The 72,089-nt window shown below is 33.1% G+C and overlaps 2 protein-coding genes across 2 annotated transcripts; both read right to left on the bottom strand.

Moving 5' to 3' along the window:
• Positions 1 to 43,001: 43,001 nt before the first annotated feature.
• LOC110658255 (ribulose bisphosphate carboxylase small subunit, chloroplastic 3) lies at positions 43,002 to 44,918 on the bottom strand. Its single transcript, XM_021815790.2, has 3 exons — positions 44,549 to 44,918; positions 44,336 to 44,467; positions 43,002 to 43,497 (listed from the first exon to the last, which is right to left on the bottom strand). Exons 1-3 carry the CDS (start codon positions 44,702 to 44,704, stop codon positions 43,261 to 43,263), a joined length of 525 nt encoding a protein of 174 aa, XP_021671482.2. The 5' UTR covers positions 44,705 to 44,918; the 3' UTR covers positions 43,002 to 43,260.
• Positions 44,919 to 46,533: 1,615 nt separating this feature from the next.
• Positions 46,534 to 55,815, bottom strand: LOC110658257 (VIN3-like protein 2). The gene is made up of 5 exons (XM_021815793.2): positions 55,495 to 55,815; positions 55,248 to 55,318; positions 52,933 to 53,596; positions 48,342 to 48,661; positions 46,534 to 48,055 (listed from the first exon to the last, which is right to left on the bottom strand). The coding sequence occupies exons 2-5, from the start codon at positions 55,264 to 55,266 to the stop codon at positions 46,851 to 46,853; spliced, it is 2,208 nt and encodes a 735-aa protein (XP_021671485.2). The 5' UTR covers positions 55,267 to 55,318; positions 55,495 to 55,815; the 3' UTR covers positions 46,534 to 46,850.
• Between the last annotated feature and the right edge of the window lie 16,274 nt (positions 55,816 to 72,089).

Raw genomic sequence — 72,089 nt, forward strand, 5'->3', positions numbered from 1 at the left:
TGGATTGAAGAGATGACTAGGCAAAGCAAAAGGATCATGGCTTGACTATTTGCCAAACGTCTTATGAGCTTACCAAACTACACTGAGGTCAGCCATAGGAGAAACTCCATTTTCATTTACGTATGGATCAAAAGTAGTAATCCCAATAAAAGTTAATGTTCCATCAAATCGAACAGAACACCCCAAGGATGCTTCACAAAAGGAGGACCTGTGTTTCAATCTTGACACAGCGAAAGAGCTAAGGGAGATAACTTTTGTTCAAATGGCACGATATAGGTAGAAGATGATCAGCATGTACAATAGAAAAATCAAAAGTTTAACATTCATGATCAAACATTTAGTTCTTAAAAGCAACGATGTCATAGGTGGTGTAGCTGAAGCCAGAAAGTTAGGATGCAATTGGGTTGGACCTTTTATCATTTCTAAGGTTATCTACCTAGGATCCTACAAACTAGCTGAGACAAATGGGAAAGTTTTGCCCTGAGCATGGAATATCTGTAATATCAATAAAGATGAACTTTTTCATAAAAGGCAAAATAAATAAAAGGGTGCTTAGTCCATTGACGATGATAGTCAAGCTAAATAAATAAAAGGGTGCTTAGCACATCTACGGTGATAGTTCGTCAAGCTAAATAAATCTAAAGATGCTTAACCCATCCACGGTGATAATTCGCCAAGCTAAACAAATCTAAGGGTGCTTTACTCATCCCCGGCGAATAGCCTAATTAAAAATTTAAAGGTATTCAGTTTATCTACTATTAATTATGCCAAAATAAAAGGTTTTCCAAGCTAAAGGACTTACAACCGGGCAACGTAAATGATCTAGTGGGTATACAGCTATCCCCAACATATTTTTGCAAATAACGTTGAATCAAATTTCATACCAAAAATGTCACACGAAGACTATTACATTATTCCAAGTAAAAATCACTCGAATATCAAATGGTTCCAAACATTTACCACTCAAAAATAAATTGTTAAATTTTTTTTTGATTTATTTACTCGATCAGCACAAACCGAGAAATATTTTTTGGTAAAAGGCTTTACCCAGCTTAGAGAACCAAGCTAGCATACTTAAAATAATACCATATCATGATTTTACCTTTTTTACTCAGATTAAACATTTTAATTGTTTTCCAGTTCGATCTCACTTCACAGGTAATATTGTGCAAATTTATTTGGCCTACAAGTCTGAGTGTTTGATACTTGTGATTCATGGCTGTTATCACATTAATAATGAACATAAAAACTAAAGAAAAAGACAAGTGCTTTTTATTCATAGAAATTTTTTACAAAAGATTTTAGGCAAATGGGCCTACATCTTCACCTTTACCCCCTTGCTTGGCTAAATCAGCCCCTATCTCTACATTCTCGCCACCACCAAGATAATCCACCTAAGAGAAATTATCTCTTGGCTATTGCCTTTGCAACTCAACGATAATGTCCTTATGGGTCTTGACATAAATGTTAGCTAAATGTTATAAGTGGTGGTGAGCTCAGCATTTTGCTCTTCAACATTTTTTTTAAGCTTTGCCTGATCTATCCGAGCAACCTCAAGCTCAACTTTAAGACTATGCATCTTTTCCTTTTTCTTCTGAAGCTTAGCCTTATGCTCTTAGATTTTCTTTTCGAAGGCAGAAATGGACTTAGTCAATAAGTAATCTTTGTCTCCTACGTACTCAGCTGCTTCTGAGCTGAACAGAGCTTTGAGGAGGCATGCTGGTACACAAGAGACAGAGATTGCTTTATTGACTGAGTCCATTTCTGCCTCCAAAAGGAAAATCCAAGAGTAGATGTGCAAGCTTTAAAAGTTGAAGGAAAAGATGCATGGTCTTGAAGTTTTGTTAAGCAAGCGCATTCTCCTGATCTTCAGCTCTCACCTCGAAAGCTGGAGGAGCCATCTGTTGCTCTCCTCCAACAATAGAAACCAGCGATGCTGTAGCCTTAGCCCTCTTCAGAGCAAGAGGAGTGCTATCAACTGCAGGATGAGCTCTGGCTCTCTTCTTCTTCTGGATAAGTTCTTCAACATTTTTAGCCTGACTCGATATTTATGCAAGAAGACAAGAATTTTAGTAAGTAAAAATGCATAAAAGAGAAGTACAAGTGTTTACCCTTAATCAGTATGTTATTGTAGTGCTCGACAACCATAGGATCCCCGGTCATGTAAACAAAAGCCCACCACTGGGATTCTGCTTCGTGCAGAGCCTAAATAGAAATTTTTTCGTGTTAAACTATGGTCTTTATTTCTCTGACAATGGCATGGTCTTTATTTCTTTGACAAAGGCTTTCTCCTTAACATTAAGCCTCAATTTTCTAGTCCTCTTGCCAGCCAAATAGTTCCATTTGGTTCGAATACCCCCCTCCCCCAGTGTTCATCTATGGTATCCTCTACAAAAAAATAACTGTCCTTCCACTTTTTCAGCGAGGAAGGAAGGCCGGCAAATAAACCCATGCCTTTTTGAGCATGGAAGTGCTAATACTCTTCAGTCTCTTAGGAGTTAAGCTGGAAGAAGGCAAAAAAGATCCGAGTAGAAGCATGCAACCTTTTTCTCTGTCACAATGCCTGTGTCACACCTTACCCCTCTATAAGGCATAACATGATCCCATAGTACACCTAATGAATTACCGAACTTCGCCTACCAGTAACCCATTAAATATACTACAAGGAAATTTAAAATAATTTCTGTTCATGTTTAAATTGGTGGGTAAACTTTTTTTTCAGATATTAAAAACCTTTTATTTGAAGTTCAATCATAAATCAAATTTTTAGATATTTAAAATCTCTACAATTTTTACAAAAATTTCGGCAGAGTACCTTCAGTATTTTGAGAAAACAGTTCTTCAAAACCTAAAAAGAAAAACACTCCCAATATATTTTCTCAACCACAACTCCATTATTCAATTTCATTTCACAAATCAGCACAAGCAAGCCAATACACAGTTTGAATTAAATCAAACATTGAAACATCTCATTAAGGTAACAAAATTAATATTTACATTCATGGGAGTATTAAAAATTTAGTAGTACAAAACTTTATAAGTACATAAAATCTCAAGATAACATTACAATAATTTGTATTTGATTACATTCCAAAAATAATACTACAAAAGAGTTGATGCAACTGCTCGAATGAAATTACATACATATAATTACATAATTACATCAAAATCTAATGTACAAGGGTATACCTATGATATATTCGAAGATAGTCCCACTGTCTTTAAGTAATCTCATTCAGCTGCTCTATATTTTCTTTCACCTGCGACAGCATATAAAGCTATCACTGAGTGATGAACTCAGTGGTGCATAAACTAATAATTTAAAACTTAATACAAGTTATGCTTTGACAACTCATAATAGATAAAAATTTAAAAGTTTCTAAATTCTTCAAAATTCATGACATACAAAAATCAATATTTTCAATCATGCAAATTATTCATTTGAATAATATTTTGATCAAATAGTAACTATTTATCTACATTTCTTTTAAGTCATGAAACAATACAATATTTTTGAATCACTAAAAAATTATTTATTTTGACCACAATTTATCAAATTATGCATAATTTAAAGGGCGTTACCAATAATTCACACAATTGGACCCATGACACAAAATTTCACGATCAATATCGTGTTGTACATCACGATAAGGCAAACTCTCCCAATAACTAAGGCTAAAAGGAAGAAACAAAGACTAGCTAGTATATATGAGTACTCATCCAAACTCTTCCCCAACTGGCAAGCCAGAAAGGAAGGAACTCACCCCATCTAGTGGAGGAGATATCTCACTAGACAAACTAATGAGAACACAAAGCATATTGCCATGTCAACTGTGGTTTCAAATCATATTCAAAACAATTTCTATTCACAAAAGTGTTTACAAACTATTAACATATTTAATCATTATAAATTCATGCTCAAGGTTGGTAACACATCAAACTCAAAATTTACAATTCTCAAAACTATACAATAAATCCTTAAATGCATAAGAAAATTTATATTTAATTTATACAATTTCATTCAACAAATTAAAGTTCTCAACACAAAAAAAATCATAAATCATATAATAAACTTATTTAAATCAATTTGGAAGTGAAAAATAACAAAAAGAGTTAGTTGTGCACAAACCTCTTTCGTTGACTTCTTCCTTCGAAGATCCCTTTTCAACTGAAACACGAAGTTTTAAAGTGTTTCTGTATCCATTCCAAACCATTTATAATAATTAATTCTACTAATTCATTTTCGCATACTAAATTTACTTTGTAAATTTTCCCCTAAGAATTGAATTATTGTATGGGGTATGTTATGGTTAGTATTCATTTGATCAATTGGTCAAAATGTTGACTCTTCCATACTTAAGATATATACCATTTCCAAAAACCCTATAATACCACATTTTGGGTCTCAATTTTATTGGCACTAGTTGCCAATTGGATTTCAAAGTTCCTTAAGTGAAATTCCAAAATTTCAATTTTGGGTACCCAAGTTTACTGTTCCATTGACCATATCTACAGTGGTAATTTGGCCACACTTCCTTCATCAAAATTATTCCTTATTGTCTTAGCTTTAATTCCCTTTTTGAATCACTCCATTTTGAGTTTTTTAGCTCAAATTATGCCTATTTTTCTAAGGTTGGCCGGATTGTTTACAACCCAGAAATCTGGGCACAATTCTAGTTCTGGCAGTTTTGGTGACCCAACTTTGGGTGACAAATTAACTTGGTTATGGGCAGAATTTGGGTCTGTGTTCTTCATGAAAGTTGTAGTACTATGTCATAGCTTTCCAATGGTGTAAAAAATCAGGTCATTTGGACCTTTTTACACCAAGTTATGGCGAAATAAACAAATACTATTCATTTTGTCATTTCTGTACAGTGGCAGTGTGCCGATTCCTGGTTTGACCTAATTTTTCACTAACTTAAAGTCATTTTCAAGGCAGGGTTTCTACATGAAAATTGTGGCATTATGTGTCTAATTTCATCTCCAATTGGCCTCACACCAATTGGAGTAGCATAATAATAGTTTTGCTCCCCTAAGTGGACCATGGTCTGGTTGTCCAGAATTGGACTCTACCAACCAGCATTCTCTTTCAAATCTAACCATTCAAACACACCCTAATTTATCCCAATTGACCATTTTGAGTCTTAATTTGGTCAATTTACTTCAATTTCAAAAACCCCTAATTTTTCCCCTAATTCCTCATTGGCCAAGAGCCCTAATTTCCTAAATTCCTCAATTCATGCAATTAAAGTGTTCTAATCATCTCTACATGCTTAATTAGACTTACATACATAATTAATTGAAGAAAAAAACATCAAGTTCATAATCCTCCATGGCTGGCCAAATTCTCTATGGGTTCATTTCATGCAAATTTTTCAAATTTCTTCATGTAATTCCATCATTTCTACTCTAATGCAAACATTTCTACATAAAGAAAAGGTTGGATCAATTTACCTCAATTGAAGTTTTTCCAAAAGCTCAACTCTTCTAAATTCTTCTTCCTTTTTACTCTCAATAATCTTGCCAAGATCCAACAACTAGATTTATTTAGGAAAATTGTGGGATTTATGGGGTTAATTCAAGCTTTGAAAGCTTGAATTTCCATGGCTATGGAGGATTTGAGAGAGAAGAGAGAGAGAGGAGAGAGGGACAGCATAGGTAGGGAGGAAGAAAACTTTTTTTTCTTTTAATTTTTGTTATTATTTAAGTGTAATTATCCCCAAAATAAATAAATTACAAATTAAAATAATTTTTGTCTCATGCTTGCATCACTTAAGTGATGTCATAGTGATGTCATTAAGTTTGATTTTTAATTTCTTTTCTCTTCCTTTCCATAAACTCTTCACCTTAAATCTAATTTTCATAAATTTAATTTCTAACATATTAATGGACATTTAGGCCAATAGTCACCTCTGAGGGTAAATTGACCAAATTGCCCCTCACCGGTCTGACCCGGTTTACCAATAATTATGTATTTCTTCTGGAACGCTAATTTACTTATTTGACCTACTTCTTAACTCTTTTCTGTGGTTCTCTCATTTTCACTAGCTTCGCAATAATTCTTAGGACTGCAGTGTCACAATGCCCCGTACGAAATTAGGGGTACAACTGATCTCGCAGTCACTTCCCAGCACGGTTACCCATCGCTGTGACCCCTGGCCCATTTAACCCTTTATGCTTTATTTTCTTTATTTCCTTTTTACCTTCATGTAATAGCTATTAATTTTTATTCATAACTTTTCTAGGTGACTTAAATATGCTTCTAAACATCCTGACTGTCCGGATAGATATCGGTCACCAGAACAGTAGACTATACGATGCTGCCTACTATGAGGGTGTTACAGCCTGGAATGCCAATAACAATCTCCAGGAGTTAGGATGCATTTAAGGGATGGATAACTAGTAATATTTGAGAACCTCGATGTCCAAAGGATCGAGCGACAAACGTAAGCCAGATTTTATGTAACACCCCTATGTTCAGTAGTGCGTTCTACTGTTCCGACGACCAGTGTCTGTCCGGACAGATAGAATGTCTAGAACTACACTTAAATATTGGTGAGGAGATATGAAATAATGAAATACAATAGAGGGAAATACAAGAAAAATAAAGAAAAAATAATAGCAATGAAACGTAACCAAGTTAAACGAGCCGAAAACCGTAACGATGGGTGACCGCACCGGGAAACTGCGGCGTGGACTGTTGACTAGCCCTGAACCGCGGAGAACCCTGAAAAATATTTTTAAGACTTAAATAAACATCTATTGAAGTATAAATGATATTAGAAATGTCAAAAAAAAATTAATTAATTAGTGCAAAGAAAAACAAGAAATCGAGAAACTAACAAAACTCGGTGTTACCGAAAAATCGGGAATACAACCCGAATAGGGGCATTGTGGTCATTTGACACCCCAAGTTGCCTTTTGACCTAAATTTCCATTAAAAATAAATGATATTAAACCTTGAAAATATTATGAAAATTAAAATGGTGGTACATAATTTAAATAGTAAAAGAAATGAGATAAAATTGCAAATTTAGAAACTTTGGAATAAATAACCATTATATTACATTAATGCTCCACTAACCTCAATTCATGGACACATATTTGAGCCATTTGGGACAGATTTCATCCACTAACTCCATCTTCATCTTCCATCTTTTCTTCAAGCCGAACCAAGCTTCCAATTTGCCATCCATGGCCACCCACCTTTCAACCCTTCATGCACTCCTCATTTAGCCACCATTTCCATAAGAGTTCTTCATTAAAGTTGTAGTATACACCTTGGGCAGCAGTTTGGGAGCAAGAAGGGAGAGATTTGAAGAGGTTTGACAAGCTCCACTTGAGGTACATATTCATTTCTTCACCCTTTCTCCATTAAAGCTTGTGTGGGTGTTGTGGTGAATGGATTTATGGAAGGAAAGTTGAAGTTTTGATGAGTTAGGTTGAGCCCCATTTCAGCAACCATGGAAGTTCAATATGTTGACTTGTTTTCTTCATGTATTGGATGATTTGGTGTAACACCCCTATTTGTATAACCTGGTATATTTCACTATTTCAGTGACCGGAGTCTATCCGAACAATTAAGGGGATTAGAACCACACTTAAGACAACCAGATAAGCCTTAAACCCAAATAATTAGTAATTGCCAATTAGTTAAGTATAAATAAGAAAAACAAAACATAAGAAGTTAATGAGCCGAGAGTCACAGCAATGGGTGACCTTCTCGGGAAGGATTGCGAAGTCGATTTAAACTCAAATGTCGAACCGTAAAATGTGACGCCGCGGTCCTTAGGATTATTGCGAACACAGTGGAAAAGAGAAAATCACAAAAAAGAATTGTTAAGCCAGTCAAATAATTAGGTCAGGGAGCCAGAAGAAATATTGAATTATTTGCAAACCGAGTTGACCACGCGAGGGGTAATTTGGTCAATTGACCCCGAGAGCTGACTCTTGACCTAACTGTCAAATAAAATCAGAGAAAAGAAAATTTCAAAATCGAAAATTAAATTAAAGAACTAATGAAAAAATAAATAAAAAAAAGAGGAAAAAGGAAAAGTAAAAAGTGATGACATCATATATGACCTCATGCATGATGCAATAAATATATAATTAATTAATTTGATTTTATGGTCTTCCATAAGACTAAAAACATAAAAGAAAAGAAAAAAAAAACAAAAAAAAACAAAAAGTCATCTTCTTCGTCAAGGTGCCGCCCCATTTCTCTCTCAACTCTCCCTCACCAAATCACCATTAAAGCTCATCTTTGAGCTTGAGAAACTAAAAACCTCACCATAGAAAAATTACTCACCATAGTTAAAACTTGTTTTGGCAACTAGAAGAGGAGATTGAGCAAGAAAGAAAGAAGAAAAGAAAGAAGAAATTGGGTTATTGAACTTCAAAGTTGAGGTAAGCTATTTAATTTGGAATTTTGAGTTTAATACATGTGTTTTGATTGAATTAGTAGAGTAGCTAAGCTTGAATGAGTTAAGGAAGCATGTGTATAGGTGTTTAATTAGTTAAATGCAACAAATGGCATGAACTAGGGTTTTGGCATCTTGGGTTTTGGAGACAAAAATGTGAAAATGTGTTAAATGGTGTTGGACTTGGTTTGAGGTGAGAAATGGTCATTTGTGACCAGTTGGAGTATGTTAGATGTGTTGGAACCAAATGCAAATTTGGGTTGCTTAGGGTCATGCTGCAGGCAGCAGGACCAAGGTCCCTTTGAGGGACCAAAACTGAAAATTTACAAGTCCAATTGGTGTGAGACCAATTGGGAATGAAAATAGACACAAAATGACACAATTTTCATTTAGGAATCATGCCCAAAAAGTGACCAAAACCTAGTGAACAAATTGACCAAATCCGGATTTCTGCAGTCTGACCTGTACAAAAATGACCCAATAAACAGTGTTTGTTCATTTAGCCATAACTTGAGCTAGGCAGGTCTAAATGATCTGAAATTTTACTAGTGGAAAGTTGAGATATAGACCTAAAACTTTTATGAAGAACACAAACCAAAATTATGCCCTTAACCAAGTCATTTAGCGACCCAAAGTTGGTGACCTAAAACTGCCAGAACCAGAATTTGCCCAGAAAATCTGGGTTAAGTCCAATCCGGCAGCCATGATTCAAATGGCTATAACTTGAGCTACAAAATTCCAATTGGAGTGATTCAAAAAGGAGAATAAAGTTAAGATAATAAGGAACAATTTCTATGAAGAAAACTTACCCAAATTCTAACAGAAAAATGACCAATGGAACAGTGCAACATAAGACACTAAAACTGAAAATTTACAATTTTGCTTAAAAGACCTAAGTTTTGAGAAAACAACCAAAACCAATAAAATTAGTGACCAAAATGTGGTATGTGAGGATAGTTGGAGTTCCCATACCTATTAAGCCTTAGAAAGTCAACAAATTAACTTGAATAGTATTGTAAATAGTAACCCCGAAACACAAATTTTAAAGAACGTCAAGTTTAGCATGTTAAAGCTAGGTATAAGTGAATTGGAATTTATTTTTGGATTTATGCTAAGTTATGATACTGAAACACTGTGAAACTGTGTGTTTCAGTTGAAAAGAACATCAGGAAAGAACCCGAGGGATCGAGTCAAGGCTAAGAGGCGACTCGCTTAAGGTTTGTGCACAACATCAACATGCTTTAAAATTCATTTACAAGTGCATGAAATGTGTATTATGCTTTTTCTTTGAATTGTTGAAAGTTTATTTGTGTATATTTGAAATGGCAATGTTTAGTAAATTGTTAAGATAAGTTTTGAAACTATAGTTTTATGACCATATATTTGAATACCTAACTAGCATGACTAGTGGGGGTAATCAGTTTCGAATTTTGATTCCTTCTCTGGCTGAAGTGTTGAGGTATGTGCCAGTAGAAGAAGAAATTGAATGGATATCCATATATTTGAGCTAGCTAGCCTTGTGATGTGACTTCTCCTTAACCTCTAGCTATTGAGATTATATTTGTTTCGAATGGCATGATATAACTATGTGTTTTTATGTAAATGGTTTTGAGACTTTTGAAATAAAATTCTTTGAACTAAAATCTTGTAAATCATGTTTTGTATTGATATCGCATGTTCAGCTTAATTTTTGAATAAATATGTTTTAAATTCAGCATAAAGATTATTTTAGTATGTTGTGCACCACTGAGTCCTAGTACTCAGCGATGGCTGTTATTGCTGTCGCAGATTTAGAGACTAGAGGAGCAGCAGATTGAGCTGCTGAGGATTGAGGAGCTACCTGCTTTGAAGTTATCGGGTATATTTTATACCCTGACTGTAAAAATTTATTTTGATGTATGTAATGTATGTAAAGGTATGGACATGTAAAACTGGTCTTGAGCAGTTTGTATAAAGTTTGTAATAAATTTTAGTTTGGATTTTTCCTACTGTAAATTTTTAGTATGATGTATATAAATTGTTTTACATTTAATTACATATGAATGGAAGTATTTTGTTTTAATTTGAATGAAATTAATTAGTAATATTTTGGATGATATTTGAATTGGAAATTGTGGATTTGTATTTTTGGAAATTGATAAGTGATGTTGAAATTGATTGGGATGGTTGTGAATTTGAAGAAGTGGTTGAAACAAATTATTGGAAGTGCTTTTTACAGGAATTTGAGGAACTGTTTTCTCAAAATACAAACGGCACTCTGCCGAAATTTTTATAAAATTTGCGAAAAAATAAAATGGGCCAAAATTTCAACTAGCTTTCAACTTTAATTAAATGTTTTGATACCAACTAGAAAATGCTCACCACTTAACAAAAGTAAGAAAATTGTTTTAAAATCCCTTGTAGGGTACTTAATGAGTTATCGATAGGTGAAGTTCGGTAGTTTATTAGGTATCATGTTATGCCTTACAGAGGGGTAAGGTGTGACATTTGGGATATTGATTTAAGTGTTTAAATGTATTGAAGTTGATTTCCAATTATAAAGTTTGAATAGTAAGCTTGAAAAGTGAAAATGAAAGTTTGATATGTATGTGTATTTTTTTGGCAGCCTCATGATAAAGATTGAAGTGTTTAAATTTATGAAAAGGTTATTGAAATATGGTATTAGAAGTGGTAGCTTATGTGTATGATTGTGTAGAGAAGAAATTTGTAATTTGATGATGGAAGTTTTGTGTAATAATTAGGAGTATTTATGTGTATATATTGTTGGGTTTGGACTTTGTGAATTATGGTTGCATTTGGTGTATTGTGAAATTGTTATATTCTGTCCAAGTTCACCTATAATGTAAAGAAATGAATGGTTATGGTTAGTGCCAAATGCAGAATGATTTAGGGAAGTGAAGATGTAATTGGTAAATATGTGTTTGAATTAGTGTTTGAAAGGCATGTAGAGGGCAGTGTGCAAATGAGCCTATAACCCTAAGTGTGTGACCCCAATTGGTATGAGACCAATTGGAGGTGAAACTAGGCACAAAATGTGCCAACTTTCATGAACAAAATCTACCTAAATTATGTCCAAAAAGTGACATAAGAATTGACCAAATCCGAATTAGTGACTTGAAAACTTGAAAATTGACCATTTGGACAGTAGTTAGTATTTTGGCCATAACTCACTCAAAACAGGTCCAAATGACCTGACATTTTTACCATGGATAGATTAGACATAGAGCTACAACTCTTATGAAGACACCAAAACCCATAAATGACCATAAGCAAGTCAAAATGCTTGCACAAGTTCGGGTATAAAAAATGTCAAAACCAGAAATGACCTAAAAATGACCTAAGTTTGCCATTTTAGTGCAATCTGACCAGCAATAGTAAAATGACCATAAATTGGTATAGTAAACTCCAAATGACCTAACATTTGTGGCAAAAGTTCACTAAGACATAGACCTACAAGTTTGTAAGTCGGACCAGAAACTGAAAATCGAGGGAACTAGGTCGTCTGGCTAGGTCAAAATAGCATATCGAAATCCGATAAATTGTAATAAAATGCAATACACTTGAAAATGAATTTGGTAACATGTATCAACACTAAAGGGCTATAAAATGTGACATATTAGTAACATTAAAATTTATTTCCCTAGAGTGCATTAAAGGTCAACATTATAAGTTGACTAAGGAAAGTAATAGTATTAAATAAATTAATTATTGAACCTTATTGTCAAAGACAGTTTAAATGAGTACTGAAACACTTTAAATTGTGTGTTTCAGTTAGCAAAGACTCAAGAAAGGGGAAGGAAACACTGAGTCAGGGCCAATAGGTTACACTTCAGAGGTTTGTGCACAACAGTTATTTCTTTTGAATTTTCAATTGAAATAAATTATGAGAATTTGTATGTTATTATTTTAAATTGTGGAAAATTGTTTGAATGGAAATTTGATGAATACTTATTGCTTGAAAAATATTGCAAATGGTTTGAAACCACAGCTATCTTGTATGTTGATTGAATTCCTTGCTAGCTTGTCTAGTGGGACGAATTGGCTTTAAATTCCCTCTCTGACTGAAGTGTTGAGGTGTGTGTCAGTTGAGGACGAATAGGATGAGTACTCATATTATTGCTAGCTAGCTATGTTATTCCTCATTAGCCATCGACTTTTGGGATGAATTGGACTTTGGAAACATGATTAAGCTGTGTGTGTGATTTATTGATATTTATTGTGATATTGTGAAATGGAGTTTAATTCTTTATGACATTCACTGTCTTTTGAATTTAACTATGATTTTAAGTATCCACTATTTATATGATTTATGGATTATGGTTTTAAATTGTATTTTCTTAATGTTGTGCACCACTGAGACATTGGCTCAGTGATAGCTTTTTCATTTATTATCGCAAGTAGACAAACGGACAGAGCAGCAGAGTAGGCTGCTTGTGCTACATTTTGAGATTTTGTCAGGTATATTGAGTATACCATATTTTGTAGTTTTTGTTGTAATGTATGTGTTCTGTATGTATATATTGTACTTGGTCTTGAGCAGTTGTAAACTAAAATTGTAAATTATTTGGCCTGTAAAAACATTATGACATATTTCTCTTATCTCAGCTTTTGGAAACACTAGAAAAATTGTTGTTGAATTGAGTTGGCAAATGTTGAGAAATTTATTGTGTTCAACTATTATTGGAGTTTGGGATTGAAGAAATATATATTGGAAGTGCTTTTTATAGGTTTTTGAAGAACTATTTTATTCAAAATACAGATGGCACTCTGCCAAAACTTTTACAGAAATTATTGATATTCAGATTTGTTATTTGGTTTCACTTCAGTAAAAGAAACTTTTTATCACCTGTCAATAGTGCTCACCACTGTAAAAAGAAGTAAGAAAAGGTTAAAAATCCCTTGTAGTGTATTTAATTGATTATCAGTAGATGAAGTTTGGTAATTCATTAGGTATATTATGGGATCATGTTATGCCTTACGGAGGGGTAGGGTGTGACATATTTTAGTGGTATCAGAGCTAGTTTTTAATTTTGTTTTGACCTGTAATTTGAATATTCTTTCTTCATAGTACAACTGCTCAATATCATTGTTTGATACATACAGCACATTACATTATAAATATGCACTAATAGGAGGAAATCTCCTTGTGTTACTTGTTCAGGAGGTATAATATCCTCAAATTGACTATGGAAGAAGGGGATCATTCAGTCGATCAATCAATAGAGGTTGAGATACAAGGGGAAGCCCCAGCCCTCCAAAATTTGAGTGGATCAGCCGCACCGGTTCCCTCAGTACCATAGTTCCCTACTCAATTTACTCAGCAGATGGCTGCAATGTTCCAACATATGGCTGGTAACATGCCTACTCAAGCCCCACTGCGAACACCAGTGGTACAACCACAGTCTTCAGCTAGGCAGTATGATAAGCTGATTAAATACGGGGCTACTGAGTTCAAGGGGACAGTAGATCCACTAGAGGCAGAACAATGGTAGGAGAGAATGGATAGGGCGTTCAAGAAACTACACTGCACAGAAGAGCTGAGATTTGAGTATTCAGTGTCACTACTACAGGGGGATGCATATGACTGGTGGAAAACCATTCCCCATAGTTTGATGGAACCTCTAGTGTTAACCCGGGATGACTTTCTTCTTGAGTTCAGACAAAAATATGTCCCAGATGCCTTTGTGGACCAGAAGCTACAGGAGTTCTTAAGTCTGAAACAGGAAAGTAGATCAGTGGCAGAATATGAAAGGGAATTTTCCCGCCTGAGCCACTATGCTAGAAGTCTCATTTCTACCAGCAGGAAAAGATGTAAGAGGTTTGAAACAGGCTTGAAGCCTAGTATCAGATTACAAGTGGTCGGATTCAAACATAATAACTTCTCTGAGCTTATTTCTCAAGCACTGGAATTAGAAAGAATTGAGTCAGAAGCGGCCCCAGAGAAAAAGAAATCAGAGAAGACAGAAAAAGAGAAGGAGGGGAAGTCAGTAGATCAGAGTTCCAGTGGTCCTACTGGGAAGAGGAAGAACTTTAGCGGACACAACTGAGGTGGTAAAAAGTCTGGTAGGGGAAGATATTCAGGACAAAAACCTCCTCCATCTGGTCAGCAGAGTACCAGAAGTTCCTACCCTCCCCACCAATGTGAAACTTATGGAAGAAATCATGGTGGGGTATGCTACAAGGCCACAGGAGCCTATTATAACTGTGGAGGCACAGGACACTTTGCCAAAGACTACACTCGTGCCCGTAGAGTTGAGCCACCTCCTACTACTGTAGAAGGGTCAGCTCAGAATCCTGTCACCAGAGGTTCACAACCACCTAGCAGAGGTAGAGGCAGGGGTAGAGGTAGTCTAGCAGGTAGCCAAGGCACAATGAATCAATCAGAGCAAGGCAGTGCTCCAGTCAGAGTCTACGTAATGAGACAGAGAGAAGAGGCTAAGAAATCTGATGTTATGGCTGATACCTTCTTAACTTTTAATCAAGATGTGTTTGTGTAATTTGATCCAGGTTCTACCCACTCCTATGTGAGTGCTAGCATCATTGATTGCATTATTATTTCTTGTACAAAAATGAACTTTGAGGTGCTAGTAACAAGTCCGCTAGGATAAGAGGTCAGGGTTAATAGAATGTATAGGAATTGTCCTTTGGTGATCCAAGGACATACTTTTCTGTCTGATCTCATTGAAATGCCCTTCAGAGATTATGATATCATCTTGGGCATGGATTAGTTAGCCAGGCATCACGCCATGATTGACTGTAGATTGAAGACAACCACTTTTGGTCTCTCTCAGGATAGTGATGTGGTAATACATGGGGAGAGGCAGCTATTGCCATCAAACATCATTTCTACTACACTAGCCAAAAAAATGATCAGAAAGGGGTGTGAAGCATACTTGGCACATATGATAGACACCCAAGTGGGGAGTCCAGCATGGAGGGACATCCCTACAATACATGACTTTCTAGATGTGTTTCCTGATGAATTGCCAAGATTACCTTCGGAAAGAGAAGTACAGTTTGAGATTAATGTTATGCCTGGTGTGGATTCAATCTCCATAACACCATACAGAATGGCACTAGTAGAGTTGAAGCAGTTGAAGGTACAGTTGCAAAAACTACTTGAAAAGGGCTTTATTCGTTCTAATGTGTCACCTTAGGGAGCGCCAGTATTATTTGTTAAGAAGAAAGATGGCACTCTTCGCTTATGTATTGAATACCGCAGTTAAATAAGGTGACCATAAAGAACGGATATCCATTGCCTTGCATTGATGATATGTTTGATCAGTTGAAGGGTGCAGCTGTGTTCTCCAAAATTAATTTACGATCTGGTTATTATCAGTTGAAAGTGCAAGAGCAGAGTATTCCAAAAACTGCTTTCAGAACTCGATATGGCCACTATGAGTTTCTAGTAATACCATTCGGGTAAACTAATGCTCCAGCTGCTTTTATGGATTTGATGAATACTATCTTCAGACCATATCTTGACCAGTTTGTGGTGGTGTTTATTGATGATATTTTGATATATTCGAGGAATGCAAAGGAGCATGACAGACATCTGTGGATTGTACTGCAGACTATAAGGGAGAAACAGCTATACACCAAATTGTCGAAATGTGAATTTTGGCTGAAAAAAAATCTCTTTCTTGGGACATATTGTGTCAGCTGAAGGGATCAAGGTAGATTCCAGCAAGGTAGAAGCTATCCTTAATTGGAAGCCACCCAGGAATATCACAAAAATTCGCAGTTTTCTGGGTTTAGCTGGATATTACCCTTGATTTGTGAAAGGGTTTTCTATCTTGGCTTCTCCACTGACCAAGCTGCTTTGGAAAGATGTAAAATTTCAGTGGGTGGATAAATGCCAGCAAAGTTTTGATGAGTTAAAGAGGTGTTTGACTAAAGCTCCAGTCCTTACTTTATCTACACCGGGTAAAGAATACACAGTTTATAGTGATGCTTCTCACAATGGGTTAGGCTGTGTACTAATGCAAGATCGGAATGTCATTGCTTATGCATCACGCCAGCTGAAACCGCATGAGAGGAACTACCCAACACATGATTTGGAGCTTGCAGCTATTATTTTTGCTTTGAAGATCTGGAGACACTACTTGTATGGGGAGAAATGCTACATTTACACAAATCATAAGAGCTTAAAGTATTTGGGCACCTAGAAGGAATTGAATTTGAGGCAGAGGAGATGGTTAGAACTAATTAAAGATTATGATTGCTTAATCGACTATCAGCCAGGGAAAGCAAATGTGGTGGCTGGCTCCTTAAGACGCAAGACTATGGCAAGTCTCAGAGTTTCTCCTTTGTCCATGGTACATGAGTTGAAAGCATAGTATGCCAGTTTGGAGATTGATGATGAAGGACATATAGTAGTTGCATGGCATGTACAGCCAGTGTTGATTGATCAGATTAGAATGGCTACTCAGAGTGATGAAAAATATTAGAAGCTACTAAAAGAAGTCCTGCAGGGCAAGAAACCTGAATTTTCCATGAGAGATGATGGTTTACTACTACATCAGGGCAGAATGTGCATTTCTAATGATGTGGAATTGAGACAGATCATCATGAAGGAAGCACTTGAGTCTCCTTTTGCTATGCATCTTGGTGGAACTAAAATGTACAGGGCTAAAAGAGCATTACTGGTGGATGGGTATGAAGAAGGATGTAGCTGATTTTGTTTCCAAATGCCTAACTTGTCAGCAAGTGAAGGTAGAACATCAAGTACTAGCAGGTTTGTTACATCCATTGCCAGTACCAGAGTGGAAATGGGGACAGATAACTATGGATTTTGTGATGGGACTTCCAAGAACACAGAATAGTCATGATGTAGTATGGGTTATAATTGACAGATTGACTAAGTCTGCTCACTTTTTGCCAGTCCGGATGGACTATAGCCTAGAAAGATTAGCCAGATTGTACATAAATGAGATTGTAAGGCTACACGGAGTGCCAGTATCAATTGTATCAGATAGAGATCCTAGGTTCACTTCTAGATTTTGGGGTAGTCTTCAGAGAGCTCTAGGAACTAGATTGAACTTCAGCACGGCATTCCACCCACAGACAGATGGCCAGTCTGAGAGGATAATTCAGATATTAGAGGATATGCTACGGGCTTGTGTGATTGAGTTTGAAGGTAGTTGGGATATACACTTGCCTTTAATTGAGTTTGCTTATAACAACAGCTACCAATCAGGCATTGGGATGCCTCCATATAAAGCTTTGTATGGCAAAAAGTGCAGAACTCCCTTATGTTGGGATGAAGTAGGTGAAAGAAAGATGATTGGGCCAGAAATTGTTCAGCAGACAGAGGAAAAGATCGGATTGGTCAGAGATCGACTCAAGGCTGCATCAGACCGTCAGATGTCCTATATTGATCTGAAAAGAAAAGATATTGAATATGCAGTGAGTGATAAGGTATTCCTCAAAGTTTCTCCTTGGAAGAGGATTATGAGATTTGACAGAAAGGGAAAACTGAGTCCTCACTTTATTGGACCATATGAGGTTCTGGAAAGAGTAGGTCCTTTGGCATATCGGTTGGCATTACCTCCAGAGCTAGAAAGGATACACCATGTCTTCCATGTATCCATGTTAAGGAGGTACATATTTGACCCATCTCATGTTCTATCAGTTAAAGAGATTGAGGTAAATCCAGACCTCTCATATGAGGAAGAACCTATAGAGATTCTGCCATATGAGGTGAAACAGCCAAGGAATAAACAGATACCCTTAGTGAAAGTGCTGTGGAACCATCATATAGGCCAAGAAGCTACTTGGGAATGTGAAGAGGACATGAGGAGACAGTACCCACAGCTGTTCAGAGACTGATGTCTGGTAAAATTTCGAGACAAAATTTATTTTAAGGGGGGGAGAATTGTAACACCCCTATGTTCGGTAGTGCATTCTACTGTTTTGATGACCAGTGTCTGTCCAGACAGATAGAATGCCTAGAACTACACTTAAATATTGGTGAGGAGATATGAAATAATGAAATACAATAGAGGGAAACACAAGAAAAACAAAGAAAAACTAATAGCAATGAAATGTAACCAAGTTAAACGAGCCGAAAACTGTAACGATGGGTGACCGCATCAGGAAGCTGCGGCGTGGACCGTTGACTAGACCTGGACCGCGGGGAACCCTAGAAAATATTTTTAAGACTCAAATAAACATCTATTGATGTATAAATGACATTAGAAATTTCAAAGAAAAATTAATTAATTAGTGCAAAGAAAAACAAGAAATCGAGAAACCGACAAAACTCGGTGTTACTGAAAAATCAGGAATACAACCCGAATAGGGGCATTGTGGTCATTTGACACCCTGAGTTGCTTTTTGACCGAAATATCTATTAAAAATAAATGATATTAAACCTTGAAAATATCATGAAAATTAAAATGGTGGTACATAATTTAAATAGTAAAACAAATGAGATAAAATTGAAAATTTAGAAGCTCTGATACCAATTGAAGGAGCAGAAGCATGAGAAACACAAGTTTATACCATTGAATTCAAAAATTTTTCACCTAGGGTCACATGCATCATGCAAGATTTATTTTTATTTATTTGATTTCAATGATAAACAACATATTAAAACTCTTTTAATATGTTTTTGGATTTGTATTTGCCATTTAAGATTTTAGAATTAATCAGATTAATTTTAGAACCCTAGATTAAATCAAGAACAAATACACTAACCTTTTGATGCATTACAGCGTATTTGTGCCTTTGGGATGCGTCTTTAGGACACCAGATACTGTCCCTCTAGCTTGTCCACACCAAGTTCACCTTTGGCAGCCCTTGAACAGCTTCTAAAACTTTTTTTATGAATTAGAAAATCAAGTTTTGCCTTTTAAGAGATTAAAAATGTAAACAGGACATTAGAAATAATTTCTAGTATTTTTAATTCAAGTGATTGCTTACTAATCTCTTGGAATAGATGAGAGATGAAGATGAAGAGAAGGGAGAGCTTCTTGGGTGGCGGCACAAAGGAGGCAGCAGCTGATTGTTCTTTTTTCTTTTCATAACAACACATATATAGCTAGGTCAATACATAAAACCCTTGCCACATGTCACCCTCTGATTGGTTCTAGGTTTAATTGACCCAATCACATTGTGCCAAGTGTCAAACCTATATTTAATCTTAATTTTAATCATCTTACATGGTTAAAAGACATTTGGAAAACTTATGTGTAGTGCCATGTGTCACTATCTCATGGTGCCAAATGTCACCCTGTGAAATGACCAAAATACCCCTATGTCTTAATTTTGAGTTCTCAACCCAAAATATTTATTTCTCTTCTTCTAATCAATTTATATCAAATATAAATTAATTAATTAATCTCTATTAATTAATTTTTCATTAATTAAATTCATATTTAAACACTTTAAATATAAATTTAACTTATACTATACATCCAATAACCTATATTTGGTTTCAAGTCATGCTAGTGACTTTGCAATCTAATTGCAAACCAAACCTATTTAATTAATCAATTAAACTCTTTAATTAATTAATTAAATCATATTTAATTAGGTGATTACTTGTGTATGTGTGTGACTTACTAGGCTCGTCACTAATTGGCAATGAGACATGATATCAACTCTTAATATCATCAGAACTCTTTTTTACCATAAATGATTTCTCTAAAATATTTTATGCACCTCATAGACTATGGTTAACACCTAGCATAGCATGCCATGGCCACCCAATTAGTAATAAGGTTTATCTTAAATGAACCTATAATCATATGTTGCCATGCACTATAATCTCTCTGTTACAAAATCCCAATTCAAGCTGGAGTCATGGTTTATGTCAAACCCCATTTACTATGAATATTATGTTCTCTTTTAATTTTAGTTCTTGATTAAAAGATTTTCTCATCAGAAACTCTTTTCTGAATAAATCTATCTGTCCTGGCCAGGAACTTGAAACATCAAGAACAATTAAATGAATATAGGATTTTATCCCTATTTACTTAGAGGAACAGATTCTATCTCTATCAACACCTACCTCCATATATAACTAGTAGGAGCCAACACATGCCCATATACCCATACACAGTACAAGTATGAAAGCAGTATCAAACTCAAACCACCTATATACAAGATAACTGTGCTATCTCAGGTCTAAAGATTATATGCACTGATATGATTTATGACAATACATTGGCAAGAGTAAACTCCATGTGCTTGCCATAAGTGTCACTGGTTCGACCTACCTATCATGTATAAGTGCCTATCATGTTTGTCATATGGCGTGAGACTCACCATTTCATCTTATTTATATCTCATATAAATAACTTGGGAACAAACATGAATACAATCTTTCTGGATAAGTCATGTCCTTATTATGAAGTATCCTAGATTGTGAACCTATTTATGATACTTTGTGCTAGAAATACTGTCACTCATATTCTTAACAGCTTAAGAATAGAATTTCTAACAAAATATCAATGGACCTTTTCTATTACACATAAATATATTATGTAAATGAAAAAGTGAAAATGCCTTTTATTAATAAAAGATGTACAAGATACATACTAAATGATATGCTCTAGAGCATACTACTAACAGTCTCCCACTAGTGCTAGAGCCATTCATTATAATATTTTTGACCCATCTTCTCAAGATGTCGATCTAGCTGAGTCTATGACATGGGCTTAGTGAATGGATCAGCTGGATTTTCAGCTGATGCTATTTTCTGCATGGTTACATCGCCTCGCCCAACTATTTCTCTGATAATGTGGTTGCGCCTTTCTGTGTGTTTGGATTTCTGGTGAGACCTGGGTTCCTTAGCCTGTATGACTGCTCCATTATTGTCACAGTGTAGTGGAACTGCTGACTCAATGGAAGGAACTACTGCAAGTTCTATTATGAACTTCTTTATCCAAACAGCTTCCTTTGCAAAGATCGATGCAAGAATATACTCAAATTTCGGTAGTGAAATCTGCAGTCGTACTCTGTTTGGAACTCTTCCAACTGACTGCACCTCCATTAAAAATGAACACATATCCAGAGGTAGACTTTCTATCATCAATATCTTATTGGAAATCAGAATCAGTATAACCATCCAATTGCAAGTCTCCACCTCCATATATCAAGAATAAATCCTTAGTTCTTCTCAAGTACTTAAGGATATTCTTGATAGCTATCTAGTGTTCCAAACCTGGATTGGATTGATACCTGCTAGTCAAACTAACAACATATGCGATATCCGGCCTAGTACACAATATTGCATCATTAAACTTCTAATAGCCGAAGCATATGGAATCCTGGCCATTTTATCTCTTTCTTCAGGTGTCTTTGGAGACATCTCTTTAGAAAGATGGATACCATGTCTCACTGGTAACAATCCTCTCTTGGAATCAAGCATGTTAAACCTCTTTAACACCTTTTCCAAGTATAGACTTTGGGATAAACTAATTATTCTTTTCTCTTTATCTCTATAGATGCGAATCCCAAGAATATAGGTTGCCTCCCCTAAGTCTTTCATGGAGAATGTATTTGACAACCATACCTTTACAATTGTCAACCTACCTGTGTCATTACCCATCAACAGTATGTCATCCACATATAAGACAAGGAAAGTGATAGCATTGTCACTAACCTTCTTATATAGACATGGCTCATCCTCATTTTTTATAAAACCAAATGATTTAATGGCTTCATCAAAATGGATGTTCCAACTCCTCGAAGCTTGCTTCAACCCATAAATGGATCGCTTTAGCTTGCATAACTTAGAACCATCTTGGGATTCAAAACCCCTAGGTTGTTCCATGAAAATGTTTTCTTCAATGTATCAATTGAGAAAAGCTATTTTGACATCCATCTGCCAAATCTCATAATCATAGTATGCAACTATTGCTAATAGAATCCTAATTGATTTAAGCATGGCAACAGGCGAGAAAGTCTCCTCATAGTCAATTCCTTGCCTTTGGTGAAACCCTTTCGCTACTAGCCTTGCCTTATAGGTCTCTACCTTTCCATTTGAACCAATTTTCTTCTTGAAAACCCATTTGTTCCCTATAGGTACAATACCTTCAGGTGGGTCAACAAGATCCCAAACTTGATTCTTATACATGGAATCAATATCGGACTTCATAGCATCAATCCATTTTGAAGAGTCTATATCTGATATAGCTTCTTCATAGGTAAGTGGATCATCTTCATGATCTACTTCTTCATGAGTAGACAACTCTTGTTCTTCTTCATGAAGGAAACCATATCTCACTGGTGGGTGAGATACGCCGGTTGTTCTACGAGGAACAGCTGTAGATGTTTCATCAATAGGTGTAGGTTGACTAGATGGATCTATATCCATCTGATCTGTTGGCTGGTCAGAATTCTCCAATTCTAACTCTATTTGCCTTCCTTTGCCTCCTTCTTGAACGAACTGTTGTTCAAGAAATGTGGCATCTCTACTTATCACAACCTTTCGTGAAGTAGGCAAATAAAAATAATATCCAAAACTATCTTTTGGATATCCAACAAATGGACCCTTTTCTGATCTGATTCCAATTTATCAGTGTTCAGCTTTTTGATATAAGCTGGACAACCCCAAATCTTAACATGCTTAAGACTTGGTTTTCTTCCATGCCATATCTCATAAGGTGTGGAAGAAACTGATTTTGATGGAACCCTATTCAGAATATACAAAGCTGATTCTAATGCAAATCCCTAAAAGGAGATTGGCATATCAGTATAGCTCACCATACTACGTACCATATCCAATAGGGTATGATTTCTCCTTTCAGATATACCATTCAACTGTGGCATTCCTAGAGGAGTCAGCTGGGAAACAATGCCGTGCTTTCTCAAGTATTCATCAAATTCAGTACTCAAATATTCACCTCCACGATCTGATTGAAGAGATTTAATACTCTTTCCTGTTTGATTTTCTACTTTAGATTTAAATTCTTTGAACTTTTCAAAGGATTCATGTTTGTATTTCATCAAATACAAATACCCAAACCTTGATTTATCATCAGTAAAGGTAATAAAATAATGAAAATCACCTCTGGCCAATTCATTAAATAGACCACATACATCACTATGTATTAGCTTCAAAATATTTTCTGCTCTTAGCCCTTGTCCAACAAAGGGTGATCTAGTCATTTTGCCCTGAAGGCAAGATTCACAAGTTGGAGTAGGCTCAGAGCCCAATGAGGATAGAATCCCCATTTTCTCTAATTTTGCAATCCTATCTTCTGCAACATGACATAACCTTAAGTGCCAAATATATTTTGAACTTGAGTTGGTTTTTACCATGGCATTGCATTCATTTAGATCACTTGCATGCATTTTGTGTTTGTCATTATTATCTAAATAATAAAGACCTTCATTCATATAACCCAAACCAACATATTTATTTCCAAAATAAATATTGCAAACATCATCTGTGAATTGAAATTCATGGCCATTTTTAGTCAAACTAGATATAGAAATAATGTTCTTAAAAGCATTAGGTACATATAAAATATTATCCAAACACAAAACATGTCCAAACATGTAAAAAGATTTAGATCATATGGCTAAAGCTTCAATAGTTGAGCCATTGCCAATCCGGAGTCTAACATCTTGAGAACGCAAGCTGCTACTATTTGCTAGTTCCTGCATATCATTAGAAATGTGAGAACTAGCACCAGTATCTAAAACCCAAGCTGTGGATGAACTATGAGTATCAACAGAATCTAAATAACAAGATATGGACATACCTTCTGAAGGTTTATCCTTCTTGTCCTTCAGAGAAGCAAGATACTCAGGGCAGTTCCTTTTCTAGTGCCCATCCTTCTGGCAGTGGAAACACTTTCCTTTTGCCTCCATCAGCTTTAGTCTTCCCTTTCTGTTTAGCTATTTTCTTGGAATGACCAGGAATCTGAGATTTCTTTTTCTTATTACCCTTCTTCTTATTGGACTTTCCAGTAGAAGAAGATGCAATCAAAGCTACCTCTTTTCCTTTATTGTCCGGCATATTCTTTTGGGCAATAACCAGTATGTTGAGTAAACCAGCTAAGGTACATTCCTGTTTAGTCATATGGAAATTTATCACAAAATTCCCAAAAGACTCAGGAAGGTACTGAAGGATCAAATCCATCTGCAGTTGGAAATCCATGTTAAAATCAAGATGTTCTAATTGCTCAATCAGCCGAATCATCTTATGGACATGATCCCCAACATTTTGTCCCTCAGACATCCTCATGCAGAATAGCTATCTAGATATCTCATAACTAGCATTCCTGCTGTGCTCACCATACAACTCTTGTAAGTGAAGGAGGATCTCACTCGCACTCTGCATGTTCTCATGCTGCTTCTGTAACTCATTACTCATGGAAGTAAGCATGTAACACTTAGCTCTCATATCATGCTCCTTCCACTTGTCCAAAGTTTCATGTTCCTCTGGAGTGGCCTCTGGAAGTAAGGGACCAGGAACATTTGAGTTTAGAACATATCCTATATGTTCAAGGTTCAGGACAAGTTTCAAATTTCTTAGCCAATCAGAGAGATTAAGTCCTGTCAACCTATTGCAATCAAGTATGCTTGCAAGGATATTGGATAGTAATGGTTGTTCTGTGCTTATTATTATCAGAAAATTAACTGCAGAAAATAATCAGATTAATTAGTAAATGTATCAAGTAATTAATCAAAATGATTATGGTCTTTTAATTAAATTGGTCCTCCCACTAACTTAGCAAATCCTACACTTCCAAAATAGAAAACGGAAATCCTAGTTGGATGGATTTCTAATGGGTGATTGAATTCTTATAATTCTATTGATCATCCTCAGGTACATCCATTATTGGAATTATAACAAACTATAAGTAAGCAACTCCTTGCCCATCACATCTCATGTGAGATTCAATCCTTTACCTAGCCCCTAATGCTCAAAATCTCAGGTACATCCATTATTGACTTATCTTGCATTAGTTAAGTTGATCCCATTGAGCCAGTAATTTATGCAAATAATTTTAATGTCCTCAGGTACATCCAATATTGGCCACCAAACCATTTACATATTTACAACATCTCATGCTTAACAATTATTCTTAAAAAAATCTCTTAAATTAATTGTATCTTATGCAAGTATTTAAAATTTCTTAAAATAATTACCTCAATGGAGGGCCCATGTTATAATTACTTTAATTATAGCATATCCAACTTAATCATTTGTTTGGAAGATTTTATGGTCATCCTAACTACTATTAAGGTCTCACTTTGCACATTATCCATTTAGCATGCATATATCATATACTGCATACATTCACATACATCTCATGCATTCATAGACAATAAATAAATATGGTATGATCATGGACTTTCTAATTGAATCAGGGCATTCCTAGGTGCATTTCATTCATTTATTTTACAAGAGTTGCTAAAGGAGTACATAATCAACACTTGATCTTGAATTCCTCCCACTGGTCCCACTAATGCTCTTGACCTCCTTGATCTTCTTGCAATCCAATTACATAGTAATCCTTGACATACCAAGGCGAATTTACAAGAATTTAAATAAATGAAATTACAACCCAAAATTATTACAACCTTAATAATACATGCCCAAAGTAAATTAAAATAAATTAATTAATTTACAATCCCAAAGAAACATAAAAGAGATAAATCCAATCGTATTGGTCTTTTATAATCCATGATCATCCATCATGCATATCACTATTTAACAATTAAATAAAACATACATACTTAAATTAAATTGAATATCTCATATTCAACTTAAAAATCCAGATTTGAATATGATTCAAATAAATTTAAAAATTCAGATTTGAATCTCATTCAAACAAATTTAAAAATTCAAATTTGAATCACATTCAAACAACCTTAAAAATTCATATTTGAATCACATTCAAACAATTTTTAAAAAATCATATTTGAATCACATTCAAACAATTTTTAAATATTCAAATTTGAATATTATTCAAACAACTTTAAAATTTCATATTTGAATCATATTCAAACAATTTTTAAAATTCAGATTTGAATCACATTCAAACAATTTTAAAATTCTGATTTGAATCAAAATTTAATTGTGTGATTAAAACTACTAATTAAACACTTTAATTAGTTATGGGATAGGCCTTAGATCATATAACAATTGCAGAATTTAAAACCAAACCTTGTGCCACCATTGAAGGAACACTGTTGCCGCCACCTATGGTGGCTTCACCATGTGTGCCGCCACATACCCTTTGCAACCAGCAATGGATGAATCATCTCATGATCAAATCATACAATTAAATCATATAATCAACAATCTAAATAGCAAATATAGAAGCTCTGATACCAATTGAAGGAGCGAAAGCATGAAAAACACAAGTTTATACCATTGAATTCAAAAATTTTTCACCTAGGGTCACATGCATCATGCAAGATTTATTTTTATTTATTTGATTTCAATGATAAACAACATATTAAAACTCTTTTAATATGTTTTTTGATCTGTATTTTCCATTTAAGATTTTAGAATTAATCAGATTAATTTTAGAACCCTAGATTAAATCAAGAACAAATAAACTAACATTTTGATGCACTGCAGCGTATTTGTGCCTTTGGGATGCGTCTTTAGGACACCAGATGTTATTCCTCTAGCTTATCCACACTAAGTTCACCTATGGCAGCCCTTGAACAGCTTCTAAAGCTTTTTTTTATGAATTAGAAAATCAAGTTTTGCCTTTTAAGAGATTAAAGATGTAAACAGGACACTAGAAACAATTTCTAGTATTTTTAATTCAAAAGATTGCTTGCTTATCTCTTGGAATAGATGAGAGATGAAGATGAAGAGAAGGGAGAGCTTCTTGGGTGGCGGCACAAAGGAGGCAGCAGCTGATTGTTCTTTTTTCTTTTCATAACAACACATATATAGCTAGGTCAACACATAAAACTCTTGCCACATGTCACCCTCTGATTGGTTCTAGGTTTAATTGACCCAATCACATTGTGCCAAGTGTCAAACCTATATTTAATCTTAATTTTAATCATCTTACATGATTAAAAGACATTTGGCAAACTTATGTGTAGTGCCATGTGTCACCATCTCATGGTGCCACATGTCACCCTGTGAAATGACCAAAATACCCCTGTGTCTTAATTTTGAGTTCTCAACCCAAAATAATTATTTCTCTTCTTTTAATCAATTTATATCAAATATAAATTAATTAATTAATCTCTATTAATTAATTTCTCATTAATTAAATTCATATTTAAACACTTTAAATATAAATTTAACTTATACTATACATCCAATAACCTAGATTTGGTTTCAAGTCATGCAAGGGACTTTGCAATCTAATTGCAAATCAAATCTATTTAATTAATCAATTAAACTCTTTAATTAATTAATTAAATCATATTTAATTAGGTAATTACTTGTGTATGTGTGTGACTTACTAGGCTCGTCACTAATTGGCAATGAGACATGATATCAACTCTTAATATCATCAAAACTCTTTCTTACCATAAATAATTTCTCTAAAACATTTTATGCACCTCATAGACTATGGTTAACACCTAGCATAGCATGCCATGGCCACCTAATTAGTAATAAGGTTTACCTTAAATGAATCTATAATCATATGTTACCATGCATTAGAATCTCTCTGTTACAAAATCTCAATTTAAGCTGGAGTCATGGTTTATGTCACACCCTACCCCTCTGTAAGGAATAGCATGATCTCATAGTATACCTAATGAATTACCAAACTTCGCCTACTGATAACCCATTAAATACACTACAAGGGATTTTAAACCTTTTCTTACTTCTTTTTACAGTGGTGAGCACTATTACAGGTGTTAAAAAGTTTCTTTTACTGAAGTGAAACAGCTAACACATTTGAAGAATTAATAATTTCTGTAAAAATTTTGGCAGAGTGCCATCTGTATTTTGAATAAAACAGTTCTTCAAAAACCTGTAAAAAGCACTTCAAATATATTTCTCAATCTCAAACTCCAACATCCAAATCAACACAATAAGTTTCTCAATATTTGTCTACTCAATCCACAATAATTTTCCAGTGTTTTCAAAAGCTGAGATAAAAGAAATATATCACAATATTTATAAACCAAAATAATTTACAAATTTAGTTTACAACTTTAATGCACAATTTTAATTTACAACTGCTCAAAACCAAGAACACTATATACATACAGTGAACATACATTACAATACAAAATGCAAAATTTGGTATACTCAATATACCCGATGAACTCTCAATATAGCATTAGCGCCTAACTTTCTTACATCGATTTGTCTAACTGCGACAGCAATGAAAAGCTATCGCTGAGTAAAATTTACTCAGTGGTGCACAATAACAATTTGAAATGCGATATATAAATCTTGTACTGACAATTCACGAATCAAATAATTCACAATTCCATTTCACAATTTACAAAGTTCATATAATACAAATTTGATCAAACAATTTAACTGAATAATACAGTTTTGCCAATTAATAATACCATTTGGTCAAATAACTGAATAATACAGTTTTGCCAATCAATAACACCATTTGGTCAAATAACTGAATAATACAGTTTTGCCAATCAATAACACATTTTGATCAAATAACTGAATAATACAGTTTTGCCAATCAATAACACAATTTAGGCCATGACACAATTTTTCCGCACATGCCGTGTTGTACACCACGACAAGACACACTCCCCCAATAATCAAAATCAATGAGGGAGGAAGCTAGCTAGATAATGAGTACTCATCCACACTCAACTCAGACTGGCAAGTCAAAGAGGGAGGAACATAATCACACTCACCCCAGACTGATAAGTCAAAGAGGGAAGAATATAATAACAGTGTCATGCAAAGTGTGAATCAAAACAATTCCAAATCACAATATTTCATACAATTCCCAAATCACATTTTATCTCAAAATTTTCATTTGCAAAGTAAGCAACACAATAATTTCCAAATAAGATTCTCAAAGCCAAAACAATCAAAAATTATTTATAACTCATTTCTCCAAATAAATTTTCTAGTAAAAGAAGTGAATATAAAAAGTATTGTGCACAGACACAATTTAAAACTATAATTTTCAAATAAATTTTTAAGTAGAAAATAAGAAATCAAAATTATTGTGCACAAACACAATTTAAAACAATAACATACAAGTAATCATAATTTATTTCAATTGAAAAATTCAAAAGAAATAACTATTGTGCACAAACCTCTGATATATGCCTCTTGGCCCTGACTCAGTGTTCCTTATGCTTCTCAATATCCTTTTCAACTGAAACACACAATTTAAAGTGTTTCAGTACTCAATGAATTTGTTTCTAACAATAAAATCCAATATTTAAATTTTCTTGGTAATATTCCCTTCAATTCATTTCATTAGTCAACCTATAATATCGACCCTTGATGCACTCTAAGTGAGTCAATTATAATGTTACCAATATGTCACATTTAATAGCCTTTTAGTGTTGGTACATGTTACCAAATTCATTTTCAAGTATATTGCATTTTATTGCAATTTGCCGGATTTCGGTATACTAATTTGACCTAGCCGGATGACCTAGTTCCCTCAGTTTTCGGGTTTTGGTCCAAACTACAAACTTGTAGGTCTATGTCTTATTGCACACGGGGCAAAATTTCAGGTCATTCTGAGTTGTGTAGACCAAGTTATGGTCAATTTACCAATGCTGGACAGAATGTACCAAAATGGTAACTTTAGGTCACTTTTGGTTCGGCCAGTTTTGGTACCCAAACTTGTGTAAGCTATTTGACTTGCCTATGATCATTTCTGGGTGTTGGTGTCTTCATAAGAGTTGTAGATATATGTCTCAACTATTCATGGTAAAAATTTCAGGTCAATTGAACCTCTTTTGAGTGAGTTATGGTCAAAATACTAACTACTGCCCAAATGGTCAATTTTCAGGCATTTAAAGCACTAATCAGGATTTGGTCATTTTTCAAGTCATCTTCTAGGTAGAATTTTGGTAAGCTTCCTTCATGAAAGTTGGCACATTTTGTGCCTAGTTTCACCTCCAATTGGTCTCATACCAATTGGAGCCATACACTTAAGGTTCTAAGCCAAAACATGCACTGCCCTATTGTACATTATTCACCCTTTACCAATTACACATCCTATGCTTACCAAGTCACTCTTTCATGTCAATTCTGGTTTGTACCATAACATTACCATATTTAGCAACTCATTTTTGGTCATTTTGGCAGCTTATAACCATTCTCAATATGCACACTATAACCCAGAATTTTTCAAGTTCAATTACAACAATTAAACACATGAATGCACCTCATTTACATGTCCAAATTCAAACCACTATACATATATCCAAATTCAACCAATTATTCATATACACATGCTGCCATCAATGACAACATAATTCAACAATATTTCATGAACTCAAACACTTCAATCTTCTTCATGAGGCTGCCACAAATTTACACATACCCATCAATTGCCATTTTCACTTTTTAAGTTTCCAAATCATACCTTACACATGGAATTCAAGTACAATACAATCAACCATTTAAATCATCATTCAAACCACTATTTACATGCAAGAATAAACTGTTCTTATTGAGGTTCCATGGCTGCCAAAATGGACATCTCCCTTAAAACATGAAACTTCAAAAATTCTTCCACAAATCAACTACCCATAACATCCATTCAAGGTTTAATGAAACAAGAATCAAAAATACATACTTATCACTTTTGAAATTCTTCAAAACCTCACCAAAACTTAAATTTCTTGCTGCCTATCTACTGCCCAAGTTGTGTAGAACAACTTTAGTGAAGAAATCAAGTGGAAAAGGGACTTACTTCATGCTTGCATGGAGGTTAGGAAGCTTTGGCCATGGTTGGCCATCCATGGAGGTTTTGAGAGTTTTTTTTCAATTCAGCAAGGTGAGTGAGGTTGAAGAAGATGAGTGATCGGCTGTCCACAATATGTTTAATGGTCCACTTTAGTGGAGTTAGTGGAGCACTAATAGGATTAAAAACATTTTTTTATGTTAAACTTCCATAATTTGCACATTTTCCTCCTATCTTTTGCTATTTAGATTTTGTACCACTATTTTAATTTTTCATGACATTTTTTAAGTGTAATATCATTTATTTTTAATGGAAACTCGGGGTGTCAAATGACCACAATGCCCCTGTTCGGGTTGCATTCCTGATTTTTTGGTAACACCGAGTTTTGTCGTTTTCTCGATTTCCCATTTTTCTTTATACTAATTAATTAATTTTTCTTTGATATTTCTAATGACATTTATACTTCAATAGATGTTCATTTAACTCTTAAAAATATTTTCCAGGGTTCCCTACGGTCCAGGGCTAGTTAACAGTCCACGCCGCAACTTCCCGGTGTGGTCACCCATCGCTATGGTTTTCGGCTCGTTTAACTTGGTTACATTTCATTGCTATTATTTTTCCTCTGTTTTTCTTGTATTTTCTTTTCTTGTATTTCATTATTTTATTTCTCCTCACTAACATTTAAATATAGTTCTAGGCATTCTAGTCATTTGATCGACATCGTCACTGTAATGAGAGAATGCACTACCGAACATAGGGGTGTTACAGTTTATGTCAAACCCCATTTGCTATGAATATTATGTTCTCTTTTAATTCCAGTTCTTCATTAAAAGATTTTCTCATCAGAAACTCTTTTCTGAATAAATCTATCTGTCCTGGCCAGGAACTTGAAACATCAAGAACAATTAAATAAACATAGGATTTTATCCCTATTTACTTAGAGGAACAGATTCCATCTTGATCAACACCTACCTCCATATATAACTAGTAGGAGCCAACACATGCCCATATACCCATACACAGTACAAGTATGAAAGCAGTATCAAACTCAAACCACCTATATACAAGATAACTGTGCTATCTCAGGTCTAAAGATTATATGCACTGATATGATTTATGACAATACATTGACAAGAGTAAACTCCATGTGCTTATCATAAGTGTCACTGGTTCGACCTACTTATCATGTATAAGTGCCTATCATGTTTGTCATATGGCATGAGACTCACCATTCCATCTTATTTATATCTCATATAAATAACTTGGGAACAAACATGAATACAATCTTTCTGGATAAGTTATGTCCTTATTATGAAGTATCCTCGATTGTGAACCTATTTATGATACTTTGTGCTAGAAATACTGTCACTCATATTCTTAACAGCTTAAGAATAGAATTTCTAACAAAATATCAATGGATCTTTTCTATTACATATAAATATATTATGTAAACGGAAAAGTGAAAATGTCTTTTATTAATAAAAGATGTACAAGATACATACTAAATGATATTCAGATTTGTTATTTGGTTTCACTTCAGTAAAAGAAACTTTTTATCACCTGTCAATAGTGCTCACCACTATAAAAAGAAGTAAGAAAATGTTTAAAATCCCTTGCAGTGTATTTAATGAGTTATCAGTAGATGAAGTTTGGCAATTCATTAGGTATACTACGGGATCATGTTATACCTTACAGAAGGGTAGGGTGTGACATGTTTTAGTGGTATCAAAGCTAGTTTTTAAATTATATTTTAACCTGTAATTTGAATATTCTTTCTTCATAGTACAACTGCTCAATATCATTGTTTGATACATACAGGACATTACATTATAAATATGCACTAACAGGAGGAAATCTCCTTGTGTTACTTGTTCAGGAGATATAATATCCTCAAATTGACTATGGAAGAAGGGGATCGTTCAGTCGATCAATCAATAGAGGCTGAGGTACAAGGGGAAGCCCCAGCCCTCCAAAATGTGAGTGGATCAGCCGCACCGGTTCCCTCAGTACCGCAGTTCCCTACTCAATTTGCTCAACAGATGGCTGCAATGTTCCAACAGATGGCTGGTAACATAGCCCCACTGCAAACACTAGTGGTACAACCACAGTCTTCAGCTAGGCAGTATGACAAGCTGATTAAATAGGGCTACTAAGTTCAAGGGGACAATAGATCCACTAGAGGCAGAACAATGGTTGGAGAGAATGGATTGGGTATTCAAGAAACTGCACTGCAGAAAAGAGCTGAGATTTCAGTATTCAGTGTCACTACTACAAAGGGATGCATATGACTGGTGGAAAACCATTCCCCATAGTTTGATGGAACCTCCAGTGCTAACCTGGGATGACTTTCTTCGGGAGTTCAGATAAAAATATGTCCCAAATTCCTATGTGGGCCAGAAGCTACAGGAGTTCTTAAGTCTGAAACAGGGAAGTAGATCAGTGGCAGAATATGAAAGGGAATTTCTCCGCCTAAGCCATTATGCTGGAAGTCTCATTTCTACCAGCAGGGAATGATGTAAGAGGTTTGAAACAGGCTTGAAGCCTAGTATCAGATTACAAGTGGTCAGATTCAAACATAATAACTTCTCTAAGCTTATTTCTCAAGCACTGAAATTAGAAAGAATTGAGTCAAAAGCGACCCCAGAGAAAAAGAAATCAAAGAAGACAGAAAAAGAGAAGGAGGGGAAGTCAGTAGATCAGAGTTCCAGTGGTCCTACTAGAAAGAGGAAGAACTTTAGAGGACACAACAGAGGTGGTAAAAAGTCTGGTAGGGGAAGATATTCGGGACAGAAACCTCCTCCATCTGGTCAGCAGAGTACCAAAAGTTCCTACCCTCCCCGCCAATGTGAAACTTATGGAAGAAATCATGGTGGGGTATGCTATAAGGCCACAGGAGCCTGTTATAACTGTGGAGGCACATGACACTTTGCCAAAGACTGCACCAGTGCCCGTAGAGTTAGGCCACCTCCTACTACTGCAGAAGGGTCAGTTCAGAATCCTGTTACCAGAGGTTCACAACCACCTAGCAGAGGTAGAGGCATGGGTAGAGGTAGTCCAGCAGGCAGCCAAGGCACAGTGAATCAATCAGAGCAAGGCAGTGCTCCAGTCAGAGTCTACGCAATGAGACAGAGAGAAGAGGCTGAGACATCTGATGTTGTGGCTGGTACCTTCTCAACTTTTAATCAAGATGTGTTTGTGTTATTTGATCCGGGTTCTACCCACTCCTATGTGAGTGCTAGCATCATTGATTGTATTGTTGTTCCATGTACAAAAATGAACTTTGAGGTACTAGTAACAAGTCCGCTAGGACAAGAGGTTAGGGTTAATAGAATGTATAGAGATTGTCCTTTGGTGATCCAAGGACATACTTTTCTGTCTGATCTCATTGAAATGCCCTTCAGAGATTATGATATCATCTTGGGCATGGATTGGTTAGCCAGGCATCACGCCATGATTGACTGTAGATTGAAGGCAGTCACTTTTGGTCTCTCTTAGTATAGTGATGTGGTAATACATAGGGAGAGGCAGCTATTGCCATCAAACATCATTTCGACTGCACTAGCTGGAAAAATAATTAGAAAGGGGTGTGAAGCATACTTGGCACATGTGGTAGACACCCAAGTGGGGAGTCCAGCATTGAGGGACATCCGTACAGTATATGACTTTCCAGATGTGTTTCCTGATGAATTGCCAGGATTACCTTATGAAAGAGAAGTGCAGTTTAAGATTAATGTTATGCCTGGTGTGGATCCAATCTCCATAACACCATACAGAATGGCACTAGCAGAGTTGAAGGAGTTGAAGGTACAGTTGCAAGAACTACTTGAAAAGGGCTTCATCCGCCCTAGTGTGTCACCTTGGGGAGTGCCAGTATTGTTTGTTAAGAAGAAAGATGGCACTCTCCGCTTATGTATTGACTACCGGCAGTTGAATAAGGTGACCATAAAGAGCGGATATCCATTACCTCACATTGATGATCTGTTTAATCAGTTGAAGGGTGCAGCTATGTTCTCCAAAATTGATTTACGATCTGGTTATTATCAGTTGAAAGTGCAAGAGCAGAGTATTCCAAAAACTGCTTTTAGAACTCGATATGGCCACTATGAGTTTCTAGTAATGCCATTCGAGTTAACTAATGCTCCAGCTGCTTTTATGGATCTGATGAACACTATCTTCAGACCATATCTTGACCAGTTTGTGGTGGTATTTATTGATGATATTTTGATATATTCGAGGAATGCGGAGGAGCATGATAGACATCTGTGGATTGTACTGTAGACTTTAAGGGAGAAACAGCTATACGCTAAATTATCGAAATGTGGATTTTGGCTGAAAGAAATCTCTTTCTTGGGACATGTTGTGTCAGCTGAAGGGATCAAGGTAGATTCCAGCAAGGTAGAAGCTATCCTTAATGGGAAGCCACCCAAGAATATCACAGAAATTCGCAATTTTTTAGGTTTAGCTGGATATAACCATCAACTTATGAAAGGGTTTTCTATGTTGGCTTCTCCACTGACCAAGCTGCTTCGGAAAGATGTAAAATTTCAATGGCCGAATAAATGCCAGCAAAGTTTTGATGAGTTGAAGAGGTGTTTGACTGAAGCTCCAGTCCTTACTTTACCTACACTAGGTAAAGAATACACAGTTTATAGTGATGCTTCTCACAATGGTTAGGGCTGTGTACTGATGCAAGATCGGAATGTCATTGCTTATGCATCATGCCAGCTGAAACCGCATGAGAGGAACTACTCAACACATGATTTGGAGCTTGCAGCTATTGTTTTTGCTCTAAAAATCTGGAGACACTACTTGTATGGGGAGAAATGCTACATTTACACAGATCATAAGAGCTTGAAGTATTTGGGCACCTAGAAGAGATTGAATTTGTGGCAGAGGAGATGGTTAGAACTTATTAAAGACTATGATTACTTAATAGACTATCAGCTAGGGAAAGCAAATGTGGTGGCTGATGCCTTAAGTCGCAAGACTATGGTAAGTCTCAGAGTTTCTCCTTTGTCCATGGTACATGAGTTGAAAGCACAGCATGCCAGTTTGGAGATTGATGATGAAGGACAGACAGTAGTTGCATGGCATGTACAGCCAGTGTTGATTGATCAGATCAAAATGGCTACTCAGAGTGATGAAAAATATCAGAAGCTACTAAAAGAAGTCCAGCAGGGCAGGAAACCTGAATTTTCTGTGAGAGATGATGGTTTACTTCTACATCAGGGCAGAATGTGTGTTCCTAATGATGTGGAATTGAGACGGATCATCATAAAGGAAGCACTTGAGTCTCCTTTTGCTATGCATCCTGGTGGAACTAAAATGTACAGAGGGCTAAAAGAGCATTACTGGTGGATGGGTATGAAGAGGGATGTAGCTGATTTTGTTTCCAAATGCCTAACTTGTCAGCAAGTGAAGGCAGAACATCAAATACCAGCAGGTTTGTTACATCCATTGCCAGTACCATAGTGGAAATGGGAACGGATAACTATGGATTTTGTGATGGGACTTCCGAGAACACAGAATAGTCATGATGTAATATGAGTTATAGTTGATAGACTGACCAAGTCTGCTCACTTTTTGCCAGTCCGAATGGACTATAGCCTGGAAAGATTGGCCAGATTATACATAAATGAGATTGTAAGGCTGCATGGAGTGCCAGTATCAATTGTATCAGATAGAGATCCTAGGTTCACTTCTAGATTCTGGGGTAGTCTTCAAAGAGCCCTAGGAACTAGATTGAACTTTAGCATGGCATTCCACCCATAGACAGATGGTCAGTCTGAGAGGGTAATTCAGATATTGGAGGATATACTACGGGCTTGTGTGATTGATTTTGAAGGTAGTTGGGATATACACTTGCCTTTGATTGAGTTTGCTTATAACAACAGCTACCAATCAAGCATTGGGATGCCTCTATATGAAGTTTTGTATGGCAGAAAGTGCAGAACTCCCTTATGTTAGGATGAAGTAGGTGAAAGAAAGATGATTGGGCCAGAAATTGTTCAGCAGACAAAGGAAAAGATCAGATTGGTCAGAGATCGACTCAAGGCTGCATCAGACCGTCAGAAGTCCTATATCGATCTGAAAAGAAAAGATATTGAATATACAGTGGGTGATAAGGTATTCCTTAAAGTTTCTCCTTGGAAGAGGATTATGAGATTTGGCAGAAAGGGGAAACTGAGTCCTCACTTTATTGGACCATATGAGGTTCTGGAAAGAGTGGGTCCTTTGGCATATCGGTTGGCATTACCTCCAGAGCTAGAAAGGATACACAGTGTCTTCCATGTGTCCATGTTAAGGAGGTACAGATCTAACCCATCTCATGTTCTATCAGTTAAAGAGATTGAGGTACATCCAGACCTCTCATATGAGGAAGAACCTATAGATTCTGGCATATGAGGTGAAACAGCTGAGGAATAAACAGATACCCTTAGTGAAAGTGCTGTGGAACCATCATACAGGCCAGGAAGCTACTTGGGAACGTGAAGAGGACATGAGGAGATAGCACCCACAGCTGTTCAGAGACTGATGTCAGGTAAAATTTCGAGACGAAATTTATTTTAAGAGGGAGAGAATTGTAACACCCCTATGTTTGGTAGTGTGTTCTACTGTTCCGATGACCAGTGTCTGTCCGGACAGATAGAATGCCTAGAACTACACTAAAATATTGGTGAGGAGATATCAAATAATGGAATACAATAGAGGGAAATACAAGAAAAACAAAGGAAAAATAATAGCAATGAAATGTAACCAAGTTAAACGAGCCGAAAACCGTAATGATGGGTGACCGCACCAGGAAGCTGCGGCGTGGACCGTTGACTAGCCCTGGACTGCGGGGAACCCTGGAAAATATTTTTAAGACTTAAATAAACATCTATTGAAATATAAATGGCATTAGAATTGTCAAAGAAAAATTAATTAATTTGTGCAAAGAAAAACAAGAAATCGAGAAACCGACAAAACTCGGTGTTACCAAAAAATTGAGAATACAACCCGAATAGGGGCATTGTGGTTATTTGAGACCTCGAGTTGCCTTTTGACCTAAATGTCCATTAAAAATAAATGATATTAAACCTTGAAAATATCATGAAAATTAAAATGGTGGTACATAAGTTAAATAGTAAAAGAAATGAGATAAAATTGCAAATTTAGGAACTTTGGAATGAATAACCATTATATTACATTAGTGCTCCACTAACATCAATTCATGGACACATATGTGAGCCGTTTGGGACAGATTTCATCCAATAACTCCATCTTCATATTCCATCTTTTCTTCAAGCCGAACCAAGCTTCCAAATTGCCATTCATGGCCGCCCACCTTTTAACCCTCCATGCACTCCTCATTTGGCCACCATTTCCTTAAAAGTTCTTCGTTAAAGTTGATGTATACACCTTGGGCAGCAGTTTGGGAGTAAGAAGGGAGAGATTTGAAGAGGTTTAACGAGCTCCACTTGAGGTACTTGTTCATTTCTTCATCCTTTCTCCATTAAAGCTTATGTGGGTGTTGTGGTGAATGGATTTATGGAAGAAAAGTTGAAGTTTTGATGAGTTAGGTTGAGCTCCATTTCGGCAGCCATGGAAGTTCAATATGTTGACTTGTTTTCTTCATGTATTGGATGATTTGGGATATTGATTTAAGTGTTTAAATGTATTGAAGTTGATTTCCAATTATAAAGTTTGAATGGTAAGCTTGAAAAGTGAAAATGAAAGTTTGATATGTATGTGTATTTTTTTGGCAGCCTCATGATGAAGATTGAAGTGTTTAAATTCATGAAAAGGTTGTTGAAATATGGTACTAGAAGTGGCAGCTTATGTGTATGATTGTGTAGAGAAGAAATTTGTAATTTAATGATGGAAGTTTTGTGTAATAATTAGGAGTGTTTATGTGTATATATTGTTGGGTTTGGACTTTGTGAATTATGGTTGCATTTGGTGTATTGTGAAATTGTTATATTCTGTCCAAGTTGACCTATAATGTAAAGAAATGAATAGTTATGGTTAGTGCCAAATGCAGAATGGTTTGGGGAAGTGAAGATGTAATTGGTAAATATGTGTTTGAATTGGTGTTTGAAAGGCATGTAGAGGGCAGTGTGCAAATGAGCCTATAACCCTAAGTGTGTGACCCCAATTGGTATGAGACCAATTGGAGGTGAAACTAGGCACAAAATGTGCCAACTTTCATGAACAAAGCCTACCTAAATTCTATCCAAAAAGTGATATGAGAATTGACCAAATCCGGATTAGTGACTTGAAAACCTGAAAATTGACCATTTGGACAGCAATTAGTGTTTTGGCCATAACTCACTCAAAACAGGTCCAAATGACCTGAAATGTTTACTATGGATAGATTAGACATAGAGCTACAACTCTTATGAAGATGCCAAAATGCATAAATGACCATAAGCAAGTCAAAATGGTTGCACAAGTTTGGGTATAAAAACTGTCAGAACCAGAAATGACCTAAGTTTGCCATTTTAGTGCAATCTGACCAGCAATAGTAAAATGACCATAACTTGGTCTAGTAAACTCCAAATGACCTAAAATTTGTGGCAAAAGTTCACTAAGACGTAGACCTACAAGTTTGTAAGTCGGACCAGAAACTGAAAACCGAGGAAACTAGGTCGTCCGGCTAGGTCAAAATAGCATATCGAAATCCAATAAATTGCAATAAAATGCAATACACTTGAAAATAAATTTGGTAACATGTATCAACACTAAAGGACTATAAAATGTGACATATTAGTAACATTAAAATTTATTCCCCTAGAGTGCATTAAAGGTCAACATTATAGATTGACTAAGGAAAGTAATAGTATTAAATAAATTAATTATTGAACCTTATTGTCAGAGACAGTTTAAATGAGTATTGAAACACTTTAAATTGTGTGTTTCAGTTAGCAAAGACTCAGGGAAGGGGAAGGAAACACTGAGTCAGGGCCAAGAGGTTACACTTCAGAGGTTTGTGCACAACAGTTATTTCTTTTGAATTTTCAATTAAAATAAATTATGACAATTTGTATGTTATTGTTTTAAATTGTGAAAAATTGTTTGAATGGAAATTTGATGGATACTTATTGCTTAAAAAAATATTGCAAATGGTTTGAAACCACAGCTATCATGTATATTGATTAAATTCCTCGCTAGCTTGTCTAGTGGGACGAATTGGCTTTGAAATCTCTCTCTGACTGAAGTGTTGATGTGTGTGTCAGTTGAGGACGAATAGGATGAGTACTCATATTATTGCTACCTAGCTATGTTATTCCTCATTAGCCATCGGCTTTTGATACGAATTGGACTTTGGAAACATGATTAAGCTGTGTGTGTGATTTATTGATATTTATTGTGACATTGTGAAATGGAGTTTATTCTTTATGACATTCACTGTCTTTTGAATTTAACTATGATTTTAAGTATCCACTGTTTATATGATTTATGGCTTATGGTTTTAAATTGTATTTTCTTAATGTTGTGCACCACTGAGACATTGGCTCAGCGATAGCTTTTTTATTACTGTCACAGGTAGACAGACAGACAGAGCAGCAGAGTAGGCTGCTTGTGCTACATTTTGAGATTTTGCTATGTATATTGAGTATACCTTATTTTATAGTTTTTGTTGTAATGTATGTGCTCTGTATGTATATATTGTACTTGGTTTTGAGCAGTTGTAAACTAAAATTGTAAATTATTTGGCCTGTAAAAACATTATGACATATATCTCTTATCTCAGCTTTTGGAAACACTGAAAAAATTATTGTTGAATTTAGTTGGCAAATGTTGAGAAATTTATTGTGTTGAACTATTATTGGAGTTTGGGATTGAAGAAATATATATTGGAAGTGCTTTTTACAGGTTTTTGAAGAACTATTTTATTCAAAATACAGATGGCACTCTGCTAAAATTTTTACAGAAATTATTGATATTCAGATTCGTTATTTGGTTTCACTTCAGTAAAAGAAACTTTTTAACACCTGTCAATAGTGCTCACCACTGTAAAAAGAAGTAAGAAAAGGTTTAAAATCCATTGTAGTGTATTTAATGGGTTATCAGTAGATGAAGTTTGGTAATTCATTAAGTATACTGCGGGATCATGTTATGCCTTACGGAGGGGTAGGGTGTGACATTTTAGTTGCTCCTCATAAATAGCCACACGAACTGGATGAAGATATTTAATATCCGCTCATCCCCTATGACCGACGAGCAACATCTAGAACCTTTCTTTGTCAATACCATAAGATTGGGAGAAATCCAACAAATCCCAACCCAACAAAGAAGATTAAAGCTCCAACAATCTTAGAGGAATGCTTGGTTCAGCACTATTTACTCCCTCATTCTGAGCAAACTGAGATGCCTCAACAGCAGCATCCAACCTAGTAACCTCAGGGGCCTCCGCTTCACCATGACAATGATGGTCGGATTTCAAAAAAAGCTTCCAAGTATTGGTGTTAGGGGTGTATACGATCACAGGTGACCGGGGAGTGGTGCTTGAGTCCCGTTTTTCACTTAAGTCACTCATTTCCAAGGAAAAAATAGAGGCAAAAAGAAATAAAGCTTAATCACCTTAAGATTAAAAGCAATTTACAGACAGTAACTCACTGAAAAATCAAGGAAGACAATCAGAAAAGCAAAAGAAGAAGGAAATAGTAAATAAAAAATGGGAAAGGAAAGGGAATCGCTTTTTTTATAGCGATAAAACAAGCAATAAATATGCTTTTTCAAAATTCAAAAAATCACAGAAACTCGCCACCAAAATGCCCTTTTCATATATCAAGGAAATTTTAATGACAAAATTGCTCATATAGAAGCGACACAGTGCAAAATGTGCACCGGACAATTGTCCAAGAGTCACGTCACTTTAATTCACAATAATTGACATAGCAAAGGTGCTTTGCACAAGTCTACCAGTAGCACACAAACCTGAAGATTTGATTTGATTAGAGGGGGGACTAATGATATTACTCACCCAAAACTATCCAACATGGTAGTCAAATAGTCAGCACCCTGAACAAGATGTCCAACATGACAATTATAGTGTCAACACTCGCCAAAAGCCAGGTAGAAAGACTGCTCAAACCTCTAATATTGAGCAGTCTTGAGCTAAACAAAAGGCAGTCTAATCCAGACCCAGATTAGATAATGAAACGAGCAAAAGGTGCAATCACTCGTTTGGTTAAAAAGCTGAGCGAATCATATGCTGAGTAAAAGTAACGCCAATCATGAATCAAGTCGAATTTCTAGGAAACAATCTCGGATGTCAAACTTAATTTATGAAATTAAGGCAATAACTATTTTTCCATTATACCTAAAAATACCAAGAGCAAAGAGGAATCAGGTATGCATACACATTGTCTCAAATCAATTTATAATCATTCTCTCATTTCCGATTTATTAACTTGAGCGGCGAAGCAATTGACCAAAGGGCCGCCAACCTCACCTTTTCTCTAAACCCTTAAAGCTCATGGCAGTATCAAGTCGACTTAATAGGCGGTTTTGAGCTCAATTTTCCCAAGCTGTTTCAGCAGCCCAATTAATAACATGGCTTATATCATTGGTAAATTTCCAATTTAATATGGTCAAGTTTACGAACTTCATGGTCATGTACACATGGAATATTAGGTGATTGGTTGGTCTAAATATGAAAGTTGGTAACAATTCACATCATAAAACAGAAAGGGTGACCGTTCCTTTTCCGAAATTTTTTATCATGCGAGGATACTATTCGATTCTGCAAGTATTCAATGCAAATTTGATCAAACATGCATAGTAAATATTAATCAAGAAATCAACATTATTTTTCATATTTAAAGAGTACGCAAATGGAATCGTTCATACAGAATCACCTCTGATTTAGAAAACCATGGGCATTACCACTCACTGTCCTAGAAAAGAAAGCCCAAAACCATGTGCTAGTATATAGCTTATTTAATTATTTGGTATTTCCACTTGCAAGTTTCAACACCCATTTATTGAGGGGACAAGACAACAAAAACTAGGACATCCAAGAAAGACCCCAATGTCAGATCAATGGCTTAGGGGGTGGTGGTGTTAGGCTTTTGAATGATAAAGGCCATGCACTGACCCTGGTGCTTGTTGTCAAATGCTAAGCAGCGGATATATGCATTTGGGTATGCTTTTTTGCATTCATGGATTTCATTGAGCACTTGAGATGAGTCATTGCACCCAAACATGGGGAGCTTCCATAGTGTCCAGTACCTCCCATCGTAGTATCCTGGCATTCGGCTATTCTCTCTTTGCACATGCCCCACCTAATGTTAAAGAAAGTAAGAAAACTGTTATATAAATAAAGACAACTAGTGCAATAGAATAATAATAAGCCTATTTTGTTTCTTCTTCAACTCCAACTTAGATTTTATAGTTATGAAAACATCGCTAATAATAATAAATTAAAGAAAAATTATTATTTAATTTTTTATTTTTTTTAATTAAATTAATTATTTAATTTTTATAAAAAATATTTACTTAATTATTTTTTAAAAAAATAAATTAATTAATCTTTATATTTTTATTTTATTTCCATTTTAAATATCAAATTTTATGTTAGTCAAAATAAAAAATAAAAAGACTATATATCTCTATTTTCAAATTTTGGCAAGTAAATAAAATTTAAACTAATATTTAAAATGACTAAAAAAGAATTAATAATAAATGAAACACAATTATGAATAAATAGTTAATTTTATTAAAATATAAAAATTAAAAAATTATTTTTCCTAAATTATACCTATTGATTCCTTTTACTTTTAATTATAGGTCATAATTCATAAATACAGCAGAAAAGATTTGGAATATAAATTAAACAAAGCAATTATCAATATTTTCCATTGCCCCTAGAATATGTAAACGTCAATATGGTTTGAATCGGAAAATTTTTATTTAGAATTCATCAACTATGAATTCAAGACAAAAACTCAATCCACTATAGACAATGCAATAAATATATATGAAATCTATATATTTAATATGTTAATCCCATCATATATCTTCAAGAAAAATCCGTGTGAATAGATCGCTTAATAAAGCAAAGAAGTATATGTAGCAGTCTTTAGTATCTTTTGGAGAAGAAAAGAAAATCCAATACCTTACCTCATCGAATTCAAGACAAGGGATCCATCCCTTTTTAATCATGTAGTCAATCTCCTTCGCAATTGAGTCATCAGAAAGTGGAGGGAGGTAGGATAGAGTTTCAAACTTCTTGTTATTGATTGGGTTCCATGTCTGTTTGATAAACAAAAACAAAGTGTCATCCACAGTGACACGCACACAATCCACATACGAGGATTAAGTTAATCACATTACCTTCATACAATGAGTTCTGGAGCCATTGGAGATAGTTTTGCGACTCCATCCAATAGAATCCTTTGCAGGGAACAACTGTCTTGTTGAGTTGGCTTTGAGGCCTTGGCAACCAGACCCAGTAACGGCCGGAGCTGTAAAGATTCCGGCGGTAGACATCTTCTTTAAAGCAAGAAATGAAAGAGAGGTGGAAGACTAGAAGAAGGACAAGGGATCTTAGGAGTTTATTTTCAAAGATGATAGAAACGGTTCAAGACAAGGACAAAAGGGGTTGGTTTTGGGGTTTGTGAGAAGCTAATTAAGTGGTTTGTTAGAGAAGTGTCACTGAGAGGACGATGGATACAAGATGGTGGGGAGTTTTATTAGGCTTTTTAGCTTTGGTAGCATCACGATTTCACAATTGTAAACTGTCTTTCTTTGCCCACAGAAAGCTGTGGGACCCAGCAGCCAATGGTGTTCTATAAACCCAGTTGAAAGCATCAGCATAACAGAACAGTCTTTTTTTGTCCCATTGGCTTTGACAAGTGCCAGCCTTTGGCCCATTGGCTTTGACAAGTGGATGCATACCAATATGGTAAAGAGTGAAATTGGGCTTCTCAAGACTCAACAGCTCCCTTTATACGTCAATTCCCTATTTCCCTTGGAAAAAACAAAAAATCCCTATTTTCCTTTTTTTTTTTTTTCTTTTAGAGATAGACACGTAAACAACCCAATAACGAGAATAAATACTTATTAAAATTATAAAATTTTAAAATTATTTTTATTTTCATATAAGCCATAGGTTTCCTAAGGACCAACCTATAGGCATGCCCAATTTACTCGCGGACCTCAATTAGGACTACACTGGGACACTCAGTCTTACCTTTTATTTTCACTCAATGTCACTTTTTTTTTTTGCCAAGAGATAGATACATACACGACTTGGTGATGGGAATGGATGCTTGTTAAAATCATAAAATTTTAATGAGATCTTTGTTCTCATATAAGCCACACACACACGCTATCCACAACTGATGTGAGATCTCAAAAAACTACCATTTCCCTAATAAAGTGTTCGTTTGTTAAACTTTGATTGAGTTCTTGAATAAATAATTTTATTTTTTCGAGTAAAATAATAATTTCATTTTAGACAAAAAAAAGTATAACAATAATTTTTTTTTTACTTGAAAATTTATTGTTGCATGTGTTGAATTTTTATGAAACAAATTAAATTTTAAAATTTTAATTTTAATAAATTAAAATCGAATTGATAAAATGAAAATAATCACATAAATTGAAAAATAATTTGTACAATTAATCCTTATTTTTTTTGCATACCAATTACTTTTAATCTCTATTATTATGACAATCTTTCCGGCACCGTCAACACTATTATCATTTAATCAACTGGCCACCGCCACCATTCTCACTATCTAGCCACCATTACTACCTAACAACAAACACCACTTGGCCATCGATAATACCAACACTGCCACCAACCCCCTACCAACGCTACCACCACCAGAATTCAACCACTATAAAAATAAATGTGGATTTTTTTTTTCCAATAATAAATGCGGATTGTTATAAAAATACACTTGCTTATTGGTTGAACAAGTTTAATACCTTTTAAATAAGAAGCTGGATTCGAAAAATAATATGGTAATATATAGAGATAAGTTGAGAGCCACCACAAATTTACTAAAAATTAGAGATGTGCGTATTTAAGTGATTAATTACCACAGAATTTCTCAAATTATTTTGTATTACTGTGCTCAGTGACCAACAAGCTTGTTGAAATCCCAAAAGGTTCAAATGTCACAGTTTGCATCATCCCCTCAGCAATTGCACAGGATTTCTTTTTATACAGTTTTGATGGTTCATTCTGAGAGAATTCAGAAAAACATTTGTCTAAGCTGCTAACATTTTAGAGCTGTCATTCGCCGGTCTCCCTAGGCCAAGAAAAAACTTACATAGACCTGATCTGTCAAGACTCAAGATACAAGATATAAACATGTAACTCTTATTTTATAGATAGATCCCAACATTCATGTTATATCTTAAATCCAATAGTCATGGTATTAAATAAATTGAGGATTCATCACCAGTGTAGCAAATCAACCCTTAATTCCCAAAGCTGAAACAAATGTGAAGGGCACTGTATAATGAAAGAAAATGAATTCTGACCTTACACCGTAAGAATGTCAAATGCTGATGAGAAATGTAAATGATGATAGTCTGAATGATGAATGTTAATGGGGTCTAAAGAATTATTGCCACACGAACCCACAACAGGTTCATGGAGCAAACTATGTTATCTAGTCTGTCAATGCCAAAGCTTCATGCAGAAGCCAGCAGGCACAAGAGATGATCTCTTGCTCGAAATACATTCTGAAAAAGTATCCACGAGCTGCTCTGCAAGTGATGATGGATCTGGAATGAAGGATGAATCTTGAATGAAGGTATCAACAAATGCCTTCACAACCCTTATCTCTTGTGGGGTTGCTCTTAAGCTATACCAGGTCAAGAATTTCTGTCTGAAATTCTTCTCAATATGTCCCTCACATTCTAAACGTCTGATAACCTTCACGTAATATTCAAAATCCCTGTCTGAATGACCATTGGCCGTACATTCTTCATCTCGCCTTTCCCCACTTCTCTTCTTTGATGTGCTGGCATCTAGGGGATCCTCTCCATTCCCAGTCCCATTTAACAGATCCTTGTTGCCGGATTTTGATCTTGCATGTCTTCCTTGCACGTTCTTAATTATTTCCAACTTGCAGGGAGTGATAGGCAAACTAGCTTCTGAGTTGCCCACAAATGGCACGCATTCCAAACCAGTCTGAACAGGGGTATCTGACCCATTATCTGTGCTTATCTCATCAACAATTTGGTCATCCGGCAAATGATTGTTCTGAAGCTTTTGCACATCAGAACTTGGAATCAAGCTAACTACCTGCATGGCATGCTCCTGATCTAACAAGGGAACTGCATCTGTTGTGGTTCCTCCACTTGCGCCGACACAAGTCATGATACCATTGGGCACATTGGCAGAAACAATTTTATCACTGTCCTTACAATAACTAAGATAATTGTCTGCTCGGTTAACAATTTGGTCACCACATGGAGCATTGTGATTAGTTTCATCTTCAACAGAAGATGGATTAGAAAGACTGCTACAATTGGTTGCTGGGCTTTGACTTCTTTCTACAACCGAGCAGTTTGGGACTTCATCCAGAGTACAGCATTGAACTTCGAACATGCCCATTTCTCTTCTTACATCATTGATGGAAACAACTTTGAAAAGGTATTCTGTAGCAGGGGATAGACCCGTGAGAACAAACCTTGTATTTGGTCCAAACAGTGTGCATGTTGGTTCTGTAGGATAATCAGTATCCTGAGCCTTGCGATGCCATAAATTATAACCAACAATAGCACTTGGTGAAGGATCTTCAGAATCCAAAACCACAGTAAGTGAAGTTACATATACATCTTCAAATCTGACCAATGTTGAAGCTGTTGCATTTAAATCTGCAAATATTAAACATAAAAGTGGAGCAAAGCAAATAGATTAATGACTTCCTCAAAAGTTCATGGCTTAAGAAATGCCAAACATGAAACTGAATACTTTATATTTCCACCAGTAACAAATTAATGGCTTTTCTTAATTCAAGGTTTCAGTGGAAATGTATCTGATAAAAAGATTTTGCAATGACCTCAAATTTCAGACATCAACAAATGAATAAATTTGGATAAAATTTTAACCTTACTGCAAGTATATATTATTAATTCCTTTTAATATAAATTTAAGCACTACCTCTTATCATTGAATCAGAGAATGGATGCGCAACAGTATTTGAAAGCATTTTGTCCAGTGACTCCAAAGCAAAAGCACACAATTTTAGAACATCTGGTCCTGAAGAAAGTCTATTGACAATACCCCTACCCATCTTTACAGGTAACCCAGTTAATGGACCCACTTCAGCTTCAAGCTTCTTCACAGCTTCGTCTACAATCTCATAAAGTTTTTGATACTTTCCAGTCTTGTTGAGAAGTTTTTTACTTAAGGACACACGATAGCATAGTATGTCTACCCGCCTGGTATCCTTGGCTATCAATAATTGTTTTCTCCAGCATCTGAATACAATTAAGATTCGAACCACACAATTGGTTAAACTTTGCTATGTTAATAAAGAAACTAATTCTCTATGCAACAAACAATGTGAAAGAGCACTTTATGATTATTTTATAGGCTTACTTCCTAATATTTCATTCTGAAAGGCACCTAACAAGGCAGCTGTATTAAACATATGAAAGAAAAAATTATAGCAACACTAAACTTTATTGATATTACAAAGAAAAGTGTTTCCCAATGTTCTCCAAAAAGTTGAAAGGACAAGCAATGAGAAATTGCAACTTTGAAATTGGATGGTCTAATAGTAATCACAAGCACTTAATTTATAAGCAAACATATAACAACAATTGGTTTTTGCAGTGTTGGAACAGAACAAACAATTTAGCCAACTTACTAAGAATCAAAAAGTTCATACAGTTAAAAGGCATAGTCAATTAGTGATGAGACTAAAAATCCACATTTTCACAAGGTACTAATTACTAAAAATAGATAAATTTTTTAGCTTTAAAAAAAAAAGAACCTCACACCAAATAAAATATAATTAATCAAAATAGCATCATAAATTTGAAAGTTGAGTAGGGTTAACATATTTATAACAATTTCCCACACTTATCAAACATGTATAAACAAAGTCAACAATGCCATATTTTCATCTAAAAGTTGACTGATATCAAGTTTTTTTGGAACTTCTCAGAGTACCAAATTATCTTTGCAGTTTCTCATTTTAATAGTCTACGACAACAAAAAGGTCTATGAGGTAAAAATTTCAGTTTAATTAAATTCATACGTATTCAAAATCTTTTCAGAACTACTTCAATTTTCAATTTATCTTCATCTGCATTTTATCATGATCAAAGCTCTAAAGTAGTTGACACCGTGGGGAAAAGAAGATGCAATATATATGACAGTTCCAATGTACACTTCTTTCCTTCCTCCTTGCCTTCAATTTCAATTAAAGAGGGATATATACCAGAAATTCACCCAGTCTACAAAAAGATTCGGTACAAACACAGATACAGAGATTACAAACAAATACAGATACAAAGATTGGTTAAAATGAATTGAATTATTTCACCTAATAGGTTTCCAAACAAGAGAATTGACAAAAAAAGAATTCAATTGGATTGAATTCTTGTAAAATTCAATTGAATTGAATTGCTAGGCAAAGAAATAAAAGTAAATTTTCAACGGACTTGATGTCCCAATAAGAGGAGTGGAAATCCCTCTATTCAAATAAAATTATAGTTCTGATGTCTGTGAACAAAACAAACAAGCTGGTGCTAGTAGATTATCCCCCAGCAAAACCTATGTTACAATCTGATATAAACAAGAAACACACAGCAAGTTTTTACAATCTCCTCCCTACAATTACTATTTGACTCCCTAAACTATGACAATATATCATGGATGACAGTTTACAAGAAACAGCCTTCTTAGAATAATTGACAAAGATACAATAATGATAAACAGTGAAAAAAATTTAGACAGAGAGAAGAAAGTGTATGTGACTTGAAGTATGACAGTTAAAAGAGTTCAAATAAACTCTACAATAACAATGCAGGACAGCTGCAGAAAATTGACTATTATGTGAACTTTCAGGGAAATTTTCAGGAGTGTTAAAGAGTTCAAGTCCTGGGTGGGCCTTATAACCAGTGTAACTTGAGAAACAAATCGAGAACAGAAAATAAGATTCAGGGGATGTTTTCTTTATAGTTATTGTACCAGTAGAGTCGACAATAACCATTAAACGTTTTGAGAGCTGGAGAAATTAGGTTTGAAGGAAATATTACTAGGATTTGAGGGAAAAACGGAAAAATCAAATCTGAAAATTATGTAAGCTTATTTGTAAAATCCAAGGAAGAAAAGTAAAGATTCTATATTTCTTATCCAGAATTTCCTAGGCATCACACCTAGCATTAAGCATCGCGTAATCCTTAAAGAGCAAGAAGCTTTTAAGATGTCTATGTTACAATTCCATAGCAAGGAAACTTGTGTCCCACATTGAAAATATGAGATTTCAATATGGGGCATATATGGACTTGAGTTCTCCAACCTCAACAGCTAGCTTTTGGGTTGTGGTTCTTTTAAGTTTCTATTGATGGTATCAGAGAAGTCCACTATGCATCCTAGTTGCAATCGTGCAACACAGGTGGTGACGTCAGAATAGCAATGTTTGCCTGGGGCTAGGTGAGCGCAAAGCTAGCCTACATGGGCACTGGGGCTATGGAGCATCGTGCAATGTTATGATCCCATTGCAACTTGTGTCCCATATTGAAAGTATGGGATTTCAATATGGGGCATATATGGACTTGGGCTCTCCAACCACAACAGCTAGCTTTTGGGGTGTGATTCTCCTAAGTTCGTATTAGCTTGTGAAATTGATTTCCATTCATATATATACTCCTACAGCTTCAAATCCTTACACAAACACAAAAAAAAATTTTAAATTTAATACATGATGAATGGTCCGGAATATGGCCCATTTCAGATTCACACGGCAATATAAAAACAACTAAATACATAAATTGCCCCTGTACTTTCAATGAAAAGTATGGTGGCATGCCACACTTTTCTTTCAACCTATTAAGCAGATCAAATTTTATTTTTATATCTATTTTGTCTAGTCATCGGGGTTGTTTGAATGCATGTTGATAAGGACAAGAGCAACAGGTATACTGATGATGACATTACATTTTAATAATGTTGTTATAGGTAAAAATGGCCATTTGAGAGGGAAAAAGCGGGAGAAAAACGAAGGAGAACAAGTGAAAAAATAAAAAGAAAGTATATTAGTATTCTTCTTGTCAACACATGTGACAAAAGCACTAATAATTTGTTCAATTAAGGATTTATTGGTTATAAAAATAAAAGTACAAAGGTTAAATAGGTCACAATAAAAGTTGGAGATGCCAACAAACTTTTCAAGTAAATTTCAAGTGTCAATTTATGTTTTCAGCTATGTAAAAACACTTCAATACATTATCTTGACTTGTCCACAAGATATCGTTTTCCTAATTTCAACTACAAGAGGCATCTGATATGGTTAACCGTTTTCATTCTCAGAATTTTCACTAATATAAACAACTGATAGTTAGGCTTAGTTGGAGACTAAGGATTTGGATATTGATGTGGCCTTGATCTCTAATAGAGCTTAATGGTGAAAAAGGATCCACATAGCCAACCCCAACTAGTTTGGGATTAAAGCTTAGTTGTTGTTATGCTGTATAAACTGATGAAAACAACATAAATAACATAAGCTGGATCCTTGATGCGATCTCATCAATCCTCTTACATGATAGCTAGGCTTTAGTAACTAAAAGGATTTTGAGAAACTTTTTAAGAACCAAAGATGCACACAACCTAATTCATAAACAAAGAATCAAAAAAAATTTCCTAATAAAACTTAAAGACTTAAAGAACTCAGAAAATTGACATATGAAGAAAGAGAATACTGTAACATATGAGACAGATAGAAAGCCTAAGAGAACCATTCTCAAGACCTTCATTTCGATTGCCAATTTCCTCTCACTCAGAAGGTTTCTTTTAACCCCAAAAATCACAACAGGCAAGCATGGACTGCTCTCAAAGAAAATCCCTATTCACCCATTCCTCCAATTCCATGCCATCAATCCAAAAAGTTTCCCACAGATCAAGACATCAGTCAGAAACAATTTAAGCAAAAGACAAAGATAGTGTCCCATAAGCAGAAGAACAACGTACAGCTAGATGATCTGCAGTTTCATGATACCTCTAGACATTGTAAACCGCATACTATGATACATAAGGAACTGAGACAGATACAGCAAATTAACCATTAAAAAGTAAAGTCTCAGCAGAGAAACAAGGTTCATGAAACATAAATCCTTTGGAAAGGGAGTACAGAAGCACTACTGCAACAAATTTGTTACTCAAAATTCATTCTCCAAGTACAAAATATATAAAAAAGCATAACACAAATATCAATTTCATGCAGTTTTATTCCAGAAAAGGTGTTTCTACATCTTTCAGCCTCATGCTAATAAAACTTAAGTCGAGAAGCAGAAACCACACAACCAAACCAATGACTAAAATTTGGACATCCAATTAACAGCAGTTTAAAAAACGGAAGGGTGAAAAGAATAGTTTATCATCCAGCCAGGAAAATTTCTTCAAGGATATAGGAACATAGACAAAATGAGAAAAACTTTAAGCAAGGTAAATTGAAGCCTTTACAAGAATGAAAATAGTCATAAAGAGAAAAAGAATAATAGAAATAACAAGCATGAATACTCACCCAAGTAAATCATTCACTTTCCAACAAGCTACGCAACAAAAGCTCCCATCATATCCGTCTTTTCCAATGGCTGAACGTTCATGTCTTAAGGCACACTCAAGATGGCATGACATGCCACATGCAACACCCTGAAATGGAGTCTCTGAGCTGCAAGTTAACCACAGGCTTGGATCCTTGTTGTCATCATACTTATAACAGATGCAACATGAACACCTCTTGCAAAATGCATCATTTTGTTTTAAGGTAGCTCTGCAAGCAGAGTTTTTACAGTACACAGTATTAACTAAGTCATTGCCTCCATTGTTAGCAGCAGCATGGTTAACTGAAACGGTTAACCGTGATGGGTTATCAGTTTTCCTCTGCCTTTTGGAAGATCTCTGAACAGGTGCGAGAGATGATTCCGTCTCAACATCTGCTGTGGCCAGACACTCCCCAGCTTTCTTTTCGGATACAATTTTAAGCAGGTGCTCTATGATTTTCAACTTTGTCAAGCCCGTGTATTTCCTTTCTTTTCCCATCTCCACACACAGAATCTGCAAAATTTCCTGACGGCTCCATGACTGTAGCATTTCACAGGCACCTGCACATTTTGATAATTGATAGACAAGTTCTCTCTTCTCATCCATGCTTAGCTTGCTACATTTTGATGGATCAAGTGCACTTCCTGGGTACAAGGAAAGGACAATGTCTCATTTATAGACTTTATCTAAGAGAAGGGTCAAAGAAGCAAAAGCTTGTTACTCAACTCAATTCACATAGTAAAGTACATGTATATATGTAAGTATATCTATATAGATAACAGGTTTGAAAATAATAAGAGCATAAGAATGAATTTTAAAGCAAATAATATCAGATAAAGCTTCCTCTTGATTAATATCCATGATAAGTCCAAAATTACAATATAAAATGTCAATATCCCACCCAATTAAGATGTCCAGGAAGCCTGATGTGCAAAAAATGAAGAACACCAGAAATATAATGACATCACCACCTATAATACTAATTCAACTAAATATACCCACAATGAAGTAACTTGTCTTTATAGCCAATGCTTAAGGAGACTAATTGGAGTTGCCTGGCCTAAATTTCTTCTTATTGCCCTGAATATTATTAACTAATTAATGCACAACAAAAACAACAATAACATCTAAGCTTTAATCAAAAACTAATTAGGATTGGCTAAATGGATCAATATCCAAATTCCAAAAACTATATATTTTTTTACTATGTCATTTTAGGTCTTCCCCTTTTCCTTCTTACTCCTTCCATCACAAACTGATCACACGTCCATATTGGTACATTTGATACCCAATGTTAGTCATGATCAAACCATTTTAATCGACCCTCTCATTTATCCCAATGTGTATTATATACACTTTTTGGGAGATGTGGTCATTCCTAATCTTATTCATTATAGCTGGCCTAATCACAGTCCTATAAAACTTACCTTTCACTTTGTCACGGATACTACAATTGCATAGCACACCTGTCATAGCACTTCATTTCAGATATCTTGTTTTGATCGTATCTATTACCCTATTCTTCTGGACAATAAAACCTAAATACTTGAATTAATTGCATTTTTGGTACCAAAATTCCATCCAATCAAACCTCCAACTATATTGATAAAGACATTCCAAATACATCATTGACACAACTTTTCCATAATGATCTGACATAAAGGGTGAAGGGTGAGCACTAATACACTTGTTAACCATAGGGAAAAACAAATAACCGCGATTTCAACTTTGAAATGCCTCTGCTCCTGCACTTTTGCAGGGTTTCATCAGCAAGAGCAGATTCAAATTGGTATGCCAGAAAGATAATAGTCCATCATATCAAATAAGACAGCTTTGTCAATACAAACAAATTCAATATGATGCAGGAATATAAAATACAGAGAAAACAAAATTTACCAACCTCAAAAATTCAATCACCGCAATATTTTTCTTTTATAAACAGCATTAGAATGCTGAATATTAACCAAGGGATGGTTTATCTTAAATTCAACAAGACCGAGTTAAAAACAACTAAAAGGCAGTAATCTTTTATTTTATGCCTAAGAAACCAGAAACTGTAATCAATACCCATATCATTAAGATCACGAGCAATACTATTTCCGGTAAATTAATGACCATATGAATTACAAATCCATCATAAGATTTTACCTTCAGACCATTAAATAAATAAATAAACCACAGACAACAGAACCATTCAATGCTTCAAATGACAAATCAATCACAAAAAAAATCCAAAAATAATTGTATCCAACAAAGTAATCCAAAAAAAAAAAGAAAAGATGAAGTGAAATTTACCCTCAAAAGAAAAATCCATGTCTAGAATTATCGAATAATTACGCACAGCACATTACCACCAAAATCCAAACCTGCAAAGGAGAGAAAATTCCTTAAGAAAAACACCATCATATAAACAAAAAAAAATCAAAAATTAAAAAAAAAAAAAAGAAAAAGAAATTCTTTGCACAATAAAAAGAAAATATGATAAACCCAAATGAACAAAATGAAGGCGAAAGCGAGTGAAAGGGAAGGGAATAAGAGATACCCAAAAAAGGATGCTTGAAATTCTACCACAACAAGCGAATCCATGACTTAAGAAGATGTTCTCTCTTCTTTCTTCCCCCTCTTGCTATAGAGATATACATCTACATATATAAATATGTATGTCTCGCTATGCTTGCACAGTTTGGCTTTATGCTTGGCTGTCTGTGTGTGTATGGGTCCTCCTTCTGTTTTCAGGACCCGAAGCTGCAGTGAGAAGAGATTCTTGGAGAGAGAGGGAGAGAGAAGGAGAAGAAGAAGAGGAAAAGTACCAAACAAAAATAGTCCTGAATGAGCGAAGATGCAAAGCGGCTGCACGTCATTCCATTTTCTGCCCTCCACTCAAGTTAATTTATTTATTTATTATTATAAATAAATCAAAGTATTTGCGAGTTGTTTAAAATTTGATAATAAAAATTTAACTCTGACTCATTTAAAAAAAAAGAACATATTTCGAGTTTGATTTTTATGGTCATTTAGTAAATGAGCGGTTCCTTAAAGCTCACGAAGTGGCTTATTCATAGACTCATGCGCTAGTTCGACACGAGTTAAACTCAAGTCCATGAGTTTGAAAAAATTTTAACAAAATCTAAATTCTTTAAAACTCAATTGGATTTGACTCCATTCATCGACACCACTCATTTTTAGTAAAAATTATTATTTAATTTTTTTATTTTAATAAAATTAAATAATTAATTTTTTATTTTAAAATATATATTAATTAATCACAATATTTTTATTTCTTTTACTCTTTAATCATTTAAGCCATTTTAAATATTAATTAATTAACAAATTTCATTCAATAACTATGGATTAAAAACCTCTTTATTTTCTAAACTTTAAAATATTTAATTCTCACAATTTTTCTCTTTTCTAAATATATTAAAAATATAAAACTTAATTTAAACTTCACAAGTAAACTAAAGGGTTAAGAGAAAATTATAAAAATTAATTAATTTTTTTTTAAAAAAAGAGATTTAAATAATTAATTTTATTAAAATAAATTAATTAATTAATTAATAATTTAAAAAAAAAATTTATTTGGCCACGCTGGCTGTGCCTTGCGCGTGCATGCAAATGTTCAACATGAGATATGGTCTTTGGATTTGTCAAAGGAAATTACTTTTCTCCGCGGTTTCATCCAATCCTGGAAAATTCATTTCCACTAGAAAATTATGTTTGGAAGACTCGTTCAACTAGTTCTTTTTCTCTAGAATCAAACGGGGTTGGTGACATTATAATAAATTAAATAAAACTTAAAATATATACAAATAATAATAAATAAATAAAATTATCTCATTTTTTTAAAAAAATTAAGCCTTTTACAGTAGGTAATGTTTATAAATTAATGCAATAAACTTTTTATATTAAATTGTTCTCTCCAAAATATAACAAATCGATAATTTTACCGTGTGATTCAAATCAACTCTACTTTAGCGATTGAATATAAAACTCTAAGCATAAGACACATTTCTTAAACTTTTAAGCTTTTTTTAATCTAATAACTTAAATTAAATTTAATTTATAACTTAATTTACTTTATAAATGGTAGATTTAAAAAGGTTAACTTATTTTAACAAATAATTTTAATAAATCATTTTATTTAATATTAAATGGTACAAAAAATGGTAACACTCTAGATTTTCCTTCTATGATATTGAATTGTATACAATTGTGGTTTTATATAGAATATTTTCTATAAAATAACAAGTTAATTGGATATATATTCCATAAAATAATAACTATTAAATAATTTTTAAAAAATAATAATAATAATTATAATAATATATTTATTATTTTTAATTTACTTATCATTTTATATAAATTATCTACATAATTTCTCGACACATGACACAAAAAATATTAATCTAAAGAAATGAAATAATTATTTAGTGAATTAAGTCATTCCAATTCAATATTTATATGAAATTGCAAGCTAATAATTAATTAATGCCTAAGTAATTTCAGTTTTTCTTTTTATTTTTTTATGAAACTCAGTACTAGTAGTTATTATTTTATGGAGTCCACTTATGTATATGTTTATATTTTATTAATTTACCATTCTATATAAAATTAAAAGTAGCATATAATCTTTTAAAGAGATGACAGTTAATAATTTTGGTATTTATTATATTTTTTTTCAAAGTGATTATATACTTTATTTAATATATTTTTATATTCCATTGCATGCTCCCCATATTAAAAATGAGACATCGGAGTATTTCACTCATCATTCATTAAGAAAAGATGTGTGGAAAATAAAAGATAAAACTTCAATAAAATGTTTTAATCACCTTAATAAGATGATGTAACAAAAAATAATAATAATAATTCAAAGGCTAAAGTTTGTATATGAAAGTTTCAATAATATTTTTTTAATAATAACACAAAAATAATTTAATTAATATTTTTAATACACTCACAATGCTATATTCAATAAATTTCAATAGTGTATAAATATATAAATATTTAAATTTTTAAATTTTTAATTAATAAATGTGAACGTTAAAATTTAAATTTTATACATTTTAATTATGCCATGCTAAGAAATTATTTGATATAAATATTTATATTTGCAATTGAAAATTTTAAAATTATTTTATATCTCTTAACATGTGAATTACCGAAAATAATGAAGTCGATAATACACACATAATAAGTTTAATGATCATTTAGATTAAATATTTATATTGAAATTTATATAAATTTAATTAAATTATATATATAATAAGTATATAAAATTTAAATTTAAATATTTAAGTAAAAAATTATTAAATTTATTTTTTAAAAATTTAAACTTATAATAGCTGCATACATCTTTATAATTTAAACGATATAGTGGTTTGAAAAATAAGATTTATGTTATTTTACACACACACTGAAAACATATAAATAATTAGAAGCCATTTTCAAAGTCTTTTAACCTTTTTGGTTTTTGTGTATTGAGATATTATATATTCTTCTGTTATATTTTAATGAGTTTGTAAAGTTTTTCATTTAGAATTTTCTTTTCCATATTTTAAACAATATTTTTTAAAAAATGTAATTTTTTAAATATTGTTTAACCTAATTTGAATTATTTTTTTAAATTCTATTATTTAATTAAGTTCCCAATATTTATAAATTAAAAATTTTATACACTTCAATATAAAATGTACAACTAAGCCTCTAAATTAGTTGTATGGATTTTTTTTTTTGTCATTCAATTTTGTCAAACACTAAATTCGCTTTAATATTCAAAATTTATAGATTATGTAATACTATTTCACTACATGTCGTCTCTCCCTTTCCCTCTCTTATTCATTCTCCTATTATCTTACTTATGTGCTAAAGTATTTGATTTTTTGCTTTTTACATGACCAAATCATCTTAAACAACTCTTTGTAATATATATATATATATATATATATATATATATATATATATATATATATATATATATATATATATGCTTTCTTTAACAGATGCAAAATATCCAATATATATATATATATACATGCTTTCTTTGACAGATGCAAAATATCCAATATGTACTGAAATATTTCTATCATTCCTAATTTTATCCATTATGAAGTAACCATACATCTATCTTAATATCTACATTTCTGCTACTCATTTTTTGGGTATTTTGTACTTTAAATGTAACACTTTTTACCCGTCTACAGTGTAGCCGAGCAAGCCATGTCACACTCAGTGCCGGAGCACCCTATCTTATCTTACTTTCTTCTATTAATAATTTGTTCTCATTATATTTTAATATCAATTATTTTCTAAGGATAAACCAGCGGAGTTTCCCCTGTTTCTATTACCATTTGGCGTATTTTACTATTCACCTGCTTGAAATTTTCAATATTATATTTATAATAACAATCATCTCATTACACATTCAATTCTTGCAACTCATTTTCATCCATTCATACTCAATTTATATATCAAATTTCTCAAACTTCACAATTTATATGATTTACAAGCTAATTTCAAAAATTCACAATTTACATGATGTATAAATTAATTACAATACCATAATTTATATTACAATTAATAACTAATTATAAATACATAAATTGACTAATGTGAGCCCTATCTACATGCATTGCTTAGAAGTTGACACTCTTAAACACTTCTGATACTTCTGCAGATATGGAAATCCCAATCTAATTCCACTAGGCTTTGTCTTTAGTACCTACGTGAAGGAAACAAATCCATCGCGCTAAACATTTCTGCTTAGTGGTGCACTAATATAACAAGAAAATAATATATACAAATAAAAAAGACTGAAGTATAATTTAGATCCTTGTGTATCAATTAAATTTGGTATGATATTTCTAATATCAACTATCTTATATTCTATTTTGTCCCTCTGTTAAAGTGCTGAATTTATACAGTAATAATATTCGATATACAGATTAATTCTAGGAGGATTGTATTTTCGGTTCCTACAATTCTGAAAATTTCATTTGTATTACTTGATTCAGTTATGTTTCCATTGCTAATCTTTTTTTTTTCTCATTTCATTCAATACTTTCTAATGTTTTTAATTACTAATATTCTTAAATAATTTCAATAATTTACACTGCCCAGGTAACCTATGACAAGCTGACTAAACTGGAAAACGGGTCGTTGGCACTGGACACCGCGGTGCCTCGGGCCGTCATACCATAGGACACGAAACGTCAACCACGTATGCAGTGAATATGGCTAAAAAGCCATGATAACACATAATCAGGCATAAAGCCATGAGTGCGGGCATAAAGCCTTTCGCAATACTCCTAAAATAATACCTTATTGGTATGTCAATCTATCCAATCTGACACATGTGTTTAGGCAATACATGGGCATATGGTACCATTAAATATTCATATATTGTGTTTTATGATTTCATTATTTCATGACAAATTCTAATTATAATTTATAACATTTCAATTCTATTCCTAACAGAAGTATAAATTTTTAAAATATATTTCTACATAAATTTTGCCTTCATCATAATTTATATATTTATTCATTATATCATTTGTGTTGATCATAATTCACAATAATGGTTCTCATATACCATTGTACTCAAAATACTTTTTCTTTCTATAATAATGAGAACTAATGTCTCATTCATACATTAACATGATCAATTTATTCATTACACTATTTATATAAATTATCATTCACATTTCAAGTAATCCATGAACATTTCATGGATATCAACCTCACTATCTATTTATCATTTAGCTAATTTATTACACCAATTTATAGATGCCTAGGTTCAAGCATTTTCATTTATATGTACCTAGATTTAAATATTTTCATTTGTATTTATAAAAGGAACCTACGTCTCAAATATTATTTGCACATCCTTTATACTTTTAATATTTCATTTATAGTAATTTATAAATCACATTTCAAATTAAGTTGACAATATCCCCTAAGTTCTATTTGTGCTGAGAATACAAACCTCATTTATACATTTATATAATTTAAACATTCATTAAATCATTTAAGTATGGTACTTTTCACTCCATTAATTTTAGTTATTACTATTCACTTGGCCATTCCTACTCAAAATTTGATTTTTTAATTCATAATAGATTTGTTAAGCCTAAGTTCACCAAGATACCATATTTTGCATTTTATTTTTGTTGGTATTGATTTCCAATACCATTTCAAAGCTTATTTTATATTATTCAAAATTTTCAAATTTCATACCTTAAGTTTACTGTTCCATTGGTCATTATTACAGTAGAAATTTGATAAAATTCTCTTCATCAAAGTTGTTCCTTTATGCGTCTTTTTTAATTTCCTTTTTGAATCACTCCATTTGAAGTTTTGTAGCTCAAGTTATGGTCAATTTACCATAACTGGCCAGATTGGTCCTTACCCAGATTTTCTGGGCAAATTTAGTTCTGCCAGATTTGGTGTCCTAACTTGGACTAGCAATTTGAATGGTTAGGTACAGAATTTGAGTTTGTGTTCTTCATGAAAGTTGTTCTAAATTGTCTAAGCTTTTTATTGATATAAAATTCAGGTCATTTGGATATTTCTACACTGAGTTATGGCCAAATGAACAAACACACTGTTCATTTGGTCAATTTCCAGGACCAGCAGATTGGTTACTCGGATTTGGTCAATTTTTAGGGTATTCTAAGTTTATTTTCTAGGCAAGGTTTCTTCATCAAAGTTGAGCCATTATGTGTCTGGTTTCATGTCTAATTGACTTTGCACCAATTGAACCTACACCTCTCAACATACAGCTGCCCAAACTTGCTGGACTCAAATCCAGCCCTGCAGGTCCTATGAGGCAGCATAACCAACCTCAAATCCAAAGCCACAATTCACTTCAATTCCTCATCAAACACAGACAAATGGTCACTAATTGACCATTAGGATTTCTATTCACCAACATATGAACAAAACCCAAATTTGTCACAAACCCTAATTGGTCATAAATTTCATCTCCTACAAACTCATCAAATTTTAACTCTACTTTATATATATACACATCAATTGACTTTAATATACAAATTTAATTGCATCATAACTATCAAAATCATGAAAATCCCATACCATCAAGGCTGACAAAATTTTCCATGCCTTCATACATACCTCAATTCTATAAATATTCATGTAAGCTTATCATAATTCAACTAAATTTTAACTAAAGAAGAATGAATGAAATTAGTTTATGCACTAACCTTATGAGCAGAATTTTCCCTCACTCAATCTTCAATTTTCCTTCACTTTCTTTGATTTTCTTGGCTAACCAACACCTTCCCAAGTGGTGTAAACAAGTTTTAATAAAGGAGGTCTAGGGTTTTATGGTGGAAACCAAGGTTGGGATGGGCTTCAATGGAGCTTTCTCTCTCTTTCTCTCTCTCTCTTCTCTTGGTTCGGCTGGTTGAAGATGGAATGGTAGATTTCATTTTTCATTTTATCTCTTTTTATTTAGTTTTTATCCCTTTTAATTTATTTGTCAAGTTGTGATTGAGTGGAAGGCTTTTTAATGACATCATCCTATGTTATAATTCCAATTTTTATTTATTTTTCTTTTCTTTCCTACTTATTTTCAATTTAATTTTTAGCAATATTTATTCATATTTAATGTTATAATAATTATTTACTTAACCGGACAAGTTGATCAAAAATCATCTCTGAAGACAAAATGACCAAAATGCCCTCCGTTTGACTTAAGGAGCTAAAACTGTCTGTACTGATCTTAAAAATTCTCTTAACCTTTTCTTGACATTCTAATGCTACCTAGGGGGCCGTAACTCTTCTCTGGTATCCTAGAAACTATTTTACGGGATTCCCCTCGGGTTTAGGGTTACTACCTGTGAAGACAGCAACTTCCCGTTAAGGTCATCCATCGCTAGGGCACCGACTCATTTAACTTCATTGTATTTTATTTCTTAAATTTTTCTAAATTTTTCCTTACCATTATTTATGTTATTTATGACTCCTCACTCTAGTTTACATATAGTTCAAGATATTCTAACTGTCCGGTCAGACATTGGTCATCGAAATAGTAGAACGTACGGACTATATAAAGTGAGGGTGTTACATTAAATGTTCAACATTTATTCTATACAACATAGTTGGTTTGACTACAGTCCTATAGAACTTGCCTTTTCACTTTGTTAAGGATCTTCAATCACTTGACACATTCATTGCACTCTTTCATTTCATTCATCCTGTATTAATCTTATGAGTTATACACACACACACATATACACATATGAGAGTGTGTCACATATGCTAATAAATATACTTAAAAAATCACCATGTGGTACATCATGTTATCTTTATTTTTTAATTTATCTATAAAAATTAGCTTATCATATTAAATAATAATTTTTATCTAAATATTTCTTAAATTTAAACTATTAAAATCATATCTCAACTATTAAAATTTTGAATTATTTTTAGTACAATTTTAAAGAATTTTAAAATTTTCTTACGTTTATAAATTCAAGCATTATAAAACTATATTCATCATATTATATATCATTAAAATCAATTATTTTTTTAAAAAAATTATATATATATATATATATATTTGCTAAAAAATTTAAATATATATTTTTTTAAAAATAATTCTTATTTTTAAAATATAATAATTTTAATAATGAGACTTCAAAAATCACAAGTGACATATTTATTTTCTTTTTATTTTATTTATTCTTTGTTGGTATATGTCAAATAATTTAAAGACTAATAAAACAAATCTATTAATAGCTTATTTATTTACTAAATCTAAATAAAATTATAATTAACTAAAATTTTATTACTATTAAAATTTTATATTATAATTATGAATATATATATATATATATATATATATATATATATATAAACTTATATTATTAAAATAATATAATAAATAGTCTGTACAACTTGCTAGTACAATGACTTTTTCTGTATGATAAAACGTAGATACTTGAATTGATTGTATTTTAATACTAAAACTCCATCCAAACAAATTTCCCCTCCACTTATTCTACAAGAGCTAAACTTACACTGTATATATTCCGTCTTACTTTTACTTAGCTCAAACCCCTTGCTCTCAAGAGTCCTTCTCCACAACTCAAACTTTTGGCACTCATTAAATAGTTTTATCCAGTAACACAATATCATCTACAAATAACATATACCAAAAGATACCATCTTGAATATGATTGATCAACTCATCCATAACTAAGGTAATTAGGTACAAACTCAAAGCTAATCCATGATGTAAAACCACTTTTATGAGAAACTTGTTTGTGTCCTCTCCCGTTGTCCTTACACTTATAACTGTCCACCTTTACATGTCCTAAGTAACATTTATAGTCTTAAAATTGACTCCTCTAATAACCATAAAAGACTTTTTTCACTACTCCATCATATGCATTTTCTAGGTCAATGAATACTATATGGAGATCCTTTTTCGTCTCTCTATACATTGTTAAGAAACTACTCAACCTAAAATTTTAAATTTATAGGAGAAGACTCCAAAATTAGTTTTATATTCCTATTACACCCTCACACGCGAAAGCCTACTAGGCTCAAAACGTAAATAAGGACAAACCCACTTTACTTTATGCTGAAATATTCAACTAATAAATGAGGGTAGCCAGGATCAAAACTCTAAAAGATTCTAATACCATATTAGAAACCGTTCAACCTAAAATATAAATAATTTTTAGATGTAGGACTCTTGACACTCCCCCTCAAGTGGCAATTATTTTGGTTGACATTTAAAATTTGAAATACTCCCCCTAAAACCTTTAATTGATGCAGCAACACCAAAAACCTTGACACTTGTGCTACACCTACTTTGATACCATATCAAAAAACCAAACTTAAAACATTAAATTTATAAATGATAGCCCTAAAAATAGTTTTATGTCTCTATTTTATATTTCTATCGATATTCTATATATCTATTTTACATTTCTATTGATCTTCTTACTCAATATAACAACAATAAAAAATAAAAATTTAATTAAAAAATCTTGAATTTAAAGTATTTGAAAATGAAAATTTTCCTAGTTAGAAACATAGAATAGCATATAAATATAATAAAAATAAAATAAATAACATATACACAATTTAGTGAATTTATTAGAAAAACCCTATACCAGCCCTACATTTTAACTTTCTCTCTCTTCTCCTCCCCTTTTAAGCAAAAGAAAATTTATAATTTGATTATTGAATTTTATCTTATATTATATTTTAGTATCTTAATTTTAAAAAATTAAATATTTAGTATCTAAATTTTATACTATATTATATTTTAGTCTCTAAATTTCTAAAAATTAATTATTTAGTCCCTCAATTTTATATTATATTACACTTTAGTACTCTAATTTTAATATATAGAATAATTTAATCCTTCTATCAATGAATAAAATTATTGTAAATATTAAAATTACAAAGACTAAATTATTCTATATATTAAAATTAAAAAGACTAAATAATTTATTTCTCAAAATTTTAAAACTAAATTATAATATGGTATAAAATTTATGAGTAAAAAATTAATTTCTCAAAATTTAAAAATTAAAATATAATATAACATAATATAAAACTTAAAAACCAAAACCCATTGAGCCAATTATAATTATTAATGATATAAAAATAATTATTTATAATATTTTTTTAATTTTATTGTACGATTACCCTGAAAAGAAATTTACTAATCGATGAGTTAGCAACAAATACCAATGGTGAACTGTGATGCATGTTTTATTTCCTCTTCCTCGTGGAAGCCACCAGATGAGAGACCACAGTTGTTTCCTTTCCATGAAAAAGCAAAAATTAATTACTTTATAGCTTTTGAGATTTGAATAATTATTCGTAGGCTTTTATAATTTTAAACTTAATATCTTTGTATTTTAAGTTTATATATTGTCTATTCATTATGTAATTAAGGCTTTATCTGTTTTATGAAAAATATTTTTTTATATTTTTTAACACTTAGGGTATTTAAGAAAATATGTTAATAAAAAATATTTTCTTGATAAAAAAATAAATTATTTTTTAAAAAATTACTTATTTTTCAAAATAAAAAATTATTTTTATTTTTTAAACTTTAATAATCATATTAAAATATGAAAATACTTATATATATATAAAATAAATATACTATTAATTTACCATATCAACTAAATATATCTTTCAGAGTCTCTATCGCGTTATTATATGTCTGTGCTACTCATATTTGGTCATTTAACCACTCTAGCTAGTACTTCCACTGATATTTAGATCATATTTCATCTGGAATCAATTGTCCAAACTTTCATTCTGCACTTTCTTTATCCATTGGCCTTCTATGATTTATCTTTGCTAATTTATTACTCTTAATACTGTTTTAATTAGATTATACTATTGTTTTGAACAATATGAAGTTAGAAAGGAACTCAGGAAATTGCAGTCATACTTTTGTCGTATGATTTCTATTCTTATCCTTTAGCTTACATAATACCCTTACTACCTCGAGAACTGATTCTGCAGTAATTTTATTTATTTATTTCTTTATTTATTTATTATTATTATTATTATTATTTTCCATGTTTACTCAATTAGCCAAAACTTAAGATTCCGGGCACCCAAACCCATCATCCAATTCAAAGGATTTACATCCATCGTGATCTGATTAGATATGATTCCTATAATGGAACTTGCATCCTCTGCAAGATACCCGAGCCAACTACTCTCTACCACACTCTACAGTCCCATCTGGGACACTATTCCATAAGTCATCATTATCAGCAATAACCTTCGATCCCTTCTGAAAAGATAGGACTATACCCTAACTTGCTGCAACAAAGGTACTACATTTACCACCTTGCCAAAACCATGTCAAGTTAATGACTCTTTTATCATATCATAGCTCTATAAATCATCAATTCATAGTTTCGACCTTCTCTAGGTAGTAGGGTTGTACTTTACACCTTACTGATACACACAAGGTATACTATTCTCACTAAACTCTAAGCAAAACGTCTGTCGTACTACAAAAATAATCCAAAATTTCATACTGAAGACTAGATGATCTCACTCTATAAGTGTCACATTTACTTTGCAACTAATCCGAAACCTCTGGTCTGATGGCAACTCTTGATGTAACTCTAGCTCATGCTAGGGTAACTGAGTCACTGACTCTAGTTATCACCCAACTGTGACCTTTCAATATTCTAACTCTAGACCCCTAACTAGGAGTTCCCAACTCCTCTACAGATATAGAACTCTGTTCTGGCATAACTGTACCAAAATAGAAGCCATCCGCAAACACCCTCATTATGGAGCACCACGGGGATGGCACGCAGCTCTACACAATAATTTCATGTCGGTACTGTAATCTGCAGCTTACAGAGCAGACATCGAGAACATTGTATAGTTACTACGATACGTTCTTGACAGACTAGGTCTCCCAATTTCTTATCTCTCTTGAATCTTCTATTATCAAAAACTTATTACATTGGGTCATCTACGATGTTGCCGGTGATGGTATCCTCATCCTTATCTAGGGCAACTGTACTTTCAAGACTCACCTTTATGTACTCGTGCCTTGCACGAAATGGGCACACCATTTAAACCCATACAGACAGAAACATAGCATTTCTTGGAGTACGTATCCTCATGATAGACCTCACATGTCTATTAACTCTATTTCACATTTCTATGTACTCCATGAAAATCAAGACACTAATTGAGGCACTTTTATATTTCCCGAGGTATAACGCAGAATCTAGAAACAAAGAATTACAGAAAAGACAAAACAGAATCCTATACTCCGCATGTAACATCCTAACAAGACTCCTTTTACACTCCCAAGTATATTTTTTCCCATGAATCTGGAGCCTAAGCTCTGATACTAACTTTGTCACGACCCAACCTATGGGCCGGACCGGCACTAGGACCTGAGCTGGCATAAAGCCCCCGAGGCCCGTAGTAAGCCTTACTGTTCTCAAATCCATAACCAGGCCCACAATTTAGGCCCAATATGCATATAAAATAATTTAAATCAAACTGTTATAATTTCATTTCAGGCCAACTTAATCCAGTAATTATCAGAAACTGAAATTAGGGGAGCCCAACTCAACCCTGTTACATCATTTACAAACTATTTAAAACTCATAAAAAAATTTTATTTATTAATACAAAAACTTAAATTCACGCAGTCCCTGACAGGATTAATACTACTACTAGTACATGCGGAGTCATAAATTACAAATTTGGAGAATAATAATACAATTAAGTAATCTTTTCATAACCTGAGAGGAAAGGGACAGGTTATTCTGAAAAAGGTCTCCTCCTATAGCCTGGAAAAATATTGAACAGGAGTGAGCGTTCGACTCAGAGAGTAAAATATCAATTTTAACCATAATCTCTATAACTATCTAAAACTAATGCACCCTGTAGAGTGAAATGCAACACCAGCAATAATTTCACATCATAACATCAAAAAGGTAATTTGGAGCACTCACACACCTAGTAATAACAATCATAATATATGGGAGTTGATCCCTTATACAGCTCTCTTAAATCCAACCTATGCCAGCGAAGAACTCAAGCCGGACTTTCGCTTAATAAACCAAATCGGGGTCCCAGCGAAGAACTCAAGCCGTGTCTACCCCGAAGGACCGGGTCCCAACGAAGATCTTAAACCGTGTCTACCCATCCTATCCATAGTCAACACCATATCACACGCACGCCAACGCACGCACACTGCTCCAAATTACCATAACAATATCCATGGCACTTTAACACTTATGAATGCAACATAAAACGTGCCTAGAGTTTAACTACATAGATACATACATATAAGTGATGCATGGTCATGCTTGAACATATAATAATAGTGAAATTACAATTAAAATTAATATTTTACTCACTGTACACCGATGACTATTGTGGCTGCTGGATGCAGAAAAATAGCTGACCTTGATCACCTAATAATTAAATTATAAATTTATTAGTACTAAGTTAAGATAAAACTCTAAAGAGGCAATAGACAGCCTAATTCATGCCGAAAATCCGACAGAGTTTCCCCTATACTTGGGACCTACCCAACCTACAAAAAGGCTCAAATAACACTTCTAAATTCAACTCATATCTCATTATTATTATATGGCCCCTCCTAGGCCCTCCAAACCAAGCAATACTCAAAACCTTAAAAATTACGTTTTAGTCTCTATAATTGACATTTTGTAAAAATCCACTCAAACAAGCTCTAAAAATTCTAAAATTTTACCCCGCGGTCCTTAATAATATTATAAGGCTATTGCAAAATGAATTGTAATTTTCTAATCACCCATGAATATTTTATTCAAGAATATTACTCAATTTCATAAGTTTCCAGCAGCTAACATATTCTTAATTCAACCCCATTCAATATTCACATATTTAAACCTCCATCCTCAAGCTTTAACCAATCATATAAAATTTAAATATCTTAAACTTAATTTAAAATAACTTATGTGTCAAGATTTTCTATATGAATAGGTGAGTTTTCTATATTTTTACAATAAAACAAAAACAATAAGAAAAAAAAAAGTTTAAAGTTAAAGAAAATATATTCCTTATATGGAGTTTTGGATTCAATTACTAGTGAAGAGTTAGTTTGAATTAAATGATGAAATTGTATAGTTATTGCATCTTGGAGAGAACAAGTCAAAAGAGAAAGTTTGTTGCGTCTGTATATGAGCATTACAGGCTGAAAAGTGCTTGAATCTCCTTAAAAAAAGTGAGATATCTACACTTTAACTTGATCAATCTTGTTAATATATTCCTTACATTTCAATTATTATTTTAATTTATTGTAAGTTTATCAAATTTTTTTCTTAATTAATCTTAACAAAATCTCTGAAAAATAATTTTTCTTATTATTTTTTTTTCTTTTCGTATCATTTCTCTTATTTTTTCCTACATTAATTGTCATTTTAATTGTCAATGTTTTAGAGAAAGTTTTTCCCACTTTAATTGTCATTTTAGAAAATTAAGAAAGCATTAATTATTTTTTTCAATTTTACTTTTATTTATTATTATTACGAATAATACATTTATCTCTTTTCATCATTTTTCTACATTTTAAGCATACTATAAAAATATTTTAATTAATTATTAGTATTTTTTTTTGTAAAAATAAAAATATTTAATTATTCTCTTAATTGTTGTGAAAAACTTTTAAAAGTGCTGGAGTGAGTAATTTTGCAGTAATGAAAATGATTATTATATATTATGGAGGGTAGATTAGTCAATTTAAGTTACCAGTGCTCACAATCACAAACAAAAATGTCAAAGGCATGGTTGCGTAGGATGATGATTTCTGAAAGTTTGTTCCTTATTTGCATAAAATGATAATGCTTCCCATGCCAGCCATTACCCTATCATTTTGTTATCTTGTTGGACCTATATAATAATGATACAATTAACATTCTATTAATTATTGCAATTGATTATTTAAAATATATTATTATCTATTAATCACTATATTACTGAAAAGTTTTTTTAATAAATTTTAATTTAATAATATTAAAATCAACTCTATAATTCTATAAATATATTTTTTAATAATTTTATAAATATGAAGTATTGAATTCAAACTGTAATCAGAATTAAATAAATAAAAAAATATATTTTAATTTTTATAAATTTAGATGATATTCTTAATTATAATATACACTATCTACTTTTAAATAAATAGATAAAATAAATTTAACATGATATAAAAAAAGCTAATGAATTTTAATTTAATGGTACTGAGTCATCTCCAATATTATGAGATTTTAAATTCGAGTACTAATTATAATCAATTATACCATAAAAACTTTTAATATTATTTTATTATTTTTTTAGTTGAATAATGAAATTGATTTGATTTTATTGCTAGTATAGCATTATTATTGAAATATTTTTGTAAATTTTTAATATATAGATAAAATTGTTAGCTTTAAATTTAAAATTAAGCAAGTATTTAAACTGATAAAAATTTAATATATAATAAATAAAATTAATTTATTACATTAATAATAATAAAAAATAAATGCAAATATTTACATTAGCTAGGCTTTTAGAATTTCTTTTTATAAAGATAAAAATGATATCGATTATTATTATTATTATTATTATTATTATTATTATTATTATTATTATTATTATTATTTTGAGTATGGATTTTCAGCCACTAAATCAAGTCAGTTTAAGCAATTAATTTTTTCTTTAAGTGAAACTAAAAGTGCAACCACATTCAATCTATGGCTTTGTACATTCAAAAAATTGCAAAATGATAAATTGGTTAACAAACTTAGTTATCATTCCAATTAAGAGAGTATTTAGTTTGGTTACTTATTTTAAACTTTTAATTTAAAATATATTTTTAACTTATGAGTCAAATTTAAAATAAGTAGTTAATTATTTAATAAAATTATTTAAAAATAACTTTTAAATAATTTAAATTTTTTGTTAAAAAATACTTAAAAATACTTTAATTTATTAAAATTTAAATCTTATTTGATTTAAATGGCCTACTTCTTGAGAAATTTATAAATAAATTGAGTAAAATAAATTACTTCTTAAAAAGTGAAAAAATTAAAAATTTTAACTTTCAAATTAATCAATGATAATGACTAATTAAATAAATCAAATTTTAACACTGTCTAAAAATTTAAAATTCCTAATTTGAATCACTCAACCAAACAAGACCTTAGAAAATTTCACCATTGTAAAAAGATTCAACTACAATTGGGTTAAATCTAATCGGTAGTCTAACTCTTATTTCAAATAGAAAGCGACCCAATACCATTATATCACAACAAAATGACACATATGCCCTTCCAGCCGTAGGGTGCCAAAGAAAAGCAAAATCGGAGCATAATGAAATTAGGATTATCTTGGTTGGATTCCCTCTTGCATGAGACTACTTTTAATTAATTAATTAATTAAATATAAGGGCATGATTGGACCGGTGAAGTTTTCTTTTACCAACAAAAAGAAAATCTATTATATTTGGTGACATCAATGCATAATTGTGCGTGCGTGAATGACATAATAGTCAATAAATATTTTATTTTGAAAAAGAAATAAAATAATTTAATAATCAAATTCCTTCTTTCAAATAGAATAATT

The sequence above is a fragment of the Hevea brasiliensis genome, chromosome 13, assembly GCF_030052815.1.
Source record: "Hevea brasiliensis isolate MT/VB/25A 57/8 chromosome 13, ASM3005281v1, whole genome shotgun sequence".
Taxonomy (NCBI): domain Eukaryota; kingdom Viridiplantae; phylum Streptophyta; class Magnoliopsida; order Malpighiales; family Euphorbiaceae; genus Hevea; species Hevea brasiliensis.

Bases quoted from the DNA above. Each gene is read 5' to 3' on its own strand.
- LOC110658255 (XM_021815790.2), bottom strand. From the start codon at position 44,704: ATGTCTACCGCCGGAATCTTTACAGCTCCGGCCGTTACTGGGTCTGGT. The intron at 44,468-44,548 runs GTAATGTGATTA...TTTATCAAACAG, and splicing joins CCAGAACTCATTGTATGAAG to ACATGGAACCCAATCAATAA. The intron at 43,498-44,335 runs GTAAGGTATTGG...CTTTAACATTAG, and splicing joins CTTGTCTTGAATTCGATGAG to GTGGGGCATGTGCAAAGAGA.
- LOC110658257 (XM_021815793.2), bottom strand. The intron at 48,662-52,932 runs GTGAGTATTCAT...AATTGTATTCAG, and splicing joins AAAGTGAATGATTTACTTGG to ATGCTGGAGAAAACAATTAT. The intron at 48,056-48,341 runs GTAGTGCTTAAA...TAATATTTGCAG, and splicing joins CTCTGATTCAATGATAAGAG to ATTTAAATGCAACAGCTTCA.